General features: G+C 36.2%; 1 long non-coding RNA gene and 1 pseudogene across 1 annotated transcript; one reads left to right on the forward strand and one right to left on the reverse strand.

Annotated features, from left to right (window-relative positions):
- The first annotated feature begins 32,298 nt into the window (after positions 1-32,298).
- On the forward strand, positions 32,299-47,612 carry LOC135321549 (uncharacterized). The gene is made up of 4 exons (XR_010381406.1): positions 32,299-32,652; positions 35,432-35,532; positions 37,487-37,585; positions 47,495-47,612. It is a non-coding gene; the product is annotated as an uncharacterized LOC135321549 (long non-coding RNA).
- A 1,249-nt stretch (positions 47,613-48,861) lies between these two features.
- LOC135321460 (guanylate-binding protein 6-like) lies at positions 48,862-59,021 on the reverse strand (annotated as a pseudogene).
- Between the last annotated feature and the right edge of the window lie 13,068 nt (positions 59,022-72,089).

Genomic DNA, 72,089 nt, shown 5'->3' on the forward strand with positions numbered 1-72,089 from the left:
TTCAGATGAAAAGGATTAGTTAGCCTGGGAAATACCATATAGGCACTAAAAGTGAAAGAAGAAGAATCAATAAATATTTCAGCTTTAACAGCAGAGGTGGTGAATGGTGGTCAGTATTTTTTTTTTTTTTACATTTGTATCACAATTTCCTGAACACTGGATATGAGGGGTGGAAATAGCCTAGAGTTAAGTCTGACTTCAAGTTTTTTGACCTTAGCCCACAGGCAAATGACAGTGCCAGGTACTGTAGTCGGGAAGCCTAGGAGAGAAGCAGAATTGAGGGTAGGGTAAACATGCAATTTGTGAATCTGTAACTTTGAGACACCTGTTTTTCCTACATTGTTTTGTGTGGTAGCCTCTGGTACTTAGCAGAGACCAAATTTTACATTTTATTTAATCTACTGAAGTTAAACTTAAATTTAAAGCTGCTACTCAACTCACTGAAAAATTTTCCTTGTATTTGGATCAACTTACGTTGTGACTGTACTTTCTGAACTGCAAATTTTATAAAATTCAAATACAGATCAAGTAATTGATGAAAATCTAGTATCTGAATTGGGATCTTTTAAGTGTAAAATACATGCTAGTTTTCAAAAATTTGAGGTGAGTACCCCATAAAATATATTGTCTTCCATTCGTTGGAGACATTGAGATTGGAGATACATATTTTGAAAGCATCAGTAAAAACACAGTGTTGAAGCTTTGGAACTTAATCATTTGATTAAAGAGTGTGGTTAGCAAGGAGTAACATCTTCCCATGGGTTGACAATGTGATCATGGTGAGCACCTGGCTTCTTCAGAGGAGGTCTGGTTTGCTTATTTGTGTTCAGGAGTTGGAGGATGGGTGGGAAAGGAAGGGAGAGGAAGGAGAGCTTTTATCCTCTTTGTTTTCATACAATCTTAGAAAAATAGCTAGATGCTTAGATTTCAGTCCTTTTCACCCACCATTTTCAGTACATCTAGACCAATTTTGGCAAGATAAAACTAACCCTCAAATCACTTAGCTAATTTTCAAAAATTTTCCCAGAAAATTAGTGATTAATTAAGATTAGGATTTAAATACATTTCAATGTATAATTCAGCAATGATGCCATTATCCTCAGGGTGACCAGATGCCCAGGTTTTCACAAGCCTGCTCTAGTTAGAAGCTTCTTGTTTGATTTAATTATCAACAGTGTTCCTTTTCACCCTAAACTGTTTCCTGATTCAGATGATATATTATATATTCACCCAAATTATTCTACTGTTTTTTTTAGTCTGATGAATCAAGGGTTTTTTGTTAGTTTAGTTCACCTGGTTTTCTGTTTTTGCCTTTATTTTGTTTTTTGGTTTTGTGCTTTACTTTGTTTAATTTCATATTTTTATTTTATATTTCCTAATACCTGTCTTATTGTTTTCTGTTCATCTCCACCACATTACTTTATATCAGGTCAGCATCAATTCTTACTTGGATCATGCAATCAGACTCTTAACTAGTGTTCCTGCCTCCTCATCTCATTACTCTAATCCTATCAACACTGCAGGAATGATCTTTCTAAACTACTATAAAGGAAGTAAATATGAAGGATTCAGAATGGCAGAAAAGGAAGAGATTGATAAAAGAAAGACAGAATTGGAGGTGAGACCAGCCTCACAATGTGCTGACATTTAAATTTGACCTTGATAAAGAGACAGACATTTCCCCAAGGGGGTAAATAATGAAAAGAAAAGGCAGAGACTCTGATAAGAAGAAAAGAAGGTAAAACCAGGAGAAGGTTGTAGACCTCCCTGACATAGGACCGTTCAGTTTATGCTTTCCTGCTACAAAGCTCTTAAACATTTTTTTAATCTCTTCTCAGAAAACATTTTTTGCAGAATAATGTTTATTTTTTACATAAATGCATACTGAATGCACTATAAAATGTGATAATTCAACAATATGATTCCAAACAAAGACACACTCAAAAATGGAGAGGTTTCTAGTGACAAATTGTCTAGCTTGTACAATGTCACATTGGGCATCTTTGAGTCACCTGCCATGTTTTGATGGACGCCAAGCAATTTACATTCCCCTACCTATGCCAATCAAGACAAGTAAAAATGTAGCATTTTCTGCAACTCCTCTATCTGTTTTGCATATGCAATATTTCCAAGTATTTTAAAATCCTCTCTAATATAGACTTTATCTTTTCCTAAGCAAGTTTTCTGTGTTGTAACAGTATTTAAGGGCTGCTTGTTTGTTTGCCAGAATAAGTGGCACACTAAAAGACTGGAAACATAAACAAAGAATAATGTAACTTTCTAAGAATGATCCCTTTGCTGCTTTTATCTACCAACCACAAGTCATTTATTCTTTTTTTAGTGAGGCCAGCACACATTCAGTAGAATACATGTTATGGAAATAATTTTCTAATTAATAATTTGGTGTTTTTAATAATTACTTTTAGGACCAGAGATTCCTAGCATGTTAAAATGCTAAATGTAGCCACTTCTTCCAAAAATACACACCAGGCTCATGGCATCATTGAGGTCACTTTCACTAGGGCATGAGTGTAATGAGGTAGGCAGAGTAATTGGGAATTGGGAAATCAGAACAAGAATTTTAATTCTGCTAAGAATATCCCCAGAATAGGGACTTTCTTTTATTTACTGCTGTGTTCTAGCATCTAGACCAAAGCCTGACTTTCATTAGCACTAAATAAACACTGATGAATGAACTCAAGGATACAAGCACAGCAGTTCTTCAGTTTTCTCATCTGATGTTAAAGGGTCATATCAAAGAATTCTGATGTTTCTGTTGCATCCTATATTCTATAGTTTAGCTAACAAAACAATGTTAAGTGTTATTTTTGTTGCCTATTATTTTCCCTATATCATTCTTCCTTCCTTCCTTTCCTTTCCTTCCTTTTATTCTCTTTGCTTATTTCTCTTTTGTCCTCTCCATCTTTGTCTTTTTTCTTTTTTTTTCTTTCTTATTAACACCTTAAAGATAGTGGCACTGAATCTTTTCAAGTTTAAATAGCATGAGTGATCTTCGCTTAGAAGCAGAAAATATGTAGTGGTCCAGAAAAAAGGAAACAAGGAGCCCTTCTCTGCCTTTCAGAGAATGCACAGAACATAGGAAACACTTCTTTTCACATAGAAAAGGAAAAGCTGTCAGCCCTGAGACACAGGGAGTTGCTGAGATACAGGTAGAAATGACTGATTATTAACTCAATTTTGGCCTATCTCTCCTCCCTGGAGAACAGGGGATGAGGCTGAAAGTTCCAAACTTCTGATAATGGCTTGTTCTTTCTCATGACCAGCTCTGATGCTGAAGCTATCCAAAAGCCCACCAAGAATTTACCCATTAGAACAAAAGATATTCTCATCATCCAGGAAGTTACAAGAGACTTAGAAGCTCTGTGTCAGAAATTGGCAGCAAAGACCAAATATATATCCTATGTTTCACATATATTCATATATTCAAGATAAGGAAATATATTTAATAATTAAAATAATATGCCTTAAATGAGCATTTTACCTATATTGTAATATCAATTGCCATTATCACTCACTTGGAAAGTACTATTTTAATCCTTAGTTTTACAGATAAGGAAACTAAAGCATAAAGGCTTTAAGTTACTTGATTTTATCTAGAACATACCTGAGCCAGAATTCCAATCCACGCAGTTTACTCTAGAGTTTACTAGTTTAAACATTTGTACATTTATGTAGTGATAGCTGCAATTGTTTGGGTAAAATAATTATGAAATATTTTAAATAAGACTCTTTAGATAAGTGGCTTTTCATGGTTCTACTGCACATCATCATAAAGTGATGTCTGAGTTTACCATATTGAATGGAAACTAATAATATTGTTTTTTAAAATCATAAGTAGAAGGCTTGCCTGAAGTGTTAATAATTTCCTGAAAGTGCTATAACACTTGAGTAAAGAAATTGTTTTGATCTATGTGCTATATTTATTACTTTATAAGAAAGAACAATTCTGAGAATATCAGAGAGTGACTATTTAACTTGGATATACCACAAAAACATAAGTGAGTTTGTAGATTGAAACAAATTTATGTCTGGGAGACTCATTAAAATAATTTGTTATCGATTCCTCTTAATGAATTATATGAATAGCAGTAATTACATATCCTATAGTACTACCATCAATGACAGTTCTTTTTTTTTATAAAGTAATTTAAGATAAAACAGCTGATCAAAATGTTCATATTGATGCAAAATATTTTTAATGTATTAATGTCCATATGCATAAAATAGAAACGCTCACATGGTATAATGTAAAGAGTAAAACAAATTGAATTTGGATTTTTTCCCCCCACAAGATTAGTCTCCTACATTTCTAATGAAATCATCAAGACATATAAAATAATTAAAATTTTCTATCAGCAAAATAGATTAAAATTTACTCACAGATTTGACATTTGAAAAATTATTCCCAGACAAAAACAAATAAAGCCAGCTTCAAAAATTTGCCAAGCAAAAAATCTGTAAAGCAGAATTGAACAAATAGGGATCAAAGAATGACCACATTCCTGGCCTCCAGTATCACACTAGATGAGAAAGCTTATTATTCTTATTCAGATTTATTAAGAAAATTCTCACTTCTGTAGGAATCCCTGCTGGGTGCAGAAAAAAAATACATCCATTCAGGACACAAATCTCATTGAAATTGTTAGTCTAGCCCAGTCTTTCATATGCTTATTTGGCTGTGCAAGGCACTATGGGATCATTTTCATGAGTTTTTGATAATGCAGGCCACTGGGCTATTAATCCCAGCTTGTGGACTTTGTTCTAGATACATTCAATGACTTTGTCTTCAGAAAAAGAAATTTTTACAGCAGGATGAATTTACCCACCTTGGCTACATCAGTATGCAGCAACTTCCTTCCTGTTCATCAGCCATTAGCCTCATCTGAGGGCTGGACAAATCAAACACCCTCAGGATGGCAGAGAAGAAAGATGAGAAGAACTGGGTCTTTGTTGATGTCACTGCATGTCAACAAATACAGTTTCATGATGTCCTGCCTCTAAATGTCTTGTATTCAAACAATATACATACAGTTAAATGCAAATTGTTTTGGAGTCTTCTGTTATTTGAAATCTAACAATATGTACTGGCCTGTTGTGCTTGATTCTCTAGAAAATTTCCTGATGGACTTTATTGCCTTACAACATTGTTTCTGGGATGTAGAAGGTTTGTATCTAACACTTGAATTTTATAAACTATGGCCTAAGGCTTAAAATCTGTACCTTAATATATTCTAACTTTTATTTTCAAACAGCAAAATTTTCAGTACTGAGAAATGCTCCTCTAATTTTTGTACCTTCTTTATTTATTAAATACTTAGTGAAAGGAGCAAAACAAGCTGAATTAGTGATTTTCATGCTACACGTTGCAACATCAAGTAAAATATTCACTTGCAGCTTAGACTAATCATGAAAAAAAATCCAAGTTTCTTGGATAAAATATAATCCTTGCCATTCAGTGGTCAGAGATAAATTTATTATGGTTATTTATGTTGTTATGTTTTATTTTATCTAAACAATCTTTCAATCCCCCAAATGTGAGGTCTTTTGCTTGTGTTTTTTCTGCAATCTGACACCTATAGGTGAGAGAGAAAAGCCCTACACCCATTTCTTTCTTTATACATATTCTCTGAAAGCATTCTCAAATATATATCATGCCTCTAAAGAAAAGCATAATACATCCTCTGAAATTATCCTGGTTCCCTCACCAGACACATCTTCAGCATCATGTTGATGGGCCTTTTCAGAGTGTCAGCATCTGTGATTTTATGCTTGCACTGTAGGGAAAACTGAATATGTAGTTAGATGATGCAACCAACCTATATTCTTTAGCTTGACCATGATAATTTCAGTTAGACTTCATCAAACTATATGCACTTGGTTTTGTTCATCTAAAGCTAAAGAATAACAAAGAAATACAACATTGAATATCTTTGTAGGATAATTTTTTTTTCAGGAAAATATATGTGCTGCTTCTTCTTTTTTTGCCTTTTACAGCAGAGCCTCTAAATACTCCACAAACAATATGAACAAATGAAACCAATGGATTTGTCAATATCTGAAATGTTGTCATAAGGAGAAGCCAAGAACTTAGATATATTGGGAAAGTCTTTAAAAACATGAGGAAAACAAATTAAATGGAGACACACATCTTGAATAATCCTTTATAATAAGAAAAAAAAAGACTCTAGAGGGAATGCATGGAACTATTGTGTATTCATTTTAAAGGTTCTATTTTTTGGTTCTTTGCTTAAGGCTCACTCCCTAGAATTCTAACTAGAGCACTCAGTTTTTCTTTTGTGAAATGCCATTCCCATTCCACTCTCTCCTTGAGTTCGATGGGAATGATTAATCTTAAGCTCCGTGAAGGACTCCTATTCTCCTAGCCACAGAATTCACTTCTGAGATGACCACAAGACCTAATCCAGGTCATGTGACATTGAGAACACTTAGCTAAGGCAGTAAGGAAAGAAGCTTTGTCTAACTCCTTGAGAACAACAGAATATTGGACTGGTTGGAGTAGCATAGGGATTTTAGGAACTCCTATATATATTTTACTCATCAGACAAGCTGTCCTAATGGTGAAAGTGGCTCACAAAGGAGAAAAATGCCCAAAACATCACAGAATACACAGAAATAAAGCAAAATTTCTGAGGATGTGTGAATGTGGAAATTAACATTCAAAAGAATCCAGGGCTCTTTTAAGCTTTTCTGCTCTGTGATCTAAACAGTTACCTTTTTATTTAAATGAGTATATATACATTTACAAATATTTCATATATTAAATATATTATGTATATAGTTATATTTAACTATAAAACTCAAATTTTTCAAAGACCAAGTTCAAAATTGAGACTACCAATAAGCCTTAGAAGTAAGTGAAACAATACTGAATTCAGATTTCTAATCACTTAATAATGAAGAAATAACATTGCAATGTCATTTATTCTAAAAATTGTACATATTATAGCATACATATATTTTCATTTATTTTAAAATTTTGTTTATATATATATAAACAATCAAATATTTCAAGAAGGCAATTTTGCTGAGCGTTTAATATGTCACAAACATTGTTCTAAATATTTTCACATATTAAATCATGTAATCTTTAAAACAACACCATGAATTAGGTTTCTTTATTATCTTGATATTATAGGAAAACACATCCAAGATATTGGGCATCAGCATCCAGGAATATTAACGTTTATTTATTATATAAATAATAGGTTGATTGTGAAAAGAGATTGTAGGAGGTAAAGTATAAAACCAGTGTATCACAGGTTAAGATTTAAGTTTTACCCATTAGGTTAGAATAGCTCTATTTTTGTTTTTCCTCTCACTATTGCAGACTTGTAGTACAAGAATTAAGTACATATTTCCCCATTCTACTTTATACATGCTTTCAATAACCCCAGTTCCCCCAACAGAGATATTCTAATGCTTTGGGCATGAAAAATTGAATATATGTGTCTACACACATATGTTGAATATATATGTATGCTTTTAAGTATAATGTATTTTTCTTGCATATCTTCATTGTTTACATGCATAAATGTGATTGAGAAATGATAATACAATGACATTTTATTTTTATTCTTGTTTGTGCTCAACTTCATGTTTTAAGATCCATCAAAATGCTCTGAGGGCCTCTAGTTTATACATATTTGTTTTGCTACCTATTATGGCATCGTATGAATTACACATATCCTACATTTACATTGTTATTTTTAGTAATCAGTAACAAGGATGGTTCCAATTGTTTGCTTCCACATAGAATGCTGTAATAAACATCTTGAAAATATACACTAAAGGACATATCATGTACAGAGGCCCCTCTTTCCTTTGCTTATTAGTGAGCTTTGTCCTCTTAGCATTTGGTCTCTACTGTTTTTTATTATGTTGATATAAACTTGTATAGTGTAGATGTGAAATATTTTTCAGATACTAATTTTGCAAATACCTTCATATCTCTATTATCTCAGCTTATTTTTCAGTTGTGCCTTTGATTGAACAACAATATTAAATTTGCCAATACTGAACCAGAATTTTTAATTTTTGGCCTTGTATATGTGCTTTCAAATGCTTTATTAAAATCCCTTACTGAACACAATGGTGAATATAGTTTCCTTGGTTTTATTCTATTACCTTTACAATTTTACTATTCCCATATAGTTCTTTGTGTATATTGATATGTAGAGATCCAAAGTTATAATATTCTCCATGATTCAGTTTTTCCAATACCTTCCTTTAAACAAGCTGCACTTTGTCCAATTTTTGTGATAATTTTATCACAGAATAGATTCATTCATATGTGTTTTATTTCTATTTTAAAAATTTCCATTTTATTCCAAGAAGCTGATTTGTTTACTGTGATGTTTATACTACATTGTTTTGTTTCTTTAAAATATGACATCTTATTGGGTAGGAAAAGTCTTCCAGGTTCTTTTTTTTTTTTTTGAAATGATTGAACTATTATTAAATAGATGCTCTTGTGTATGTATGCTGAGTATTTACTAAAAATAATTTGTCAGGAATTATAATTTAAACTTCACTGAAGTTATGATGGTTTGGGTAGTGATAGTGGGTGATCTGGTCTTATTGTCAATCTTAAGAAAATATGGAATGAGCAAATGCAAATTATAATATATAAAATAGATAAGCAGTAAGGATTTACTGTATAACATGGGGAATTATACCTAATATCTTGTAATAACATATACTGGAATAAAATCTGCAAAAATACTGAATCACTATGCTGCATACCTGAAACTAATACCAAAAAAACCCATATAAAATTTTCTAGTACATTTAACTTTTACAGAAAGCTATATATCATTTACAATCTTAAAATAGCTACCCTCTGTTCATTGCATTAATAGGATAATATTCTTTAAGTACTTTTATGTATCTATTTAAATAAAAACAAATATAAAGCACTTCCTGAAGTTGGTGTCCCTATAGGGTAGAATAGATTTGGACTACCCCATAGAGCCTTATTCCTACAGATATCTTTTATTATTATTTGGCATGGCAGCCCCCTGTAAACCCAAATTCAACAGCTGCTTTTTATTTGATATGAGTCAGCATGTAAAGTGGAAATGTTTACCCCAGGACACATGTTAAAGACCTTCAGCCATAATTGTTTAGTACCACAACTGCTTGAGCCAATAACAACACCTGGAGCAAATGGGAAGATGACCAAAAGACTTTAAAGGAAAAATTGGAAAATAGGACATCCATAGGGGGTTTTAAATAGCTCTGATATATTCCTGAGAATGTGGAAGGTCATGTATAGTGCAGTTTTTAAGCCCAGGAGGAACTAAGAAGATCTTAATATGTCACTTCTGGCTGATATTGAAACTTCAAAGTGAGAGATGAAGCATAGTGTAAACTGAAGGAGCATTAAAGATGTGTCTAACATGCACATAAAACCCCTCAGCAATATCCAGGAGACTTATTGGAACATTGCATTTAAGTAAAATGTGTGCACTTATTAGGTGACCGCTAAGCTAATAAAAGAGGTAGTTCTGGTGACAAGTGATATTGAACACAGACTTTACAGATTTGTTCAGGAAATGTACCAAAAAAAAAAAAAGCAGTAAGAAAAAAATCTTATTTCCACAATTGCCACATTATATTACTTTAAATGTTCAGTTTTCAAAAAAAAAAAAAAACAAACAAATTTATGAGACATGCAAAGAATCACGAAACTATGCTACACAATAGGGAAAAAAGAGTAAAGAAACTGTCCCTGAGAAAACTTAGATGTGGGATACACTTTACAAAGACTTTATATCAACTTCTACAAATATCTCCCAAGAATCAAATTAAATCATGTTTAATGAACTAAAGGAAAACATAAGAGTTATGCCTTGCCAAATATAAAAATGTTTCCATATACTTACAGATGACATGTGAGTGGATACAGAAATTACAAAGTATTTCACACACACTCAAACACAATTACAAGTAACAAATGAGTTTAGCAAGATTGTTGGATATCAAATCAGTATAAAATATTAGTTGTAATTCTATACAATAGCAGTGGACAAATTTCACACACTTATGATCTTGCATATAAAAGAATAAAATGTTTAAAATCTATTTATCAAAAGAACTATAAGACTTGTACACTGAAAACTGTAAAACCTCTTTTAAAGAAATTAAGATAAACTTACATAAGTGGAAAGGAATCTTGTATTCATACATTGGCAAAGAATATTTTGGGGGGATCAGTAGTTCCCAGACTGATTTAGATTCAGTGAATTCCCTATTGAAATTCTACCTAACTTTTTCACAGAAATTGATAAGCTGACTGTAAAATTTATATGGAAATTCAACGGTCCAGGATATCACAAAAATGGAAAAGAAAAACAAAGGTAGAAGACTCACATTTCCCAATTTCAAAACTTTCTATAAATTACATTATTCAAGATGGTGTGGCACTGTCAGAAGGATAGAGATCAAGTTAACATAACCCACCTCTTGATAAACAATGTTGGAGGGATTACAATTCAAATGATATTAAAAGAAAAACATAGTTACTAACAACTTGTGAGCCATGAAAGTATAGTGCAGAATCAAATATATTGAACAAAATACAAAACACTTAAAGGAGGGTATTAATTCTGAAAATGATCTTTTCCATAATTTGGAAAATGTTTGGAAAATTGTTTTGAATTCTCAGAAGAATGTTATTGATTAAGTGACATGGGGAACAATTTGAAAAGGTTTCCCTGAATTCACAGGACAAGAAAAAATATGCAAGTATCTATAGAAGCTCTAAACTGTTGATTCTAAAATGCAGATTACTGGTGATTACTGATAGAACAGAACAAAAAGGGAAGAAGTGGTAGCCAAAATTGTAGTGTGGATATGTTTTCTAGACAAATAAAAATGTTTAAAAATCATTGCATGTGTAATCAAATGCTCACTATGGTACATGTAATATAATTCTTAAGACACCTACATGTAAACACAGAGGAGAGAGGAAGGAAATTCATCCCATAAAATATATAACAGAAAATTCAAAGATAAAGGTTAGCTTCATACTAAAAATAGCAAATAAACAAAGTCATATTCCTCACATTTTCTTTTGAAACACAAAATGATAGAAGAAAAAATGAACTCACAACATCATCCATAGTTTAATATTGAAAATAAAAGCTCATGATCAGATATTCCTTTTCAAGATAAAATCCACTTAAAGTAAACAGGACTCAAGAAGAATTTAAACCTGTTTACTTTGCCTAAAAAAAAAAAAAAATCTATTTTAACCAATTGATAGAAAAAGGAAAATTAATACTCTTAAATAGAAAGATTGAATAAATGTCTAACAATGAACAATGCTTAGTGATAATACAGAGATGATATAAATAATTGTTAACTTTATTACAACTGTAATAGCAAATTATAATTTATAAGATAATATCTATAGCATATTGGACCTTTAAAACTAAAATTGATTGTGATTATTATGTATTTATTTCTTACATGGTTGTAACAAACACATACACCCCCTTTTTTTGGATATCTATTCTTCTACTTTGTGGAAATTTCTACCAAATTGTGTCATTTACCATTCCCAAAATTAGGCACATTGAGGTTGTTTCAAACATGTTCTCAAATTCTCACAAGACATATGAGTCTTTGGAATATGGACTGGTTTATTGACTCATTTCTAATGAATATAATGTGTCAGAAGGTACATTGTATAACTTCTGACTCTAAGAAAAAGGAAATGCAACTTCCTTCCACCTGAATCTCTTGTTCTGGAACTTTTGAGCTGACACATTAAAATCCTGATTACCCTAAGCTTCATACTGATGTCAGGTTATGAGACCACATGGAGTAAGGAAGAGATGACATAGGATTCCTGTCTATTCTGCCCCTAAGCTGTCCAACTCCCTCTAACTTCAACCTGCAGACATATGAGTGAGAGAGACTTCAGATTACTTCAGACCCCTGCCTCTGAGATGCCCTGGCAGATGTCAAGTGAAGCAGACAAGGCTTCCCCACCATTCCCTGTCTGAAGCACTGACCCACAGAACCAACAAGCAAAATGAATTTTCACAACAAAAGTTTTGATAATTTGTCAAGAAGCAGTCACTGCAAAACACAGAGTCCAACATTTCAGTTAGAATGTATCTTCCACAGATTGCAATTGGTTTAAGGATGATTATGTGGTTTAAGCTATGCAAGACAGAATTGGGATTGCTTGTTTGCCTGATTGCTTGATTAATTTGATTTATCTTGATTGATTCTTTTTTCTGGGTGGTAGAAGTAGACATATGTGGAGTTTTCAACGTGGAATTTGGAAAGGAGGATATCTCTGCATGTGAGGTCCTGAGAAATAAGTTCTTTGTTAAACTGGAACTCTGAGCAACATTCATAATGATGAAGAGAGGGTGTCTCAGAAAGAAGTCAGAAATGAGGTGCAGAAAATGATACAGGTTGCTAGTTACATATTTGAGGCCTGGAATCCATTCTTACCTGAAATGAGCATTTTTCCCCTCGGTTGTCTTGCTCCCGATTCTCAGGAGTGTACTCTCTTTTAGTACCTTTTTACTTTACTAATAAAAACCTTGCTTATATCACACTTTCTGTCTCTCATTAATTTTTTTTTTCAGTTCACTAAGAACCATAATAATTCTTATTTCCCTTATCACAGTATCTATCCTTCTCAATGTATGGACTGATAAGTAATTTTTTATGGCTTAAACTAGTTTGAATCAATGTCACTTTAAACCAAACGGTTACTGAATAATACAGTAGTAAAACATGTTTTATTGTCCTCTTACAAATCTGATTCTCACAGATTTCTTCCAAACAGTATTCAATTTCTATCAGTGTTGTTCCTCAGTAATTCTCCAAAGGGACATAATACCCTCTGAGAGCTACCCTACATCAAAGAAAATAAAAAAGTCAGTTTAATTTATTTGGTTATTATACAAATTTGGGAACACTTTTTTCTAAGGAATTTGCTTTTTAAAAAATTTGGATCTGTTACAATTGTGATTTATTATAAGTCAAAAAAAACCAGGAAAATATGAAAATTTTGAGCAATTGACAATGGATATTTGAAAATAGATAATTGAAAAGAGATATTTGACAGTATCTCATTTCCATACTCATAAAGGGAGACAAGAAGGGTTGCAGATGATCTTTCTCATCTATTGATATTATGCTGTCTATCAGATCCTAATAACACATCTGATATATATAGTTTCAGATGCATTTAAAAGCTATTTTTAGGACATTCAAAAATTAATTGTTGTAAGATTATTAAAGGAATAAACTCAAAATGTTTTCTTCTTTAAAATATTAAAATACTGTTTGAGAATTAATATTTTAAGAGACTAGTTATATTCTCCATTTCAAACTTGGGGATTGTAAATAAATAGAAGCAAGTATGAAACTCAGTTTTAGAAAAAAATATATGGATAACCATACATTTTGTTCTACCATTTTCTTTTCTTTCTTGTTTCAAACCTGAAGCTGCCAATCATGTTTTTCCATAGGACATATATTCTTCTGATTTTATTCCTTTCAAAATCTAGTTTTTCCCTTAGGGAAAAATGTTTATATTTTAAAACAGGATCTGGAATTTCTCAACAGAGTCAAGGAACCATGCTGTATGAGTCAAGGGTACAAATGGTGTCTTTTTCCCTGCACCGCTCCCACCCAATCAATCTACATGAAACACTGATGCATGGCAAATTCCAGAATAAAAAAATATAGTGTCAAAAGGAATAAAGCATGACAACAAGAGTGATACAAGATTCACTTTTCTGATTGTGTGCACATTCTCCATTTCCCCATTGTATTGTCATTAAGTTCTCACACTATGTAACAGTGCAGAGTGGCCAGAAGTTGGTGAACTATCCTTTCCATCAGAAAGCATACATGCATAAACAAACAAACAAACAAGTACAATTGTAAAACACAAACCCCAAAAAATAAGGAAAGAGAAGAGGAGTAGAGGGGAGGGGAAGATCATAAGAGAGAATGCTGTCAAAAACCCATTAGCATAAATATTAAACACACAGGAAACAGAAGCAATGTAGCAGGTGTGACCCAGAAAGAGAGCAATTGACTTAAGATACAGGAGAAATTAAGCCTTGGAAGGATAACACAGAAAGAAGATTTTCCTGTCACAGATTTGACAGGATTGTTTAATACATGTTAATTCCTGTTTTATTCTTACAACTGTATCCTACACAGCAAAGAGTGAGAGACCATGTTAACCCTTCTCCTCAAAGTCAGAGAAGCATTGTGTCCTGGGAATTGTGGCTATTCTGGACTTAAATGGACAATGGTGAGAAACTAATTTGAATATTCAAATTTTAGAATTAGAGTATTCCAAAATGTGTAAACGCAAAAAGAGTATAACTGAAAGACAGCTGCATGGCCCCAAATGATGATTTTTATAGAGTATTTTCCTTAAGCTCTGGCTCTATTACTACATGCTGCATTTGTTGCTGTGCACCATCTCTGTGTCTTGCCCAGAGCCTGCTGAGCTAAAGAGAGATAAGCTGTCAGATGTTGAAGTAGTTGATCAAGACAAAAGGCCAGATGAATGTAACAGTCAAGCCTTCTATCACTTGTTGAGATGACACAGTTAGAGGTTAAACAGGAGAAAGTGCCAGCTCCCATGGTGGTTCACATTCCCCCAGGATATTGCCCAAGACAATGGTCAGTTGGATCAATGAAAAATTTGTCTTACTTTCCCAGGAGGCTCCAAACCAAATGCTCCTGTCATGTTGGATCTGAGGTCTGTGGGGAGCCAAAGGGTAAGGGCTAGGATAGCACAGAGAAAAATAGTTTCAAGGGTCCCTGATAAGGTTTTCTGGGCAGAGGTAACTGAGAGCCTCCTCTGCAGTGAGACACTGATGATGATGCCTCCAAGAGGAGGGCCTGGGCCAGGAAATGAGGTAAGTGTAAAGACATGCATGACTAGGGGCCCTGGGTTCTGAGACTGCAATTCATTGGCTGGGCACTGAGTCTGGGTGGGCTGAGCAGCTTTCCCCTGTGAATTTCCTCAAGTAAATCCTTTGCAATTGCCTATGGTTGGACTTAAATTAGACATAGGCTTTTGGCCTGGAGCCTGACAAACTCAATTCTGTCTATGTGACTGATAGTAGTGATAGGACATTAGCCAACTAGTTTGGATGCTTTCAAAAAGAGCAGAGACCTAAGATTGATGTGCTGAATAGATCATGTCAGGGAGGGAGTCTGTGTATAGGGGAGTGCATTGTCTAACATACCAGCCAGTGAAAGTCCCAAAGGGTCAAATATAAAAATGCCAGTGAGGAGGAAACAGCTCCCTATTGTAACTTGGCTGAATAGAATAAATATTTCTCACCACATAAGGAAGAGTTGTTAATATACAAGTGATTTGATTTAAGGAAATTAAAGCAACATAATATTTCTTAACCTGAAAGATATTCAGCAAAAATATACCCATTATACAACTATAAAAATATACCAGTGAGGATTGTATTCAGCAGAATGTTACAACCTCATGTTCACCACAAACACAGGACTTTTTTTTTTAATTATTTAACAACATGCCAAGTGATAGATTTTACAAAGGGAACCTAATTTATGTTATCCCAGAAGAGACTTAATGTCTCAAGGATATGTAGGAGATATTCTGAAAAGTGTATCCCAGGTGAAACATATGTGGACCACAAGGTACCAAGGATCCTGGGCTGCTGGAGGGTCTGGATGAGGCCTCCCTGGGCCAAGTCTGATGGCAGGAGATAAAATTGGAGAGGCAATAAGATATTCTTTATGATATAAAATTTAAAACTCTCAGAAAAAAAACCACTCATGGCATTTTCTTTTATTGTACCATATGTCTCCCCCCTTATAACTGTTAACCTAAGATATGAAATATTTTTTAGCGATATGTACTAATGATTTCCTAGAAAGGCATTATAATATATTCAGTCTAGAAACCCATTAGAATTGCTCTTTTAAGATTTATAGTCATGACTTTTTATTGTATGGTTTTTCATGATTTTAGAAATGTGTCTAAATTTTCCAAATTGTGAAAATAGCTTGATTTCCAGTTATTCTTTTCCTTCCTATTTTTCTCTGAATGTGAAGCTATCATCTGAACAATGAAGCTGTCTGATCCCTCACAGCCAAAATGAAAGAGACCCTTAGAAAAGTAGTCCTTCCCTGAGAAAGCAAAAATATGCAGCTTCACTTATAAGGGAACCCAGAACATCTTAAATTTACCAACCTCACAAAGAATACAGGGATGTGATATTGGAATGAATGGCTAGAAGTAATTATAAAACTTTCATCCTTACAACCCTAACAGGTTTACTCCCATTTAGAAATCTCCAGTGCATGAGAAATCAAATATGTCAATTTATGAACTTTTAATTCCTTATCATTAAGAGAATATGCTTCACGTTTCACTGTAATTTACTAAGTTCTGTCTGAAACTGCATTTCATGTTCTCCTTACACCTATCTGTGAGATAAAGTGAGCAAATGTTTTAATTCCAATTTTGTACATATGGAAATCAAAACAGAGAGAAAGGAAATAATTTTCTCCAATTTCTTGAAACCAGTCAGTGACCAAATTGGGTTTCAAATCTAAGTCTTCATTTTTCAAACACTTAATGGCCTAAATAAATAATTGGATCTGAAGTGCTGTAAAGTTAACCCAAGCAACAATAGATTTCCTCTAAGAAGCTTAATTTTCATGGGAAAATTATTGCACACATGTGGGTAGATAATATCATCCAATGTAGCTCAAAGAAGCAGAAAGGATAGGTCAAAAGAAAAAAAACATTTAGAGATGATAAATAATCATCATCCAAGAATACTGTAAGTATCTTCTTAGCTATATAAACAAACATAAAATTGGAGAGTTGAAATTATTTAAGATTAGAAGTAGAATAAGAATCAGATGGCTTTTTTCAGGTCCTCAACATCAATTATATCTTTTTCTTTGTGATTAGTTAAAAGGAAACTATTTCTTCCCATTCAACTTCTGAAAGGAGAGTTAGGCAGTCTTTGCCTGTGACTCATAGTAGCTGGTAAAGATGAGGTGCTCAATAAACATTTCTCAAAAAAATAGTCTTACAGAATGTTTTTAGTGCTCTTCATTTTTAAAATTCTTGTTTATTCTTGTCTCCAAAACAGATAGACAACATAAAAATAATAAAAAAAAAAGAGTCATTGTTTTGGAATATGATGTATGTTTTAGCTGTGGTGTGTGCAATTAGCAGAACAACGCTCCCCATTCTCTCTTGACTCATGAATCACAGCTGAGACCAAACGTGGCATCACCTAGTGACACACACACAAATCTTCATAAAATATAGCAATACATTTCTCACATAAATTATATTTACTGGCTATTCGTCAAGTCACAGGTTCTTTCCCTTAGTTTTCACAATGATTCAGGACTTGGGACAGTTTGGTTTTGGCAGCTGTTCTCATAATTGCCTGATTGTCAGTCATTAAATTTGCCCTGTTTTTTTTTAAAAACTTTTGGGTTCACGCACACTTGGTGTAACAATGATTAAGCCTACACTTATTCAATTATCACTTTTTTATTGTAAAATATTTCTAAATAATTTTGAAAAGAAATTCACTTAACTCTTGCAACATCTCTTAATGAGGGAATCAGATCACCAGTATTGTTTTTTTTGTTTTATTTTTGTTTGTTTGTTTTTGTTTTGCCAATGACCAGCACCAAGAGGTTGCTGGCTTTATTTTATTTTCTTAAATTAAAGTATACTTGATTTACAATGTTGTGTTAATTTCAGCTGTACAGCATAGTGATTTAGTATATATATATTATTTTTCAGACTCCTTCCCATTATTGGTTATTACAAGAGATTGAATATAGTTCCCTGTGCTATACCTTGTGTGTCTGTTGATCCCAGACTCCTAATTTATCCCTCCACTTCCTCTTCCCCTTTTGTAACCATAGTTTGTTTTCTATGTCTGTAAGTCTGGTTTAGTTTTGTAAATATGTCCATTTGTATCATTTGAGATTCAGCATGTAAGTAATATGATATTTGATTTTCTCTGACTTCAGATAATATGATAATCCCTAGATCCAAAAATAATTAATAAAAACCATTCTTAGTTTCTAATCAATTCTCTCATTTGGTGGACTCAACACTTGTAGATTTTAACTTTAAACTTTTAACTCTTCCCAAGGAACCCTACAAGTTCATAGTATGTAATATTTTGTATCTTAGTTATAGTGAAATTTAGATTCATAATTTCTCTTGCTGAGATGAAGAAAAATGTTTTCGAACTATAATAAATTCACATGACCATCTCATATAAGAATATCAGTGCTTTTTCTGGTTCTTAATTCCTTGTCAATGCATAAAACTCGAGAGGAGTGCTATGAATAATATTTCCTAAGGAAACAAAAAACATTGTTTTTAAATTTTAAAACATTGAGTGAGAGAGAAAACTTCTGCCAGAAGTGAAAAGTTATGCTATGTAGATATTTTCCCATGACATATCAAAATATAGTGACTTAAAATCACATCTACCTGTTTTTTTTTTTTTTTGCAAGGTTTTGACTCAGTTTGGAGGTCTTGCTAATCTGAATTGAGTTGGACTGACATTGCTGAAGGTTCTTTCTCCTGTATAATAAGCTTATGAGTCAGTAGTGAACTGACCAGACTTGGCTGGCTTCAGCTGGGGTGACTTAACCCTGCTTGATGGGGTCTCTTAGCTGCCAGGAAGCTAGTCTCAGCTCATTCTCAGGTTGATGGTGAGGATTCAAGAGAGAGTAGGTCATGTCATGAACAGGACAATCAAAAGTGCACTCTTCTATCTTCAATTAATTTTCAGCTTATATCACAATTGTTAACATTGCTTTGACCAGAGCTTGCAACATAGAAAAGTCCATTGTCAAAGGGAAGAGCAGAAAATTACAAAGTAAATGACAGGATTTAGAAAAGAATTAATGAGACCATGAATGAAATTAGCCTACCACAAAAGGTGATTCGCTTGTTAATAACACAGTTGAAGACCTGTCTTCTAAGACAGGGACTGATTCTCCATTAAAGGGTGAAGACAGTAATAATAATAATAATAATAATAATAATAATAATAATAATAATAATAATAATAATAATAATAATAATAATTAGAACAGATACAATAAAGCAGAAACAGACTCACAGATACAGAGAATGGACTGTTGGTTGTCAGGAGAGAGGGGTGTGGGGTGGGGCAAAGCTATTATAGAGGATTATGGAATACAAGCTACTATGCATAAAACAAGATACAAAAAGACCTAATGGATAGCACAAGGAAAATAGTCACTATTTTATAATAGCTTTGTATGCAGTATAATCTATAAAAATATAAAATTTCCATGCTGTACACCAGAACTAATATATTGTAAGTCAAAAATACTTCAGTTTAAAAAAAAAAGAACTTAGTGAATGAAATAAGGGTCATTAGGCTTTTTACTATAAAATAATTACCATACAATAATTACTAGCTTCCTGATGGCATTTATAATGACTATAACTTTCAGTTAGAGGCAAACTAGGAGCCTCTAAGAAGTCAAAGAAAATACATATTTTGCATGATTGATAAGTCTTTCCTTCCAAAATACACTCATACTTCAATTTTAAAAAAAAAATCTTTATTGAGAGCCTGGAAATACAATTATGTTCAATTCAGAGTCCTTGCAATTTAATTGGCAATTGAAATATAAAGAAATCCATGTGCCAATAGAGCTAAATACATGAATTCTATGGAGTGCTACATAATCAAAAACTAAACTTTGCCACATATATGCTTTACTCTAAAAGTCTTTATTGAAATATATAAATGATAAGACAAGTGCATAAAACTTAACTTTATAGCTTGATGAGATTTCACAAATTGAAAACACTGACATAACCAGCTCTGGGATGCTTTTGAATGTTTTCTCTCTGTTGTCTATTTCTTTCCCCTTATAATTGGCAAATACTTAGAATAGCAAGTGCGTGTATTGCAAAATGTGTGGCTCACACTAGACCAGATAGCTGACCATGTTTTTTTTTCCAGATGCATTTTTCTTGAGAGACATTAAAATGTAATATACTTGTTATCAGTATATTGCCTCTCTGCTGCAAACCACCCTTAAATGACTGCTCTGAAATAATATATTTGGACCCTGTAGATGTTTCTCCTGTGGCAGATGGCATGCTTTGTTAGTAGAGTAACAGAGAGACACTAGAGTAAGAAAGGGGTTTCTCTTCAAAGTCTGCTGTGTTTTCCTAGGCTGGCTCCTGCACCATGTCAACTTCCAAGCTCAGCAGAGGGCATAGCTCCTCCAGTCCCTTGACTCCAGAAGTACCTGAATTATAAGCAGCTCAGGATTGTCCTGGGGGGTAGATTTCTCCACCAACTCCACAGTGGCTTCTTAGTGGGGATTTTCCAGCAGGGTACCTCCTATTAAAAATTTCTTCCTGTACTCCCTGGGAGGCTTGTGGCCTCGGTGAACTTCTCCACTCTCTCATGAGCCATAGATATACCCACCCTCTAAAAAGAAGTCTGGGTGTTCTCCACACTTCAGGAAATGAGTCTCTCCCTGTGGTTCATGATCTCATCTCTAGGAGATCTGGTTGTTATTTTATCTGTTATTTATAGATTTTTTATAGGACCCTTTACATTTTAGTAGATGTTTCCCTGTTATAGTTAATACTTTTAATTAAAATGTCCACATTCAAGGTACCACATGGTTCCTGCCTCTGGATTAGTGCTTGACTGATGTGCTTGCTTCCTTCAGGGTACCAGAGCTCTTCTGATTCAAGACATGATTCACAGTAGTAAAGTTGAGTGCATTTTGCATAGTATTATTTGTCAGTTTAATCTATGAAATTTAAAATATCTGTCAATGAATATTAAGCTCAACTTAGTAGAATATTAAAATCAACTTGAGATATTGGAAAAGTAATTATTGAAATTACATTGAAAGAAAGAAGCAAATGTTATTGAAAAGCAAATCAAAAGGGAGTGGGAAGGAATAAATTGGGAGTTTGTGATTTGCTGACACTACTAGGTATAAGATAGATAAACAACAAGCTTATACTGTTTAGCACAGGGAACTATGTTCAATATTTTTCAGTGACCTATAATAAAAAGAATATGAAAAGGGATATATGTATGTATATGTCTGATTGAAATATTATGCTGTACACTAGAAATTGATACATTGTAAACTGACTATACTTACATTAAAAAAAATCATCAGAAATGTATATTATTTGAGTACAAATCCCGAGACATATTTTGTTTTATCATTTGAATATATAATAGCATCAGAATATAATTTTAAATTGTCTTTATTCATTATTTATATATGTTCATACAGTTAATTAATTGATTCATTGATTTGTACACTATATATGACTGGGTGATCCAAATTCTAGCCAGGAAAAGCATACTTTACATGGGATAACTGACCTTGTCACCTCCCTTCTCTGATTTCTCTTAAATCCTTTAGAGGATCATTCACTCCTCTAAATTATATATCATTTTTTTAGGCACGTTGATAACTTTATTCTGGTTCCACCTGGTCTCAAACACCTGGGAGACACCCCATTTCCTAAAGATGATCCTATACTTTTCTCTGACAGAGTTTAATGCTTCCCTTCATCTTTGGCCTTTAGCATTATGAATTTATTTCTAGGTTGTTTTTTAATTCATTACTTGTTGAAAATTCTTGACCATTCATTTTGCAATATTTTTTCCTCATTCTTTTACTTTCTTTTCCTTCTGGGACTTCAATTAAATATATTTCAGACTGATTGGCCTACATTTCTTGGATACTCTGTTCTTTTAAATTTAAATTATTAAAATTTTCCAAGAATTTCCTCTTTTGTTTTCATTTGAGTAATGTCTGTTGACTTATATTCAAGTCCACCAAGGGTTTCCTTGAATTTGTCAGGCCTACTGATGAGCCTGTCAAAGACATTCTTCATCCCCTTTGCTGGGCATGTGTTTAAATTTATCCCTAGCCTGCTCTTTGACATTTTCTTATTGTTTCCATTTCTCTGCTGAAATGACCCATCTATTCATGAATGTATTCAAGTCTTTTCACTGGAGCGTGTGATGTATTAATCATAGTGATTTTATATCCCCTGTCTGATTTTCACTTCTATTATTTGTTTTATCTCTCAACAGTGGATTCTTTTTTCTTTCCATTTCAACTTTTAGTTGAAATCTACATATTCCATGTAGGGGGTCAGAAGCCTAAGTAAATAATGTTTAAGGCTGGAAATAGGCATGCCTCTTTTCCTGCTAGGCTTTCATTGAGGAGCTGAGCTGTGTTTCTGTTTTGCTGGTAGTTTCAATTACCTGCCATATGTGGCCAACCTCAGGTTCCTTCAGTGTCACCTTGTGGTTAGGGTGGGAGCTAGAATGATAGACTATCTGAGTTTTATTCTGGAATGTGCTAGGTCCACCTTCAGTTGTAGATGTTCCCTGTGACCCAGTATCTTGGTCCCTGTGTGCTCTTATCCCTCTGCTGGGGGTTGGTCTTCTGTTGCTTTTTCTTGGTCCTGGTTACTCCAGGTGGTGAGGAACAAAGAGGCTTTCCACATTTTCCTCATTTAGCATCAGTCTTAGGTATCTCACGTGTCTCTGAGTTTTTGGATCCAAGTTTCCTTGGTGATCCTGCCCTGCCCTCCATGGTAAAAAGAAATCTTTAATTTTCTGAAACTAGGAGGATTTCTGCCTGTCTCCATTAACCAAACTCTGAGTTTTCAACCGCTGAAAGTGACAGGATATACTGCCCTTTATTTTTAACATCTTAAGACATTATTCCACTGGGGAAAGCATCCAGGTAAGAATTGTTTTCTCCCTCAGCAGTGCCACCCCAGGGCAACAGGAACACACCAACTGTGGGAGGCTTTCTCAACTCTTTCCTGCCCCCAGGCTTTTTCATAAGCAAAAAGTGAGGTCCATGGAGAAGGGGCTGCGACCATCTGTGATCCCAGAACTCCATACTCTCCCAACTGGGAGTGCTCAGCTTTGAGCAGTTCATTAAGGAGTTAGTTGATACTTTTGTATCTGTTTGCATCCCCACCTTGTCTCCTTCTGTTACCCTAAAAGGAGGAAGGAAAAGGCCACTGTTCTTGACTTACTCAAAAGATAAGAATTCACATGGGAGATGAAAGAATTGTGCAGTGAAAGATTTTATTAGGAAAGGTGAAGTACCCCTCCAAGAACAGGAGGCAGGCTGATCCAAGTGCAGACAGCAATGGTCTTTGCTCCTTCCTCTTGTACCCTCACTTAGAGGTGGTCTTTTGATTGATTGATGGCTCTTGACCCCTGGAGTGCTCAGTCATGTTTGTCCCCTTTTGTGAATGCCCTTATCCATGATGAACACAGAATAACCCATGGAGGGGCCAGAACCTCAATGCTAATTATATTAGAATGAGAACTGGGTCATGTCCGGTTAGGTCCTTGTCACTACCATGAAGTTCCAGCCTTTTAGTTCTAACTGGTTTCTTGCTGGCACTCACATAAAAGAAGTAAAGCCCCTTTATGCTGGTGGCAGGCATGCCACCATCATACACACCATCCTCTCTCTCCTCCACCTGTCTGCCTGGTGCCCCCCTTATCTAACTACCTAACACTTCCAGTGCTCTGGGACAGGTGAGGGATTGCCAGTGTCTTGTCTGTCTGTAGGCTCATGCCAGCGTTCCTCAAATTTTACCCTGATGGTAGCCGTTCAAAGTCAGCACTCTGATGGGTTCAGCAGCAGTGTGATTTTGCAGATTTCGCAGCTTTTTCTTATGGTTTGATAAGTATGACACTCTTTCCATGTGTCTATCCTTAGATGGAACCAGGTCTCTGTAATACATGTGATTAAATCAATAATTATTCATGGTTACCAAGATTCCAGGTATTTTTGGTTATTATGTTATTAATATTTCATGATGAAACCAAAATAAAGATGTGTTCTCCTTTGAAATATGCCAAAATATAGCTTAAAATCTAAATGTTTTATTTTTATTCCATTAAATTAAAAAATACAGTTCCTGTCTATTTAAAGCAATAAGAAAGAGATTTGGGATTTTCTACGTATACTTAGGGGAACTTATGTACTTTGAAATATGTGACAATTTTTATTGATTTTTTATACGTATTGCACACATGAGGGTATCTATAAGCTACATACGACTTAAAGTAAAATAATACTCTGATAACTGTAGAATTAAAAATCATTTAAAAATATACGATGTCATTTGTGGATTTTTGAATGACAGCCATTCTGACTGGTGTGAGGTGATACCTCATTGTAGTTTTGATTTGCATTTCTCTGATAATTACCGATATTGAACATTTTTTCATGTGCTTTTTGATCATTTGTATGTCTTCCTTGGAGAATTGCTTGTTTAGGTCTTCTGCCCATTTTTGGATTGGGTTGTTTATTTTTTCTTATTGAGTCGTATGAGCTGCTTACATATTCTGGAGATCAAGCCTTTTTCGGTTTCACTTGCAAAAATTTTCTCCCATTCCATAGGTTTTCTTCTTGTTTTATTTCTGGTTTCCTTTGCTGTGCAGAAGCTTGTAAGTTTCATTAGGTCCCATTTGTTTATTCTTGCTTTGATTTCTTCTAGGAGAAAGTTTTTAAATGTATATCAGATAATGTTTTCCCTATGTTTTCCTCTAGGAGGTTTATTGTATCTTGTTTCATGATTAAGTCTTTAATCCATTTTGAGTTGATTTTTGTATATGGTGTAAGGGAGTGTTCTAGCTTCATTGTTTTACATGCTGCTGTCCAGTTTTCCCAACACCATTTGCTGAAGAGACTGTCTTTATTCCAATGTATATTCTTGCTTCCTTTGTCAAAGATGAGTTGACCAAAAGTTTGTGGGTTCATTTCTGGGCTCTCTATTGTGTTCCATTGGTCTATATGTCTGTTTTGGTACCAATACCATGCTGTCTTGATGACTGTAGCTCTATAGTATTGTCTGAAGTCTGGGAGAGTTATTCCTCCAGCCTCTTTCTTTCTCTTCAGTAATGCTTTGGCAATTCTAGGTCTTTGATGGTTCCATATGAATTTTATGATGATTTTTTCTAGTTCTGTGAAATATGCCCTGGGTAATTGGATAGGGATTGCATTAAATCTGTAGATTGCCTTGGGCAGTGTGACCATTTTAACAATATTGACTCTTCCAATCCAAGAGCATGGAATATCTTTCCACTTTTTAAAGTGTTCTTTAATTTCCTTCATCAATGGTTTATAGTTTTCTGTGTATAATTCTTTCACCTCCTTGGTTAGATTTATTCCCAGATATTTTATTACTTTGGGTGCTATTTTAAAGGGGATTGTTTCTTTACTTTCTTCTTCTGTTGATTTATCGTTAGTGCAAAGAAATGCAACTGATTTTTGAATGTTAATTTTGTAACCTGCTACCTTGCTGAATTCTTCAATCAGCTCTAGTAGCTTTTGTGGGGACCTTTTAGGGTTTTCTATATATAGTAACATGTCATCAGCATATAATGACACTTTTACCTCTTCTTTTCCAATTTGGATCCCTTTTATTTCTTTCTCTTGCCTGACTGCTGTGGCTAGGACTTCCAGGACTATGTTGAATAGGAGTGGTGATAGTGGGCATCCTTGTCTTGTCCCAGATTTTAGTGGGAAGCTTTTGAGTTTTTCACCATTGAGTACTAAGCTGGCTGTAGGTTTGTCATATATAGCTTTTATTATGTTGAGATACGTTCCCTCTATACCCACTTTGGCGAGAGCTTTTATGATAAATGGGTGTTGAATGTTATCAAATGCTTTTTCTGCATCGATTGCGATGATCATGTGGTTTTTGTCCTTTCTCTTGTTGATGTGATGTATTACACTGATTGATTTGTGTATGTTGAACCAGCCTTGTGTCCCTGGGATGAACCCCACTTGGTCATGATGTATAATCCTTTTTATGTGTTGTTGGATTCTATTTGCTAAAATTTTGGTGAGGATTTTGGCGTCTATGTTCATCAGTGATATTGGGCTATAATTCTCTTTTTTTTGTAGTGTCTTTGCCTGGTTTTGGTATCAGGGTGATTTTGGCTTCATAGAATGAGTTTGGGAGTATTCCCTCCTTTTCAATCGTCTGGAAGAGTTTGAGAAGGACTGGTATGAGTTCTTTGTATGTTTGGTAGAATTCCCCGGTGAAGCCGTCCAGTCCTGGACTTTTATTTGTAGGGAGGTTTTTAATTGCTGTTTCTATTTCCTTTCTAGTGATTGGATTGTTCAAGTGTTCAGATTCTTCTTGATTCAGTTTTGGTGGACAGTATGTTTCCAGAAACTTGTCCATCTCCTCTAGGTTATCCAGTTTGGTTCCATATAGTTTTTCATAATATTCTCATATGATATTCTGTAATTCTATTTTGTTTGTTGTAATTTCTCCATTTTCCTTTCTTATTTTGCTAATTTGTGCTCTCTCTTTTTTCTTCTTTGTGACTTTGGCCAGAGTTTTGTCGATTTTATTTACTTTTTCAAAAAACCAGCTTTTGGTTTGGTTGATTTTTTCTATGGTCTTGTTAATCTCTATTGTATTTAATTCCTCTTTGATCTTTATTATTTCCTTCCTTCTGCTGCTTTTTGGGGCTTTTTGTCCTTCTTTTTCTATTTCATTCAGGTGGTGGGTTAAATTGTTTATTTGAGAATGTTGTTCTTTTTTGAGGAAGGCCTATATCGCTATAAACTTCCCTCTTAGCACTGCCTTCGCTGTGTCCCATAGGTTTTGAGTGGTTGTGCTTTCATTATCATTTGTCTCAAGGTATTTTTTAGTTTCAGCTTTGATTTCCTCATTGATCCATTGTTTTTTCAATAACATATTGTTTAATCTCCAAGCTTTCCTTTCTTCTTCTTTGTTTCTCTGTTGTTGATTTCTAGTTTCATGGCATTGTTGTCAGTAAAGATGCTAGAGATAATTACTATCTTCTTAAAATTGTTGAGGTTTCTTTTGTGCCCAAGTACATGATGAATCCTGGAAAATGTTCCATGTGCATTTGAAAAGAATGTATATCCTATTTTTGGGGGGTGTAATGCTCTGAAAATATCCACCAAATATAGTTTTTCTATTGTAGTATTTAATTTCTCTGTTGACTTGTTTATTTTCTGTCTGGAAGATCTGTCTAGTGATGTTAATGCAGTGTTAAAATCTCCAACTATGATTGTATTCCCATCAATATCCCCCTTTATATCTGTTAGTAGTTCTTGTATGTACTTAGGTGCTCATATATTGGGTGCATATATATTAACGTGTGTAATATCCTCATCTTGTATCACTCCTTTAATCATTATAAAATGTCCTTCTTTATCTTTCTTTATGGCCTTTGTTTTAAAGTCTATTTTGTCTGAAATCAGTACTGCAACACTTGCTTTTTTGGCTTTTCCATTTGCATGCAATATTCTTTTCCATCCTTTCACTCTCAATCTATATGTGTCCTTCTCCCTAAAGTGGGTCTCTTGTATGCAGCATGTTGAAGGTTCTTGCTTTATTATCCAGTCTGCCACTCTGTGTCTTTTGACTGGAGCATTTAGTCCATTAACATTTACAGTAATTAATGACATATGTGTGTTTATTGCCATTTTGAACTTATCTTTGCAGTTGAATTGTTATATCCTCTTTGTTGCTTTCTTCTTCCTTTTGTTGTTTGGTAATTTTCCTTTGTATTATCATGGATTTTATTTAATTTTTGTGACTCCTTTGTAAATTTTTGGCTTGTGGTTACCGTATTTTGTAAATCTATCAACCCATTACTATAACTGTTTTTATTAAACTGATAGTAACATGATCTCAAACCCATCCTACTGTTAAAAAATTTTAAAAAAGAAAGAAAAAATATTTTATATTTCCCTGCCTCCCTCTCCCACTCTCAGTGATTTGTATGTCTTCTTTTATAATTTCATGTTTACTTTATTTGTAATTCATGAGTTATCACCTTTCCAGTTGTGTGTTTCTCATTTCTGTAGCATCCTGCTGCTTTTCTATTTAGAATAGCCCTTTCAATATTTGTTTTAGCATGTGTTTAGTGTTGCTAAACTCTTGCAGCTTTTTTTTTTTTTTTGTCTGTGAAACTCTTTATTTCTCCTTCTATCCTCAAGGATAGCCTTGCTGGATAAAGGATCCTAGGCTGCATCTTTTTTTCATTCAGGGCTTTGAATATATCTTGCCACTCCCTTCTGGCCTGTAGTGTTTGTGTAGAGAAATCAGCTGAGAGCCTTATGGGGGTTCCCTTGTAACTTACTGTTTGCTTTTCTCTTGCTGCCTTTAGAATCATTTCTTTATCCTTGACTCTGGCCATCTTGCTTATGATAAAACTTGGTGTGGGTCTATTTGGGTTCTTCCTGTTTGGGACCCTCTGAGCTTTCTGTACTTGGATATCTGATTCCTTCTTTAAGTTTGGGAAGTTTTCAGTCATGATTTCTTCAAAAACCTTTTCAATCCACTTTGATCTTTCTCCCCCTTCTGGGACCCCTATTATGCGAAGATTGGGATGCTTTATATTATCCCATAGGTCCCTTATGCTATTTTCATTATTTTTTATTTGCTTCTCTTGTAGTTCTTCTGAATGGGTGCTTTCTATTGCCCTGTCTTCTAGATCACTAATTTGTTCCTCTGTATTATCTAGTCGGCTTTGCACAGCTATTAGATCATTCCTCATCTCTGTCAATGAGTTTACCCATTCTACTTGGCTCTTCTTTATAGCTTCAATTTCATTTTTGACATATTTTATGTCTCTAAACACTATCTCTTTTAATTCATTCAGCAATTCGATCACTCCTTTTTTGAAATCTTGATCTAGTAGGCTATCGATGTCTATTTTGTTGATCTTTCTTTCAGGGGATTTCTCTTGTTCTTTTAATTGGGAAAGGTGTTTCTGCTTCTTCGTCTTGCTCATACCTCCTTGGCACTGTTGTTTATGGAGTATCAGTTGTTTATTTTGGTCCTTAAGGATTTTATCTATCTGATGCCTATTTAGGAATAGAACTTAGGAAAAAAAAATAAGAGAGAGAAAGAAAGAATTTTAAAAGAAGGGAGAAAGAGGGTTTGAAAACAGTGTATAATGAAAGAAGTTTGAGTTGAAGCAGAGTATTAATCAGGTTGAGACGTCCTTTTAAAGCCTTTACAAAAAAAGGGGGGGAGATGAATAGATGTATTTGAAACCTGTGTCTAATCAATAGCAGGACATCAAAACCCAAGAGAAATAAAAATGAATTAAGAAGTAAAGATTAAGAGAGTAATAGAAAATAGAACAGGTAAAAACAGATTTAAAAAAAAAAAAGGGGGGGTTGTCGGTGTTCTCCTGGAGTCTGCGTGCTTTTAATGTGGAATCTTTCTGTCTTGGTCCTGTTTTGGAATCTCAGCTTGCTATTTTCAGAGGCCCTCTGTTGGCGCCCTCTTCTGTGCTGCTCCCAGCACCTGTCGGCAAGCAGATCGTGCCTCCTCCTAACACTGGGTCAGGTGCAGCTCTCTGCTTTGGGCAAGCGGGTCTCTGCCCCTCCGGATGCTGCAGTCAGATGTTGCAGACTGGCCAGGTAGGAGGGCGGGTCGTGCCCCCTCCCAGCACATCAGTCAGGGGCTGTGTTCCTGCCCTAAAGGCGGGGGGGGGCCGCTCTCCCTCTACCTGCACCGCTGGTAGTTCCGCTCTCTGTGCGGCTGCGCACTCTGCCCTGGTCGTTGCTCCGCCCTGGTCGGCGCTCCGCTGGTGGGCTCGGGGAAGACCGAGGGACTGCCCTGTCCCTGCTCCAAGGCAAAACCCAGCTCCTTGTTTGTCTTTGTGGAGCAAGTTCTCTGAGGGACCAGGATGGAAGGATCCTATCTGCCCCGGGCGGCAGGCCAGTCTCAGTCTGGCCTTTGAGGCTGCTAAGCCCTTCAGTGCGGATGCAGGTTTTGCCCTCGCCCCCGCCTGAGTGCTCAGCGCGGAGGATATGGTGGCTGTGCCTGAGCCCCACATCTCTTCCCCCGAAAACTTTCCGCAGGTTTTCAGAGATAGGGGTGTGCACCCTTACCCTGAGAGCACATCAACCTTGCTGTTTTATGGAGGGCCCAGGTTGTTCTGCCCTGTGCACCCAAAGCCATGGCGTGCAGCCCCTTGCATTCCCCCGGGGCTGCCTCCGTGCAGCCACTTCCATCCTCCGCCTGGCTTGTGCAGCCTGGCCCTGCCCATGGCTGCCGGCCCGCGTCTCAGGCTGGGTGTCTGGGGGACGCTCTGTGCCCGTTTAACTTAGTTCTGTTAGTCAAGGGCTGCTCTGTACAGATCCGAGCCTCGGAGGCTCCCCCTCCATCCCGCTGGCCTCTCAGTTGGAGAGCGGAGACCCAGCAAGTGAGCGCCAGACCTCCTTTGCCGCTCCCTCCCCGTGGGACACATCCCCTGCTGCTTTGCCTTTTGTTCTTTCTTTTTTCCTTTTCTCCTACCAGATTTTTGGCGTCTTTATCTTTTGAAGAGGGCGATGTTCTGTCGGATTTCCACAGGTGCTCTGGTCGGCTGAGTGGGTCTGTAGAAGTGGGTCTTGGTGTATTTGTGGGAGAAGGTGACCTGCGAGCATCCTTCTACTCCTCCATCTTCTCCGTCTCCTAGAAATATTTTTTAATGTGAAAGAGAAACAAACATCACTTTGTTTATGCCACTGTTCTTTGCGGTCTCTGTAACTGGCAGCTAATTTTAACTAATCCAGAAACTTATCCAAAGTGATCATGTAAGGTTCAAACCCAGGCCCACCAGTCTGCAAAGTCCACACTCTTAGGCAGAAGCCTGAAGAACTCCTGCTTATAATCTGCAAAAGATTGGTGGTGGGGGAAGTGTGTGTGTTTGTGTGTGTGTGTGTGTGTGTAAAACTGCTGACAAGAATTTGACAGAAGGAAAGAAGGAAAGTTCGAATATGCTCACAATTATGCATACCTAAGAGACAATCAAAGGGTATATGCTACTGGACAGTAAAGAATGTAGTCTCCATCAGAGGTGGACAGAGAAAGATCTGTCACCTGCATGGATCTGGAAAGAGAAAGGAAACAGAAGCTGTGTCTCTGAAATATGCTGCTGTATTTTATTTCCCATCTATATTTTATAAATTTCCTATATGCATTTATTATTCTGTTCATAGAAAATTCTAAAAGGCTCAGTCACTATTTCCACAGCCAAATTTGTCAAAGTGTAAAATTGTGTTTAGAAGTCTCATCATAAATATTAAGCATTCATTTTGTGCCCATCAGTATGCTAGATATCAAGCACAATATCAAAAAAGCATCAATCTTGATTTCTGACCTCAAGCAGCTCAGAATTTAGGTGAACACATAGAAAACAACCAAGTACTACTTACATGAAGAGATGGATCAGTGCAGGTGATAATAATCAGAAAGAGACTCATGAAAGAGAAGTAAAATTTAGAAAGACCTAAATTCTATATGTTTGCCTTATCTGCCCCAAATATTGTCTTAAAATGACCAATCCACCCTCAGGGCTCAGTCAATCTCTTTCTGGTAACCTGAGAATATCCAGAAGAAAAAGACATAGAAATACTCTGTTTTCTACAGCATCCCATTGGTTTGGGGAAATATCTAGTGGTAGGCTCCTCACATTCATATGATAAAGGAGATGACTGTGAGCAGCAATGTGGCCGGTTCCTCTGCCCAATGGCACAAGCAGAGTCACAAATAACAGAAATGAAAGGATCACTAGAAATTGTGTTATTGAACTGCATGACCTACATGGAACAATCAACTCACTCCTAGGTTTGGCAGGGCCTTTCTGAGTTGATTCCCTGAAAAACAAAACAAAACAATAAAACCCAAACCAAACCAAAAAATAAAAAATTAAAAAAAAATTTAAAAAATGAGAGACTCTGAGTGTCATCAGCTTTGCCCCATGTGGCTGCCTTGATAAGAGTTCAGTTTTCTCTGTGTCTTGAGAAAATTTTTATGATTAATGGAAGACAGAATATTATCCAGTATTAAAAGTTATTTTCCAATTCTGTATTATAAAATTATTTCTGATAATGAAAAATTCTCTATTTCTTTAAATTAATTAAAACATTGAAAGTCTACAGTGTATAAAAGAAAGCATTGGAGTTCTGGAGAGGTGAGGCAGAATACGAAGGTAAACAGGAATCGTTATTCCTTTTCTGAGAGGTATGTAATCTACAGGGGAAGCAGGCAGCACCTGAAAGGGGAGGAGAGGTTGGTGGGACATGCAGGGTTGAAGGAGGAGCATAGGAACATGGGTCTGGGAAAGTTTGGCTAGCTTTACAGTGCTCAATTGAAATACTACTTTGGAATATTGTCTCAACACCAGGGTTCAAGTTTGTTAGTCCTACTGAGACATCAGGTCAGAAGAAAAGAACAAAAGTGAGAAGGCATTCATGGCTTTGCATTCTCAGAAAGACATCCTGCTGGTTCAACTGTGTATGATTGAGCATATTGTCATTGATGAAGAATTTTTATTTATTTTTGATCAAAGACTTCACCATGTTTTCCTGACCTTTTCAATCTCCTGTTTGCAGAGTTTTAACGTGAGCTCTCCTCGGGCCTGGGAGAAATTCTGAGAGTGACCCCTGAGAATGGGCTCAGTGGTGAGAAGCCCAAGGACAGGATGAGGTCGACATTGCAAGTGTTTTTGGAATAAGGTAGCTTGACTAGAAACTGTAATTGTGCAAGGCCAGCTGTGCACTTCTGTGTGAGCTGATCCCTTATCATGGTCCCAGTCTTAAATATTCACGACCAATTACTCTGTGTTCTCACCCCACTGTGCTGATTGACCCTCTCCCTTAACTATATGACATCCCTTCTTTTTATGACAAGTGTTAGGTAGGTGATCTTCCAGGCTCTTCAAAGGAAAAACACGATTTCCTGCAGCAGGATGCCCGCCATCTCCAGCTAATCTGTCTTCTTGGAAGATGTCCAAATATTTCTTTGAAAGTTTCCCATGCATCCCATTTAAAGAATATGTACTGTCATCTGGGTCCCATATTGGAATCTGCCACACAGGAGCCAGCCAGTTATTGACTATTTTCTCTTTCCCATCCATAAAATGAAGACTTCTAAGAAAATATTTGCAAGTGAAGCCAGGCTGAAGCTTAGAATTAAAGCAGAGTTGGTGCTCCTTAGCTCCTGTGAATTGATATAAAAAACACCCTGATGAGTTCTGCTAGTGACTGAGATAGTGCTTGCTGGGATCCCTGTAAGAATTCAATCTGCTCCCTGGACCATGTTGAAATCTGGGCAAAAGTTTTCCTGATACAGTGAAAGCAGCTGGTTTCTGAGGTTCCTCATAGTCAACTTTTTCATTTCTTTGATTTGAAGTAACCCAGGTCTAATACCAGCTAGGCCTTGATTCCATGCACCTCCCATCTTTTCTTCCTCAATGACTGTGTGTGTATGTATTTGTGCATATGTGTTTCTTGGCCTAATATTAGGCTATCTGTTAATTGTAATACACATTTAATACTGAACTTCAATTCTAACCTTAACTGATTCTCTAAGACTAGGACATAATATGTATGCACATATATGTGTGTGTGTGTGTGTGTGTGTGTATGTATGTATGTATATATATATAATATATATAATTTTTTAAGAATTTTTAAGAATCAATATAAATTGTAAAAGAACAAGATTCAGAACATTTTAGAAATAGAGAAAAAGAGATATGACTCAGAAAGCGTATGAGAATTGGTATCTTGTGTTCTGCTTGTGGCTCTTCTGTCAGTGAGATCTGGGGCAAGCCACTAACAGTCTAGGCAGGAGTTTCTGTTTACTATGTGTTTAATGTAGCTATCCTGGACTATATCAGAAAAGAAGATAGGAATATTTCATGTTCCAGATATCTCAGACTTCGTTTCATTTTACCACTCATTTATCATCCAACAAATATTTATTCTATGCCTACTGTGTGCAAAACACTGGACTGGTTTCTGAGGATACATTGGTCCATTTGATGGATGTGGCCTTTGCCCTCCCGGGTTCCACAAGTTTCCAAGCATTCCTCCAGGGACCATTAGGCTGGACATGATAAATCAGTGAGGACTAACTAACCAAACCCCAGTGTGTCCCCACACCACAGTTCTCTTTGGCTTTGTCTCCTGAATCCTATGTATCCAAATGCAGGCACACCTTCCAATTATCCACTTATTCTACTAATTTATCTCTGCTAACTTCTTTATCTCCAATTCAGTCTCTCCACCAAATTGTTTTTGGAGGATATAAAAACAAATAAACATGTGCCCTCAAGAAACTTAGAGTTTAAAAAAAAATAGAGGCAAATATGTAGCTGGATATATGAGCAAATTCAGGGCTGAGTAAAATCTCCTAGTACAGGATATTGACATGGTTCAGAGCCTATGACTCAAATATGCTTTATAATAGCTGAATGTAACCAGGTCACCTTATGAAAAAGAGCAGTATGATAATAACTCAGGCGTACTTTATCTCATTACAAAATTGAAGGGCAAATGTAGTTGGGTCTTACATTGGTATATGAAAGAGTGGGCTAAAGTGGAGAGGACTTCCCAGATTTCTCACAGAAATTGAGACCTAAAGGGCAAATTAAAAAAAAAAAAAAACTACTTAAGGCTTAAGGAAGCCTGTTGTTTTTGTGAGCAGAATAGCTTTTGGTGTCTGGTAAAGGCCTCTGTGTAACTCGGGTAGTTAAAGACAGATTGATTACAAGAAAAAATGAGGGGGGGAAGCATACTAAAGAATGAAACAAATATGTAAGTGGGTGTAAATTTTATAATTTTACCTTCATCTTTGAGTGAACTTAATTATCAAATAAAATGCCTGGATTTGCTTAATTTACTTAACCAATTCAATAATCAGATATAAAATTTTGTTCTTCAGGGTCCTCAAGGACACACACACACATAAAAATGATGTATGCATTCTGACAAAACATAATCATAATGCAAATAATTTCTATTTATAAACTATTTTATAGTTCATGCATATCACTCAAACAGTGTATTACTGTCATTTCAAAATAACATTCTGTCTCCTCTGTAGTTGGCACACCTGAGAGTGACAGCATCTCTTAGCAGTCCCCAGTCTTGCTGAGTCATTCTGTTCATCCTCCTGTAGCTCAGGCATCATTCAGAGGCCAAACAGGTTGAGAATTGACAAGTGCTTAACTATGGATCCCTAACTTACTCTGGAGGAATGCTGTAAGACTGTGAACCTCAGGAGAGTAAAGGTCACATCCATCACATAAACTAGCACATCCTCAGAACTCAGTGCATTGTTGTGCATATGGCAGGCACCCAATAAATATTTGTTAGATAATAAATGAATGGGTGAAATGAAGTCTGAGGCTTCTGAAATGCACATCTTCTCTATCTTGTATAGTGCAGGGTCCTCTCAAGATTTAATCCCTAGCTCTGTCTACATTAACATGTTCTTATTTGATTGAAGAATCAACACACTTAAAGACTGGGATTTGGAAGTGAGAAGGAGTACATGGAAGTGATTAAGGAAAACAAGGAAATGAGACACAAGTGGCAACATTTGTCAAAGTAAGATAAAAGAATACTTATTACAAGATTACTTATTATATTTCTCATGTCTGTGCATGTCTTCATCTTCACCTTCTGGTAACATATACATCCACGTTGAATTGAGCCATTTTCCCCAAATCGAGGATCTTGTGACTTTGAAGTACCATAATATCTTGAGATTTCTTTGATAATTTTTGACCAATGGGTTCTAGAGATGCTGGAAACCCTGACAGTATAAAATAACAAGACAGTGTAAAAACATGAGTCAGAAACTCATGACTACCTTTAGACATAGCTACTTAAATATAGCATGGTGACTAAAAGTATGGATTCTGGAGCAAGACTACTTAGATTCAAATCCTGACTTTGCCCTTGTGAGCTGTTTGATTTTTGTTGTTAATTAATTTCTCTGTGCCTTAGTTTTGTATTTCAAAAATGAGTTGTGGTGAGGATTAAATAAACAATACTGTTAGAGCAGTTCTAGGTGTATAGGAAGTGCCATATTAATCTTAGTTCTTGTCGTGATCCTGGGTAAGTAACTTATCCACTCTGGTTTAGTTTCCAGGTATAAAATGAGAGATTTTTACTAGATTTTCTCTAAGGCCCTCCTGAACATACTGTTTTCAAATGCTTACAGTCCATGTGCTTTTCTACATATATGTATGTAGTTTGTGATAGGAAAATGCATGATTAGTTAGTAAATGCTTTCCTTGATTGATGGAAGGAGATGTCATTAGGGGATTGAGACAGTCTTCTTCACTAGGCCAAATTCCTTGAGGGTAAGAGTGTATCTTTTCCTTCTCAGGATCCCAAGGCCTAATGTGGTGCCTGGGGACAGTGGGTGCTCTGTAAACTGTTAATGGATATGGAATAAATGCCTATGTCTTGTGTACCCAGATATATGGGAATGGGAAAGGGTTGTAAGTCCTTCCTAAGCCTTATCTCAATTAAAGCTACTTACACCGAATATTCAAAAAACATTAGTTCTCTCTACTGGAGACATTCCTAGTACAGGAATTCAAGTTTGAGTTTTTGATGGCAAATTCTGATTTGAGTTCATAAGTCCTGGATTTGAGAACTAGGGTATAGTAGATACACATAGTTTACTGTGTTGCAAGCACAGATTTGGTGTTATGGCACTGAGGATGGCATGATCAGCATTAAAATGCCAAGTCTCATTTCTTTCCCATGTATTTATGCGTTTTTTTCCAGAGCAGCTTTATCTATAGATATGTACACATGTTGCGTTTGCTTTGATTCATTTTAAGTAAAAAAAAAAAAAAAAAAGAGACAGAGAGACATAGCATTAATTAAAAAAGTAATGTTAAGAAAATGAAAAGACAACCCACAAAATGGTAGAAAATATTCACAAATAATATATCTGATAAGGGACTTGTATCCAGAGTTCATAAAAACAAAACTAAGCAAAACAATAGGATTTACATTTCTCATTTAAGTTATTATTTTCTCTAAACCTCAAGTCTTTTTTTGGCATTACTGTTTTCTTTTTCATTAATTGAATATTTTCTAATATTACTTTTTATCTTCTTTAATGATTTTCTTGCTATATATTTTTAGTTATTTACTTAGTGATTGCTTTAGGCCTTACCATATATGTCTTATCAAAAACAGTTTCACAATTACACCAGCAATTTCAGAGAATGTAGAAACAGCATTCCCATATAACTCTACTCTCTTTTGTTTCTTACTGTGGTATTCTTGTCATAGGTATTATCTCTATGCATGTTATAAGCCCGACAGTACATCATTATAATTATTATTCCTTTATGTAATTTTATGTCTTTTAAAGAAGCTGAGAGGAGAAAAGAGAGCAAGTTTATACGTATAACTTTTTTCTTTTTTTTTAATTGAGTTATAGTCAGTTTACAATGTTGTGTCAGTTTCCAGTGTAGAACACAATTTTTATGTTATATGTATAATTTTTCTCATATTAGCCTTCTTTCCATTTCAGGTTCTATGCATTTGTTCCTTTGGATTCAAGTGAAACATCTGGAGTCAATTCTTAACCCAATGTTGGTTTGTTGTCACCAACCTCTTTGCCCTGCTATTGGTAAATATATTACATTTCTGTATGTTATATGCCCACAAATACAATTAAAAGTATACTGCTTTATGATTTTTAAACAAGATAAGAAAGGATAATAGGCAATTATACTCCTTTATAATTGCATAATTACCTTTATCAGTGTTCTTTGTTTTGTGTGTGTGTGTATTAAAAATACTGTCTTGGGTCACTTGCTTTAAGCCTGAAGAACTAACTTTAGTATGTCTTGTAAGGTAGGTCTACTGGCAGCAGACTCTTTCAGATTTTGTTTTCCAAATATCTTTTTATTTCATCTTCATTTTTAAATGATAATTTTGCTGGATATATGATTCTTGATTAAGAGTTTTTAAAATTTGAGGGCTGAAAATAGGTTATCCTATTGCTTCAGCCCTCTATTGTTTCTGATGATAAGTCAACTGTTAATCTTATAGGAGTTTCCTTAAGCAAGGAGTCATTTTCCTCTTGCTGCCTTCAAGATTTTCTTTGGCATGTTTACTATGTGTCTATTCATGGGTCTTTTTGAGTTTATCCTACTTGCAGTTTGTTGAACTTCCTGGATATGTAGATTTAAATTTTTTAGGAAATGGGAATTTTTTAGCCACTAATTTTTCAAATATTTTTCTGCTCCTTTCCTTCTCTGTTCTTCTGGTGCTGCCTTTACATGTCTGTTGGTATACATTAGTGTCCCACATTTCTCTGAGGCTTTGCTCATTTTTTCTTCATTCATTTTTCACCCTGTTCTTGGATTGCATAATTTCTATTGATCTATTCGTAAGTACTTTTACTTTCTGCCCGTTTAAGTGTATTATTGATTCCATCTAGTGAATTTTTAAATTTCAGTTATTGCTCTTTTCAGCTCCAAAATTTCCATTTGGTTATTTTTAATAATTTCTGTCTCTTTATTAATGTTCTCTATGTGATGTGACACTGTCATCATGCTTTACTTCTAAAATCATGGTTTTCTTTGTTTCTTTGAACATATTTATAATGGCTTCTTTTCTCACATCAGGTCTCTCCTGCAGGTGGCTTTATTGACTGCTATTCTTCTGGTATCTAGGCCATAATTTCCTGCTTATTTTGCATGTCTCATATTTTTTGGAAAATGAACATTTTAGATATTGCAGCAACTTTGGGTACTGGCTTCATCTCTCCCCTCTTTCAGTGCTTGTCATTGTTGTTAGCTTGTTTACTTGTTTAAAGACTAACTGGATTATTTTAGTGATGTACAGTCCCTTCTCTTTCTCCTCTATCCCATAAACAGACACAGGGTAAAGCCTCTGATGTTTTTCCTCGGGGATTCATCCTTGGACATGCCCAGAAACTCTGGGATAACAAGGTTTTAGCAGGACTTTGGTGGTGTTAGTCTAGTTACCTGACCACACTAACCTATGAAATTCCACTAACTGCTGGTTAAAAGCTCTATTGTTCATAACAATGCCCTGGAGAATAAACTATTTACACCCTAATACAGTCAAATTCAGGCTGCTATGAAGGGACAGTTCCTGATGGTCAATGTTTGAAATTTATTCAGACTCTAGTTCTTGCAGCTGGTTTCTTATTTTCTCCAGCAACAAGTTGGCTTATCATTTAGCCTGTATCTTCAATGAATTTATCAGTCTCCTCCCCATTGCCTCTTACCAACACTTCTACTGCTTTTGAAAGCACCCTTAGATTTGAACTTCATATGCTGTTGCAAATAATGTTGGCTCCTTTGGGGAGATAAGTTGAGCTCTCTGTCGTATGGTCTGCCTTTCCTCCAAGGGAAAATCTCTGAGCCACAACTCTGGTGCAGGAGTAAGGAACAATAGGTCAATTCTAAGTGACAGCCCAGTTTGAAGAAGTAAGTGCTCAGTGGATATATGGGCAAGAGCCCCAGGTGTCCTTGGCTTGTCTCCATTGGCACAATCCCCTGTCCTACGAGCTGAGTCAATAGCAATTGGGACCTCAATGTCCTACCATGCCGAAGGTAGAACCTTTGTCTCATGAAAGGAAATGTGGTGGAAGAATGGGGCCCCCACCTGTTGGCTGCAGTACTACAGATTTTGCCTCAGCAACAAGTATCTAGGGGCAGTATGAGAAATGTTAATGTCATGTCCTTCCCAGGAAGACAACCCTCCAACCAGGACCTGGGGGGAGTCAAAAACTTGTGTTCTTGGTTGTACAAGTCTGGGTGGAGTTCCCAGCTCAATAAGTGGAGAGGGGAAAAATACGGATTTTCAAATACTAAAGACTCATCATTTTATGGAGCTTTAGTAAATATTCTTGAGTAAATGTGTCCTCATGTGCTGTATATCTGTAGTGGCATTTCCATTTGTGTATGCTCATAAGGCCAACTATTTTTAAATGTGTTTTAAAAATAATTTTCATCAGTTTTTTGAGGAGTGATTCTGAGTTGCACACCATCGTGCCAGAAGTGGAGCCAGGAAGGGGAAACTGATACAGTATAGATTAGCATTCTCTTCAACTGAGGGCTTGCTGTATCTTTGGTTGCTAGTGGAAGGCCTAATATATATTTGTAGTATTAAAAATAAAAATTAAAAAAATAATTTTCTAATGTTAGTATGTTAGAAGCAAAGCATAAGATGGCAATTCCTGTAGATGATTTGTTGCTTGAATCCTCTGAGAAGAAATCTTTAGAGAAGTGGAGACATAGGAGGATGCAAGTTCCCAGGCATTTCTCAAGGGAGATCATGTGAGCCTTTCTAGCAGCCAGCACTCAAAGTATCTTGGGATGGATACTCTGCTGTAAAGAGACTAAGAGAGTTCAATATCAGCTATCAAAATCAACCTCATAAAAATAATCATAGTAAAGAGTATGTAGAGTAAAGAAATTCAGTGTAGAGTTTAGTAACAGCTGCTCCAAGAACCCAAATCAACCACATAAACAAAATTGTAGCAACAGTAATAAAAACAATATAACAGCCACTCTTATTGGACACTTTCTACCCTTAAAGAAGTACACTTACTATCTCTAATCCTCATGATCACACAGTAAATTAGATATTATTCCTACATTTATGCAAGTGAAGAGATTAGACTTAACATCTTCTAGGTCACATAACTTGGTTCTAGAGCTTAGTCTCAGATGCAAGCTCTCTGATTCCAAGGCCTGTCCTCTGTCCATTACTTACACAAAACTGTCCAAAAAGAGGTGAAGAAATGAGAAAAGAAAGAAAAACATAGGGTAAAAACAGATAAGAGAATAAAATGGTAAGGAAAAATGTATAAAAGTATAGTCATGCATGGGAGTGCCAGGGCAGGATCAACAGGTTCCCCTGTAGCTCTTCATTAGCACAAATACCCTCCAATTTGGTCTAAGCCTTCTGAGGTGAGCTTCATCAAGGCTCAACAATGCTGAACCCACAAATCCTTTCAATGTAGCCCTATCTCTACCTTGGGTTTTTGCTGAGAAGGCTGAGGAAAAACTCCCTTAAACTTTCCAGAAGCCCAATTGTTTGAAAGCATCTATGATACATACTGTATCTCCTCAGAAAGTCTTTTTCTGATTATGTCATACTCCAAGGATGCAACCATAATGATTCTGAGGTTTAAGCAAAAGACTCTTCAGTCACGTCCTTCGTTTCATATTTGACCCCTCCATCTTTTTTCTTTTGTTTTCTGGCAACACCCTGGATTTGTTCTTTGCTTGGAAACCATTTATGAATTTAATTTTAGGATCATTTCCCTTCCTGGGAACTGCTGCTTTGTGTCTTCCTATTCCCCTTCCCAAAATTGAGTTTATGGTCTCCATAAGATTATATATCATGACAAAAGTATCTTATAAGTCTCCTTCAACTTTCACTGCATTTTGCAAATTTTGATGAGTTGTATTTTTATTTTTATTTCATTGAATACATTTTAAAATCCCTCTTGAGACTTATTTGACCTATGTATAATGTAGAAGTGTGTTGTTTACTATCCAGGTATTTTAGGACTTTCCAGCTATCTTTCCATTGTTGATTTCTAGTTTAATTTCACTCTAGTCTGAGACATACATTATAACATTTCTGTTCCTTTCAATTTTTAAGGTGTGTTTAATGATACATAATGAGGTCTATCTTGGTGAATGTTTCATGTTAGCTTGAGGAAAATATGTATTCTGATGTTTTTGGTATTCTATAAATGTTGATTACATCCTGTAGATTCCAAATAGAAAAATCAATCAATATAATATACCACATTAAGAGAGCAAAGAAAAAAATGGTCATCCAATTGATTCACAAAAATCCTTTGATAAAATTTAATAATTTTTCTGTTAAAAAAATACCCAAAAAGTAGGAATAGAAGAAAACTTCCTCAACATGATAAAAACCATGCATGAAAAATCCACAGCTACATCCTACTCAATGATGAAAGACTGAAATCTTCTCCCCTAAGATAACAAAAAAGACAGTAATGCCCACTTTTCCCTCCTCTATTTAACATAGAATTAGGGGTACTAGCCAGTGTAATAAAACAAGGGAAAGAAATAAAGAGATTTAAAATTGGAAATGAAGAAATAAATTCTCTCTTAACACACGACATGATATTAAATATAGAAATATCAAAGATTTCACCAAAAAAATAGAAAAAATAAACGAATTCAGCAAATTTGGAGGATACAAAATCAACAATTAAAATCAGTTGCATTTCTATACACTAACATGACAATTCAAAAAATTAAGAAAGCAATCCCATTTAAAATAGGATCAAAGTGATTAATTAAAAATAAATTTAGCCTAGAAGAAGAAAGATTTGCATACTGAAAACATTGCCAATAGACATTAAATAAGACATAAAGAAATAGACATCCATGTTCATAGGTGGGAAGTTTTAATATTGTTAAGCTGTCAGTACTACTCAACAGATTCTACAGATCTCATGCAATTCTTATCAACATTCCAATATTTTTCCAGAAAATAAAAAGTTCTAAAATTAATAGGGAATTTCAAGAGATCCCAAATAAACAAATAAAAAATCTTGAAACAGAAGAACAAAGTGTGAGATATCATACTTCCTGATTTCAAAACTTAGTACAAACTATTGTAATCCAAATAGACATATAGAAGAATACAGTAAATAAATCTTCTCATATGTGGTCAAATGATTTGGTAAAGGTGTCAAGACCATTCAGTGGGAAAAGCACAATATTTTCAACAAGTGATACTGAAGAAATTCGATATTCACATGCAAAAGAATGAAGTTATACCCTTACCTTCCTCCATATTCAAAAATTTACTCAAAATAGAACAAAGATCTAAATGTAAAAGCTAAACAAAATCTCTTAGAAGAAAACGTAGGGGAAACTATTCATTCTATTGGGTTTGGCAATGATTTCTTGGATATACACCAAAGGTGTGTGTAGACAACAAATGAAAAAATAGATAAATTGGTTTTTACAAAAATTTAAAATTTTGTGCATATCAAAGGACAATATCAAAAGAATAAAGGGTAACTCACAGGATGGGAGAAAATGTTTACAAATCATACATTTGATAAGAAATTAATATTCAGAATATATAAAGAACCCTTTAACTCAGCAACAACAAAAACAAAAACAAAGAGCTCATTTCAAAAATAGTCAAGGACTTGAAGACACCTTCCCCAAATAACAAAGATAAATGGCCAATAAGTACCTGAAAAGGTGCTCATCATCATTATTCATTAAGGAAATGAGATACATTTCACACACATTAATATGGTTGCCATTTCTTTAGAAACAGAAAACAAATTTTGGTGAGGATGTAGAGAAATTGAGAATCCTGTACATCATTGGTAGGAACAAATTGAACAGCTAATGTAGAAAACAGTATAACTATTCCTCAGAAAATTAAACATAAAATTACCATTTGATTCAACAGTTCAACTTCTAGTTATATATCTCAAAATAACTGAAAGTAAGAACTCAAATATATAGTTGTACACCAATGTTTATAATTGCATTATTCAAAACAATACAAAAAAATGGAAACAATCTAGTTATCCACTAACATATGAATGGGTAAATAAATTGTAGTGTATTTGCTGGTCAGAATGGCTGTCATCAAAAGAACACAACAACAAATATTGGCAATGATGTGGATAAAAGAAACCCTTGGTGGGCTCTTGGTAGGAAAGTAAATTCATGCAGCCACTGTGGAAAATAGTATGGAGATTTCTCCAAAAATCTCAAAATATAATTACTATATGACCCAGAAATTCCACCCCTGGGGATATAAAACCAAAACCAAAACCAAAACCAAAAACACTAATTTGAAAAGATACATGCATGTCAATGTTCATAGCATCATTATCTACAATTGCCAAGGTATGGAAGCAACCTAAGTGTCCATGAACAGATGAATGGATAAAGAAGATATGATATACACACACACAGAGATAGATATAGATAGATATAGTATGCATAGATATTTATTGTATACTACACACACACACACACACACACACACAATGGAATACTACTCAGCCATAAAAAATGAAATTTTGCCATTAACAGCAACATGGATGGACTTGGATGGCATTGTGCGAAGTGAAATAAGTCAGACAGAGAAAGACAAATACTATATGATATCACTTATATGTAGAATGTATAAAATACAACAAACTATTGAATATAACAAAAACAACAATAAAAAAAGAAGCAGGCTCACAGATATAGAGAACAAACCAGTGGTTACCAGTGGGAAGTGGGGTGGGCAATAAAGGTGTGGAGGAGTGGGAGGAGTGGGAGTAACAAACTATTGAGTATAAGACAGGCTACAAAGATGTACTGCACAACACAGGGAACATAGCCAGTATTTTGTAATAACTGCAAATTAAGTGGAAATGTAAAAGTTCTATAATAATTAAAAATTAAAAAAATAAAATAGAGTGTAGTACATTCTTACCATGGAATGTTATTCAGCCTTAAAAAGAAGGATATTCTAACACATGTTACAGTCTAAATAAACCTGAGGACATTATGCTAACTGAAATAAGACAGTCACAAAAAGAAAAATACTATATGATGTCATTTGTATGAGGTATCCAGGGTAGTTAAATTCATAGAAACAGAAAGTTTACTCACACTTACCAGGATCTTGGGGAGAGGGAAATGAAGTCTTGTTTATTAGATACAGAGTTTCAGCTGAGCATGATGCAAAGGGTTGGAGGTAGATAGTGATGATGATTGTAACATCTATGTGAATATACTTAATTCCACTATATTGTACACTTTAAATAGTTAAAATAGTAAATACTTGTGTATATTTCATCAAAATAAAATAATTAGGTACTTTAAGTGGGAGGGAAATAGAACTTGATTGTCTGCATTTTCTATATTAGTGGACAGTCAGCAGGGGCAGAGAGAGATTGGGGCCTTAGACTAAATATATCAGGGGAGGAATTCATTACTCATGTTTTATCAGGGACCGTTTCCTGGTCTAAGAGTGGGCACCATATTCAATGCAGCCTGGGACCACTGTCCACAAAACAGTGGTCAGGGAATAAGATCACATTATCTGAAGTAAAAGGAATTCCATCCAAATAACACTGTTGAGTGGCACAACCACACTTCCATGGAAAAAGAGACACAAGGAAGAATATTCCAGAGTTGTCATATCAGTCCTATTACAGTTATAGAAACAGAATCCACTTTAGTTTGTTTAAACATAATACATTTGTACAGGTGATAAAGGAATAGAGATCAAAAAACACAAAATTCTTCACCAAAGCCTTTACTTTTTTGCCTATAGGTAATGAGAGGGATATTTATTACCCTTTGAAATAATAAACAAATGTCACACTTATTCATACATCCAACCATTAATCTATTTATTCATTGTTTCAATCACCATGCACTCTAGGTTTTACCTTACTTTAAAGTTACCATATTTGGTCCTTAGGGCTCTATAATACACAATTATATCTCCAGGCAAGATGCACTAGGTTGAAACCAAACTTAAAAAATGACTATTTGGTTGCTACTTAGGTTGTTGATCACTACACATAAAATAATTATATATATACACACACATACACATACATACACATATCTATATACACACACACACATCTATACACACACACACACATATATATATACATGTATATAATTACAATATTTATTTCTGCCTAAATAACATTATGTAAGGCCCATACACAGTGTAAGCTGCATATTGAAGACAAGATCTTTACATTTCTCTCTTTACATAATCCAGAACAACGGCAGGGAGGACATAAGAATTTAACAATGAAAATAATTAGAACCAAGCATTCCTTAATGAGGATAAGAATAGATGTGTGAATAAATTGTTATCTACTTTTTAAAGCCTTTTTATTTTTCTAAGTGACCATAGTCAGTTTTATTATTTTTTATTGAAAGAAAATAGAAACAGTATTTCAAAGAGATATCTGCACTCATGTTTATTGCAGCATTAACCACAATAGCCAAGCAATGAAAGCAACCTAAATGCCCAACACATGAGTGGATACAAAAGATGTGGCACATATATATATACACAAGGGAATATTATTCAGTCACAAGGAAGGAGGATATCCTGCCATTTGCAGCATCAATGGACCTTGAGCACATTATACTTAGTGAGATAGGTCAGAGAAAGACAAGTAGTGTGATATCACTTACATGTCGAATCTAAAAAAGGCAAGGCTTCTCTTTGCTCTTCAATGCAGGGTGTGTCTAGTCCAAGGGATTAGAACATCTGCTTAAGTCAAGCTCTCAGTGGGAACAGATATACAGATATTTCTGTAGAATCGTTTACTTTTGCATTAAACCCCATGATACATTGTTCACATATTCATTACTATATGGTTTCTTCTTTAAAAGGCAAAGCCATTCATTCTTCCTTCTGAACACTTGAAGCCACAGCTAGATGGAGTCATTTAAAGTCTCAAGTGGAAATGAGTTAACATCTTTGCAGAGATACAGAGACTGTGGTGCATAAGGTCACAGAGGGGGGGACTGTACCAAAAGTGTTTCTTCTGCTCCTCTGGCCCTTAAGTCAACTTAGAGACATTAATCTAATATCTAAAATCCAAACAATCTATTATCTCAGAGGTTTGGAGTGATCATGGAATTCTGGCAATTGAAAACAATCACACATGTGTCAGTTTTTGTTTTTACAGAAGTTTCTTACTAAGTACCCTCTGTGCCTAAACATACACTATGAAGATGTACAGAAAAAAATATATATAATGGTGTCTGTCTTCCAATGAACTTTACTTTTATTTGAAAACAAATACTAGACCAAGTTAGTTGCACTTGGGCCAAGAATGTGTTTATACCATGTACCTCTAACAGGGAGACTGTGATGTCTTTTCAGGATATGAGCATCACTCCTAGCTTGGATCCTGATTCTGAGAGTCCTTGAAGTGTTTGGGCATTCTCATTTCCCAGCATATGGATCCAAGTACATTTCCAGAGGTCCCCTAGGAGAGGCACTGTGAAAATCATTATCATTTATCCTCATCCCAGAGTTGCAAGGTCCTCTCTCTTGGGATCCTGCCCTCCCCTCCAGGTGATACTTCCATCATCTGAAATTGGTTTAGACCAAGGCTAGGGATTATAACCTTTTATCAATGTTACCTCTCAGCTTCCTATAAATATCCTTGATTTTAATTGTTTCCTCCCCATTCTTTTTTTCTCTACAGACACCTTGTTCTATTTGCCATCTTCAGAATTTTCTCTGGTCAGGTCTGCTAGCTGCCACTCCAACCAAATTATAGACTGAATGTTTGGATGTGTTCCCCAAAATCCATTTGAGGAAACTCCAACTACTAATGTCCCAATGTGCTTGGAAATGGGGTTTGGGAGGGATTAGATAATGAGTGTGGGGCCTTCATGAATCTAATTAGTGCCTGTATAACAAAAAATCATGAGATTCCCTCTCTCTCTCTCTCTCTCCCTCTCTCTCTGTCTCTCTCTCTTCAACATGCTAGGACACAGTAAGAACCTTGTCATCTGTAAAGCTGTAAGAGGACCCTTACCAAGAAAATAACAATGCTGGCACAGTTCTTTTGGACTTTCAGCCTCCAGAACTGGGAGAAATAAATGTTTGTTTTGTAAGCCACACAGTCTATGGTAATTTGTTATAGCAGCCTGAGCTAAGGCAAACCACGATGCTCATTACTCTCATTGTATGTACTTGAATTCTGATGTTTAAATGCCAACACCTGGCCTCTGTGTGTCTGGGTTTTTCATTCCCCATTACTATCAAGGCATCCATTTCTGCAGTGGTAGATCACAACTTCTGTACTTGCCTACAGCAGAGATGCCACCACTGAACTTAAGGATGATGGGAATTCCTCTCACCAGTGAATATTTTTAATGTTTAATAATTTGTTTCTAAGCACTGTAAAAGTGTAATTGAAACCTATGAAGAAAAGGTTACTCTTGCTGAGATTTCAAGGGGTAACAGGAAATTTCATACCTTATTTTTGAAGCAAATATAAGGGATTAAAAACCAAGGCCAAAGCAAAAACAAGATTAGGATGCAAACGTTATTTTCTAGTATTCTGATCTTAGTCTTAGACCCCTTATTGAGCAGGCTAATGTCATTTCTAGAAACAATGAGCAATTCCATTTATTCACATTCCATTTACTATTTTAATTATTAGTATTATACTTTGTTTTCTTTGTTATTCGAGAAATGATAACACAAGATATCTTTGCAAATTTGAAAAGATAGAGTATATAATGAAAAGCATGTGTCCTTTCCATCCCTGATGCCAAGCTGTCCTCTTCAGGAAGAACCAATGATACCAATTTCTAATGAATCTTCCGGAAATGTGCTATATATACATGTGTATGAGTGCCCATAATAATTGCATTTTTTTTACAGTGAACACATTATACAAACTGTTTTGTGCCTCATTTTTTGACTCTACAATCTATCTTCCAGATTGTTCTATATTTATACAAATAGAGCTCCACTATCTATTTACTAGCAATCTAGTATTCTAGTATGTGTGCATGCAAAATATATATTACCAAATTACTTAAATGAGCATTAAGTGGTTTCCAATCTTTTGCCATTAGAAGTGAAGCCTCAGTGAAACTCTTGTATGTATGTACATACACATATATATGATTTTGCACACATATATATTTCCTAAAAGTGAACACACTAAATCAAATTGTCCATGCATTTATTCTATCTAATGTGGGCCAGGCATCAATATCCTCTAGAAATCACTTTTTATACTTAAAGCATTGCTGAATGAAAGTGAAAAGCATGCACATCAGTAATAGGCCAGAGAATATACATGTATAATATATTATATATCTAATTTCTTTACAAGGAAAGCTACATCTTTTTAAATAGTGAGCCCAATACTTTCATAACTTTACCAAGAATGTTAGCTGGGGCAGGCAATAATGAAGTGATTATTTTGCCAAGGTTGACCAAGGCTTGTGCAAGCAAGGAACGATCATCATTTTTAGTGTCAACAATTCTCTTTCTCAAATGATTTATCTCTGTTTTCATCTTCTCACATTTCTTTATAAATCCTTCAGTACACAGATCTTCTTGGACCTAAAAAAAAAAAGTGAGGAAGGAAGTAAAACTTTTTAAATCCCCCATTTTTTCAAGGATTACATTTTGTCAAACTTTAAAACTTTGTCAGACTATCTTTGTTGTATTCCTAAAATTGTTGTCTCTTAATCATGAAAGGAGACTCTTGTAACAAGGAATATTTCCTGGTTTGGACCTAAATATTAAGAGAAAGTGTAGTTTACAGCCTTAATAATATTCATATACCTTAGGGTTTTGCCAGGAGGCTAAGCCTGGCATGAGGACAAATGTAATATTTTCCAGTCAAAAAATGCAAATGAGAGGTAGCCTTGGTCTGACTGCACTAATTTTCAGTCCCACTCAGGATGGTACTGTCACCCATATTATAGAAATCTGTTATAAACACATGGTCCACAAATTATAGAAATCTCTTATAAATCATGTTCAGATGAACAATGAGAGAAATCCCTCCAAGCCACATGATAGCTTGGGGATCTATAAAAACCTGGAGGCAATGCAGCAAGTTTAAAAGCTGCCACTTCCCTGTATTTTTAATTCTGGACATTTCTGGTAGTTTTATATCTGCAGAGACCTACCTCAGGGCCTTGGGCTGAGCAGGGCTCCTGGTAAAATGTAGTGATCTTGGTAAACCATACTATTTGTTGTTCATGTTAAACACACATAGTTGGAATATCTGTTCAATCAAGCCCTGTGAGATCATTTTAAATTTCTCTAAGTGGCTATTCAACCCTATTTATATTCTCTGAGGGCTTGGAGTAGGGGGGCATACTCATCCTGAACACTCCAAAGTCTACTTACAGAGCCGAATTTAAAGGTTTTGGAAGGATTCAAAGGCTTCAGGGTTTTAATAAATCACAAGCAGTAGATGCACTTCTGATCTCTGCATGATCTTGCTGTAACCTTCACCCATCTCTTCCTGAGGTACCAGGGCAAAGCTATCAAGCTCTACTACTGCCACAGCCTGATTCACCTTCAGCTGATGCTCCAATATCTTGTTTGGCTCTCTCAGCAGGTTTTCTCTTTCCCCCACCAGCTTCTCCATCATTTGGACTATGTGTTTCTGGAGACTTCTCTTCTGAGCCTCCACCTGCTGCTGCTGCTCCTGCAGTTTCTGTTTCAGCAGCTACTGTTCCTTATCAGCTCTCTCATTCCTGGTCCACTCCTCTGCCCCAGGGAGCCATTAGAGAGGGAAAAAATAGGCAATGATTGACCTCCACCCTCTTGAGCTCATAGGCCAAACCAAATTGAAGAGAGGGGTAGGAAATCTCCGAAGTCTTCCCCCCCACCCCGTGTCCATACCATCAAGACCACACTTCAGAATGTGAGAGAAAAGTCTCTGTCTGTCTGGCATCCAACCACAGTTCCCTTTGCTGTTTCCAGACGCAGCAGGGTTGTTCCACAGAAAGGAAGGAAGCTCCTGTATTGGGAAGGTTTTTCTCTCACACCTGTCAGAGGGCACTGCAAGAACCTACCCATCCCACTGTGAGCCCAGCCCTACCCTGTACCTGCTATGGGCTTCTCCCCATCAGTGAGGGCTTTATCTGCCTGCAGGATTTCTCTATTGCATTCTGGGACTGCAGAAATCTCTGGAGGAACTCATTTCCCTGAGGAACCAAGAAGGAGCACAGAAATTAGATTTCAAATAAGTAAATTAGTGCTGCAAAGACAACTAATTCCATGTAACTTTTGCTTCATGTTTAAAGTTCCATAGTGGTTCCTTACAATGAGTCCAAGCTCCTTAGACTGACCTGTCTCCCTCCAGTCACTTGCCCAGTGCTACTTCCTTCTCCCCACTCTAGATTCCAGCCAGTCAGAACCATGTTCAGTTCTACAAATCCAAATCTCTGGTGCTTGTACATATCTGTTTTCCCAGTGTGAAATAGTGCCTCTAAATTGTGCTGCTGTTCTCCTCTGCCACTAGCTGGTTATAACTTTAGACAACTTATTTTAACCTGCCTATGCTTCTCAGTTCAGATCTTTAAAGTGTTGATAATGTAGATGCTTCTTAATGTTATTTGAAAGATTAAACTAAAGAGTCTAGGGAAAGAGTTTAACATTTTGGCTATAGGAAACAACTGTTCAATATATATTAGTTGCATTAGTATTGTTGTTTTTTAATTATGATGATGATGATGATGATGATGATGATGATGTTTGTTTCTAACACCTAAGTAGCTCTTTCCTGAGTGTTATAACTTGTCTATGTAGTTGACTTCCTGTCTCAATTGTGATCATCCTTGTGTACAAAGACTGACTTGTAAATTGTCAGTGCTCAACACGTCAAATATGTTGTTGAGTAAAAAAAAATGAATAATTTATGTTCTGTCTCTGGATTTAAGAAATCTGTACTCATGGTTGGGAGTTGACATTTGTACTCTCTTCAGGAATAAATAGCATGCAGTGAACCTTAAGAGCCAAAGCTGTTTGAATGGCCCCATACTCTCTCTTTATGCATGCATGGAGCTGTTCTCTCAGATTTTCAGTATAGCCCTTTGACTATTCTGTAGGTTCCCCATGTTTCCCTTATTCCTCACCTTCACTCCTTTCATGGGCACTTGGTGATATTACTTTTCAATAATTTCCTTTGCTTTCCTGTAGAGTTCATGACCTCCAGGAACAGAGAAAGTTCCTTCTGGGATACTTTTTATTAGTGTCTTTGAAAGCTGATCAAGTTTAGTCTGGCAACATTTGATTGATGTCTCTTCATTCTGCATCAAGAAATCATCTTTCTTATTTTTTATGATTTCCTAGAGGGAAGAAAGATAGAGGGCTGTCACCAGAAGCAAGGAACAGAGGAAGTAAATTTCCAAAGGATCTGGTAGAAGAATTGGTCTAATTGTGTTCCTCATGAGAAAAGTATTCTGTTGGAGGACATGTAATAAAACAGCAGTCACAAGATTTGATTTATTCACAGCTCTGAAAACTCTGGAAGACCATGGGGAAGTTCCCTAACCTCCTTTGGGTATTTCATCTGAGCTGTTGGAGTTGCATTACCTAATCTCTCTGGTTCCTTGAAGCTGCCACATTCAGTGATTTTGTCTGTATTCAATGATAGATACAACAAGGAGCAACCTAAGCTGAAAGTGGCCTGAGATATGGATCTGAAAAGAGAAATTTTGGTTCCCAGCCATAGGAGTGTGTTCACAGAAAAAGAAGCCAGCTAAAGAATGTCTTGGGTGTTCTGGACAGGCTTGGAATCCACAGAAGTATTTATTTCAAGAGGATATCTATACTGATTTTTCATTGAAGGTCAAAAGGAGTTCCAGATAAACTGCCTGAGTTCTGGCAGTCAAAAAAGAAGGAAATGTAGTCCTTTGAAACTCTGTCCCTCATGAGAACATGGACTACTTTATCCTTGAGTGAGAGATGAGCCGTGGGACCGGTAACAACACTTCTAGGCTTAATTCTTCAAGGGTAGGCGACAAAAGGTAAATACTAAGACAGATTATGACAAGGTTACTCTGGAACTCCTGCTTGTCTTCCTTGAAGGAGTGCTCCATGAAGACTGCAGGGGCCTCCCACTCACAGGCAGCGTGCGCCTCCAGCAGCTCCTGCAGCATGTCTGTGGGGAAGCTCACTCGCTGGGCTATCTGCTCGCTGTAGTGGTTGTCTGCCTTCTGAATGGCAGCTGAGTTCTCCAGCTGGGCCAGAGTTGTCACTGCGTTCTCCAAGCGAGGTACTGCTCCGCTATTGATAGTATCCACATAGGTCACAACCAGAGTCCTCAGCCCTGAAGAAGCCAGGAAATTTAGGCGCTAAATATCAAGTTATCAGTCAATGGCTCCAGGATTCTGAGACTATGCTTCTAGGGTCATATACACATGCACACACACAAACACACACACGCACCCCTACCTCCCACTACTATTATCACCTTCATTTTCCTACTGACTCTTCATTTTTATGGTTTTCCAGGCCACAGGACTAAAAAAGTTAATATTTACTTCTATCTAACATACTAGGTGCTACCTGGAAAATACAGTTTCTCATTTTAAAAATTGAAAGCAATATAGATTACATAGATAGACAGATGAGGCAAAGTGTACCATGTATAATTTATTCCTAATTGTGAGGCTTTGAATGAATTTTCAGTGATTTATGGGCTAATATTTATTTTTGGACCACTCTAAATTCTCAAAATATCTTTTGAATTCTCCTTGTGAAGAACACTTATTGTATAGGACTTCCTTTGAAAACATGCAGTATTCTGTTTTTACACCAAAAGGGTGATTATATTCTAAGTGGAGAATGTTTTCAGATAAGTGGGAGCCACCGATATCATTGACAAAAATTGCAACTTGAGGAAGGAATTTGTAAATCCCCCAAAGTGAGATAATTATAAAGTATACAGATTTATTCATGGAGTATAAATGTCTGTAAAATCAGAATTCTTTTAGAATCAAACAAAAATACTAGAAAGCACATTATATAAAATATTCAACATATACCAGTCGCCATGGAAATGGGAAAAAGAGACTCACCTTTCCCAGTGACCATGATTCCTTCTGTGAGGGTCTTGGTCCTTGCATCAATGAAGGTGTAAGAACAGAAATTTTTTGTTTGCTCCTGGAATTTAGGATCCAGTTGGTCTTCAGATACCATCCCAATATTGGCTAGAATTTTTTTTTTCCTATGTTGGCCAGTCAAAGACAAAACACTTCCATCTTGGAAATAAATGCCTGATGCAGTCTCTGGGTAGATTGGATGTTTGGGCTTTGGGATTATTCCCTGAGGGACAGAAAAACAGGGACTAGAGTGTGTAGAGTCTTGAGGTGAGGGGATTACAGTTGTTCATGGCAGGGATTTGTGTGTCTTTGCCATTTCTACACATAGAACTCTTTTAACATAGACATTCAATACTTCTTTGCACATCAGACTTTTACCAATTATATAACTGCAGAGAAATTTAGGGAGACATCTGATCCAGTAAAGGAAACCTATGGCTGGTCTCTCCAGACATGCACATAGTAGAGTGGTTGTCTATGATGTGTTTGCTTAACTAGCAGCTAAAAGAATGAAAGGTCACATGAAACTTTCTGCTCAACTCAACCTCATGTAAGAAATGAGCTGTGGAACCAAAAAGGAGAGCTACAAACAAGGGATCATGGACAGTAATTGGAATATTAGGAATAACATCCTCATTATTTAAGAAAAACTGTTTCAATGCTAAAAATAATTGATGCAGTTTTATCTATTTTTTAGTAAAACCTCTGAAGTATAAATGTACCTGAAATGTAATTTTAAGGTATCACCAATAATCTATAAACTCTTTGAGGTAAATGATTATATCTGGTCCTCTCCTGCCAGCCAATTTCTTAATAGCTGTTTTGAGAAATCATAAATAGAAACGTGAAAAGAAGAATGAATAAATTGGGATTGATATTTCTCTCAAGGTTTCAATAGACACACATCCTTGGAAATGTAACCCATGAAAATAATTTATTACCTTGTAATTAATTCATGGGTAAACATGTGGGAATTAGGAGAAAGCTATGATGTGGAAGGTAAAATGAATGTTCTAATAATTGTCAGTATTATTGAAAAGGCATAGATTGTAAAGACAGTCACTTCTTCAGGTTTATTTAGAACATACAATCATTTTGTAGATGATATAATTATACAGGATTAGAAAGTTTTATATCCCTCTTTGATAAGAATAATATGTGAAATCTACATTTTGTTCTTTAGATAAGCTTTTCACTGCAGTTTCATGTCTAACAATTAGCTGATTAGTTGTTTTCTTCAACAGAGACAAATTGAAGGAATAGGAAACACAGCATCCAGTCTTTAGAATGTTTCAGCACCCATTTAAATCTGGATGCTAAATTTAAAGATGTATAAAAAACAAATTGGTTTTGAGTAATTTCACTTTACTTTTCTTGAGTAAACTTCAACTGTAGCCCCTAGATCTTTGCAACCCACTTTCCTGCCACCATTTCCACAGACTTTGATTTAGTCTCAAATACAAATGCAATCACAGAGATGAGGGATATTGTTTAGTAGATCCCACACTCTATTGGACCGTACACTGCCCAGGCCATACTCTGATACCTGGAATCAGCTTCAGGGCATTCTCCAAGTACTCATCTTCTGTGATAGGCTGACCACATAACTGCAGCTCGAGGGTGAAATCCCATACAGTCCAGATAAATTCTGGAAAGAAATTCACAAATTCTGTGGAATCTTCTACTCTATCAGGTGTTTGAGAGGACTTTGCCCTGATGTTTTGCAAGCTCTGTCACATAACTAAGACTTGGTTAGGGAAAAGAAACTCACTACCAACAATTCCCACATTTCTCTAGTATAAAAATATTATAAACACACTCTTTTGCCATGGGTCCCCTCTGCTCCACCCAAGAAAACTAAATGACAGGAAAGGAGAGACTTACTCTATCCTCATCCAATGAATTCAGTGAAACATGGTGGTTCAGGACCTGGAAGGATACTGCAGATGCTCCAGGGCCTGGTGGTTGATGGTGCTCATGCTTTTCTAGACAAAGCTACTGCAGAGAACCACGGCCAGGGCAAAGATCCATGAATCCTTCTTAGACTCATCCTAGAAAGCACATTAGAACAAGAGAGTTAGAAGTTTACCCCTACATTAGAAATTCATCTGTACACTTCTTCAATCATGGTTTCATTTATTATTTCAGCTAACATACTCACCATGCAAAGAAATTGAAGACAGATGTAAATGCAGATATCAACTTTGACAAGTACAGAGACATTTTTGTGTTTGCAAATTTTTCATATATAAAAGGATTCTAATGTTCACAGTACTTTCTTTTTCCTCAATTGGATAAAGTAAAATAACATATACAGAAAAACTAATACAGTACCTGTTGTGTAATTAGGAATTCAGTGATGAGTGTGGGCACTTATTCATTCTGCATATATTTATTAATCAGAGTCCATATAAAATATACCATAGTTGGCATAACTGGGTATTTAAATTATATCCAATCAATAAATACTTGCAGGAAGCTACTAAATATCCCCCACTGTTCTTAGATTTTAAAAAAGCAATGCTAAAAATGAAAATTATTTCTTTCAACATGACTATTTCAAAGCAGTGGACAAACATCCATAACAGTATGGCAACAAAGATAGAAGTATCTGTAAAAGGCTTACTCTCAGTAATGTATATAAGCAGTGAAACCTATAGCTATAACACTAAACTAAAATTTAGAAGTCTATCAATGAAGAACAGAGCTATGAAATTTGGAGAAAGAATTTATAATCTGAAAGCTTCCTCAAAGTCTTGAGCTGAATATTAAAGAACTGGTAAATGTGGAACTGAAGAAATGAAGGTGATCCCATAGACAGGAAAACCCAGAGAAACAAAATTAGAGATGGGAGAAGACAGGGGTCTTGTAGTTAGAGTCATTTCAGGGCAGAGGGCAAGTGGAGAAGATAAGGTGAGCTTTCATGCAGCCTAATCAAGGGCCTTAAAGCCCAGGCTAACTTGTATAAATCATAGCATTGTCTAAATAATGGCATAAACTGGAAATTTTTTTTTATTATAAATGGCATGTAAAGTTGCTCCCAGTGCAAATGCAAAAACTGTGGTTTATGTTGAGAAGATTCTAAATGGGAGTTTGGGGGGATAAGAGTCTATTCATTACTTTCTTTCCCCAAAACCCACTTTTTAAAAATAATCAATTAGGATAAGAAGCAGTAGCAGTTATGACAAACAATTATTTCAACAAGAAGATTATATCATTATTTGATATATGGCTTTAAAAATAAGCACACACTTTCTAACTCCCATTGAGAAAAAAAAGAGAGCTATAAAAATGTAGGTATTATTTCCAAATAAATCTCAAAAGGGGGAAAGGAGGGATAGTTCATTTCACCCAATAGCAGAAAGCTAAAACCCCGAAAATCCATTTTAAATTGTTTCTTGTAGGACAAAAAATTACTTTTATAGAAGTTGCACATTCAGAGATGTCTCACAGATTTCCAGATCACTCTGTGAGTAGTTGATGAACTATATCACGGAAAATGTAAACCCGTCCCTTAAATCCAACCCTCAAATACATTCTTCACCTTGTAGCTAAGAAGGTGAATCAGAAATTTTTCCTCACTCACAGATTGATACTTCTCCTCTTTCTTAGTTATGCTTAACTGTAAGCTCTCAAAACCAGTCAGGTGCTGCCTGGATTGCCTTTCAAAACTGAAGGACTTATTCCCCCAGCTGTTGGGAGTGCTGGTGGAAGACAGTCTTCAGGTGTCAGCACTCTTAATTAGAAAGGCTTCTGGAGCAGCTCTTCAAAAATGTATCAGCACCCCTCTCCCAAACTCAGGATAACTCAAAAAAGCCATTCCAGCCATGGAGCTCCCATGAAATTCCCAGAAATTGGGGATTGCAATGCAATGTAATTTCTACTTCCATCCAGCCTGCTTCTTTCCCAATTACATGGTACTAAATCTGACTGCAGATAATGTGGTCTTATCAATTGAACTAAAGACTCTTTTAGGGCAGGACCTTTACTTTGGTCACTGATATCTACAATTCTAAATCCAAAGGCCTGTAACTCAGCTGTTCAATAATGACTTACTAAATGTAATCAAGTCATCCACACAGTGCCAAGAAATAAAAGAATTTATCTAAGACACCATGATATCTTACCTAGAAGTGAGATTCAAACAAATCATAGTTTGCCTTATTTACTATAATTGATTTCTAGATTTTACAGATTAAAGCAGTAAAATTTCTAGGACCATGGAGAGATAAGGGGAAAATCCAGAATAAAAAGGATTTAACTGTGAATTTCTGCTTTACCATTCCCTTATCCCCAAGGCACTAAGTGTCCAGAAGGACCACCAGAGTGCGATTTGGCTTGCGTGGTTGAGGCACACACCACATCCAGATGCCCTTGGTTTCAGATTGCACTGTAGAGCCTAGAGGAAAGCCTGTGAGGAGAGGGGAGAAAGCAGCATTCAGTTAGAGCAGATAATCTAAACAACCAAGGGGCTAAAGAGTCAGATCTATTGGAATGTCAGTATCCCAGCATACGAGTTGGTGCTTTCTCCGTTTCCTCAAGAATGTCCTACTTTGTGTGTCATCTGTTTCAAGGAGGAAGGAATATTAATTGTGATAAAGATACCAAGCAAGGGCTCAACATAGAGGCAAAGGGGAATCCATGAATCAGACAAAATGGAAGTCACTGATAACCATAACAAGAGTATCTTGAAAGAATGGTGAGGTTCAAAGCCAGAGAGAAATGGACTGAAGACAGACATGGGAAGAGAAAAAGGTGGAAAAAAATCAAGATTATATTTTTTGTCAGAGAAATTTTTCAAAAGTGGGGAGAAGTGTTAGCCACAGTAGTATATGACATACAGGAAATATTTTTAAGATTATAGACATTTGAACACATTTATATGTAGATGAGAATAGTCCATAAAAACGCAAAATGTGTTTCAAGAGCGAGTAGACACAATTGCAAGAGTCCAGTTATTAAGCATGTAAAATAAGGTAGGATTGTGGGAATTGGTAGGAGAAATTTTGCTTTACAGGAATAAAACATACAATATGATAATGAATTACAGTAAGACAGTGGTTTAGCAGTGAGAAAAAGGAGTGGAAAGTTGATTTGTTAAGAGAAGTTTGGTTCTCCCTACACATGATCAGGACAAAAATTAAGAAGCTGAGGTATTAGCTAGAATCAAGCAATTGGTCCTTGACCCAGTACAACACTCACCATGATTCTGACCTCCAAGATGGTTCATCAAGTAGGATTTGCCTGTATGATACGGCCCTACAATGGCCACCACCAGCACTGGCAAAGAAATCTCACCAAGAATCTGCAGAGATTTTTGGTTCACTGAAAGCACCTTGACACTTTCCAGCAGACAAATGGGGTCCATCATTTTGGGTCTGGATGCCATGGCAACCTGCCAACCTAGAAGAGCTTCTTAGTGGAAATCAGATTATAAAGTCATTCTCAAACTCAGACTTATACAAAGCATCAATCAACTTAAGATAAGGTAAGTAAGAGTTCTGTGCTTTCCATGAGACAAAATGTAACCTAGAATTAGCATACTGTAGAGGTTTTCCCCCATCATTCCCTCAAGTCTCTCATGGTATTGGTAGTGAAATAATATAATATCACTCTCCAAACTGTTATTTCAAAATAATAATATAATTAAAGTTATTGTTATGATGCACTGAAGGCCTACAATATACCAAGCCCTTTGATAATAACTTACATATCCAGCTAAACTGATATTCACAAGGGACTGAAAGTTAGAAATTAATATAACTACTTTGGAAATGAGGTAAGTGGTTCTCACAAAGGCTGAGTGAATGTCATTGAGAAAGGATTGAAAATCTACATACTTGAGCAAAATGACAGACTAGCAAACTCTAAGCTCTTGTTTCCCCACGGAGATATAAACAACAACCAAAATACTGGCTAGAATAACCTTACAGTAGTTCCATAAAACAGTCAAAGGTCCAAAGCAACCAACCAAATACCAAATCAAGAAACAGCCTCATTCAAAATGGTAGGAAATTCTGTGGTTTTTCTGTTGCCCTCGGTCCCCATTGTGGTAAGGTCTTTAAGGAAGTGGCAAATCATTTCCCAATTCCCTCCCCTGATTCAGAGAGAGGGAATTTTATAATGTTCTAACCTGTCAGGGCTGCCTCTTCAGGTCTCTCTTTCACCTCACATGAAACTCAGGGAAGGGTGGCAGAGGGGTAGGTGGTGGTAAAACTTGGATATCAGGTGGAAAGAAGCAGCAGGTATTTCTCAAGGATAAATGTGGAGAGACAGCTCCACAGATGCCTAGAGCAAGAGGTTACCAGTGAATATATAAAATAGACTATCTAAGGCATCAGTTGAGTTTCCAATTCCCTTTTTCAAAGTAAACAGAGCAGAGCAGACTGCATTTACAATGTTCTGACATCTCATGGGCTGCCTGAAGGACTGTTATCTTTTCCCTTATTTGGATCTTAGGCAGGGAGAAGCAGTGGGCATTTCTTGGGAAAGCTGCAGGGAGAAAGACCTGCAGACACCTATGACAAGATATTATGGGTGTGTGATATTGAGATGTATAATAAGAAATACAAATTTGATCATTGTCCTTATTCCTGGTATATAGCTCTTAAAACCCTATGTGATGAGAGAGATGAAATTATTTTTCTTGAAACTTTTGGTCTTTTGTCCTCAATTCCTAAAATATCTCCAGACTGATAAAGATGAAAGGAGAGTCTTTTGTTATTTATAACAAGAACCTTTCAACAACAACTGAGTTTATGTTAATGAGGTGATTTTTTAAAGCCCCTAGATCACTACAATGGAGTTGGTTCCTAGAGGAATCAATGTTATTAGAAAGTTGCAACATTTAGCCTGATGCTCCAACCACTGGGGAGCAGAGAAGAGTTGAAAGTTGAGTTAATCACCAATGACCAATAGTTTACTCAACCATATCTACCTAAGAAGTCCTCCATTAAAAAAATAAATAAAACCTAACTGAAATGGTTCAGAGAGTTTCTGGCTTGATGAATATGTGGATGTTGTTAGAAGGTGGCACATCCAAAGGGGTCATGGATGCTCCACATGCTTTTCTTGATATCTTTCCCTTTGCATCTCCTATTTTGCTGTTTATAGGCTGTATCCTTTTTTAAAGTAAACCAGTAATCTAGTAAGCAAATTATCCTTCCTGAGTTCTTAAGCCATCCTAGCAAATCATTGAACCTGGGGAAGAGATGGGAAACCCCAATGTACAGCCAGTTAGTCAGAAGCACAGGTGACAACCTGGATTTGTAATTGCATCTGAACTGAGGAGAAGTCTTGCGGGACTGAGCCCTTAATATGTAGGGTATAAAGTAACTCTTGGAAGTTAGTGTCAGAATTGCTTATTGTGAAAAAATGCTCACGTAAGTGGTGACCAGAAATAAGTATAAAGAATAGAAAGTTGAGAAGAGAAACTGAATTTTTCTTTTTCTTTTCAGGGTGGAGACACACAATAGACAATCAAAAGTTCAAAGGAGACATCATTTGGGAAATTAATATACTTAAAAGGAGCACATATATGGAAAAACTGAAAAAGCAAAACACAGGCCCAGGGAAGATGCATGCTCAAAAAAGCCTAAAAAGACTTTACAACTTCTCTTAAGCTTAATCCCAAGTTTCAAAATCAAGAGCCAGCTTAGGAAAAGACTCCCTTGTCAAAAGGCAGTATGCAAAGAATGGGAAAGGTGACTGCTTTCATAAATGCTCAATTTTCAGGGGGTGGGAGGGTAATAACTCAGTAGTAGAGCATGTACTTAACATGTCCAAGATCCTGGGTTAAATACTGAGTACCTTAATTTAAAATAAATAAATAGATAAATAAATATCCAATTTTTCAACAACAACAACAAAAATCACAAGGCATACAAAATAAATGAAAATATGGCCCTTCCAAAGGAAGAATATAAAGTGGTAAAAAAAAAAAAAAAACCCTGAGGAAACATGTGCATTAGATGTTTTAGGCAAAGACTTTAAAATAACTTTTTTAAAATATGCTTAAAAAGCTAAAGGAAAACTCAGAAAAATAACCAAAGAAAATCAGAAAAACAATATATGAACAAAATTAGAAAATAAACAAGGAGATAAAAATAATTAAAAAAGGAACCAAACTGAAATTCTGAGGCTGGAAAATACAATGATTGAATTTACACATTTTCTACAGGGAATTAGACTTGGTGTTAAAGCTCAGGGGAAGAGCATTTGAATACATATAAAGGGGATTAGACTTGCACAGGCAAAAAGACTCAGCAAACTTGAAAACAGGACATTTGAAATTATCAAGTCTCAGGAGCAGAAGGAAGAAATAATTTTTTTAAAGTGAATACAGCCTAAGAAACTTATGGAATACTGTCACATAGACAGGTATATACATTATGAAAGTCCCTAAAGCAGAAGGGAGAGGCAGGGCAGAGAGATTATTTGAGGAAATAATGGCTAAAAAATTCCCAATGCAATGAAATATATAAATCTACAAATGCAAGATATTCAACAAACTCCAGTAGGATAAATAATCAGAGACCAATGCTGAGGCATATTATAATCAAACTGTCAAAAGACAAAGAGAGAATCTTGAAAGCGACAAAAAGCAGTAAATCATCAAATCTAATAAGATTGTCAGTCAATTTATCAACAAAATATTTGTAGGCCAGAAGGCAGTGGAATGATATGTTTAAATTGCTAAAAACTGAGTGATGGGGTAGGGGGGAAACTACCAATGAAGAATACTGTTTCCAGAGGAGGGGGGTCAAGATGAGGGATAATAACTTCTCACAGAAAAGTGACTGAAAACTGGCAGAACTCCTATACAAACAAGATTTCAAGAGATATTTCCACATAATTAGGGAGGAGTAAAAACTTCAGGTTGGGACCTGTGCACCTAGGGAAGGACTAAGAGGAAAAGGAAGACTGTGCAAATAGACCCTAACCCTGAGGAGTGAGTAGGTCAATCCACAGACTTGGCATCCCAGTCCTCGGGTCCTGCACAGAGGAGACAAATCCCCTTGGCTACTTTGAGAAAGACTGAAACAGATAGAAAGGCTGGAGAAGCCTAGACTAGAAGGAGTGAATGGGTGCTGGTTTGCCACCAGACAGGTTGGAGACAGGTCAGCCTGAGCAACTACCACCTTACTGTACATCCCAGGAAGATTTTCTATTCAAATAACAACAAAAAGGGTACTGTTGTGGTTATATCTATATGAGATAAAAAAGTTATTTCAAGCACTGTTAAAAGAGACAAAGAAGGACATTATGTTAAGAGAGTCAAGTTTATCTAGAAGGTAAACAATTCTAAATATGTATACCTGAACCTCAGAGTTCCAAAATATGTGAAATAAACATTGACAATATTGAGCAACAGATCACTTAACAATAATACAATAGTTTAATACCTTACTTGCAATAATAGGTAGGAAAAACAGAGTACTTGAATAACACTATAAATTAATTGAACCTAACAGACATATACAGAACACTCTCATCCAACAACAAGAGAAAACACATTTTCCCAGATGGGCATGGAATATTTCCAAGGATAGACCATATTTTAGGCCACAAAACAAGTCAACAAATTTTAAAAGGTTAAACTCATACAAAGTATCTTTTCTGAACCCAATGAAATGAAACTGGAAATTAATAGATGGAATAAAACTGCAAAGTCTACAAATATGTGAAAACTAAACAAAATACAATTAAGAATAAAAATAAACTCCCTGAACATAATGAAGTCTATGTATGGAAAAACGCACAGGTAACATCATCCTCATAGGTAAACTACTGAAGACTTTTCCCACCCTCCTGCCTCCCCTTTTTGAGAAGGAGACTGCACACTTTAGGTCAATGTTCCCACACACTTGCTCCTTCTCCCGCTTGCCACTCTTCTTCTGTTTCAGGAGGATGTCCTGAATCTTGAGAGATTTAGGCCAAGGTACTTAGCTGAGAAGGGTCAGGATTTTTGCAACTTAATCTCATAAATGAAAATAAGAATGAAAATGCAAATATTGTTTTATATTATATTGAGAGACATATACATATATTTAGAGAGAGGATGCAAATCTAGGAAAATGCCACCAGTGGGTAAATCTAGGTGAAAAGGATATGAGATTCCCTTGTAATTGTTTTCCAAGGCAAATTTGATTTTAAAAATTAAGTATTAAAAACAATTGTACCATGGTTCTTCTGGCATATTTCTGATTGGCATTATATTAAAATTTCCCTATAATATCTATGCATATTTCATAATCAGACTATATAAACATGATATTATATTCAAATGTCTCAACTATTCACTTCCATATTTATAGGTCAAGTATTCAAGATGCCTCAAATACTATCAAAAATATTTTTTAAAAATACCAGCTTTATCAGTTACTACTTGTGTGGCATTAAACAAGAAGCCTCACTTAGCTAAACCTAAGTTTTTAAGAATAATTATAGGGGTAATATGAAAAAAATGGTAAGTCCAGTCTGGAGGATGTTTTGATAATAAAATCAGATAAGTAAAAGCTTATATATGAGCATAGAATGCAGCACAAAATGGGATTTCAGTGCATGCTTACTGAATTAGATGGAGATTTATCCACAATAATTGCACTAAAAAAATTGGGTTACATATTTGAACACAATCTGCAAACTTCAGGTTACTAAGAAACAAGGTCTATAATTTTTTTTTTTTTCAGAGCAAAGCAGCAAGAAAATTCAAACACTGCTCCTGTACCATCTCCTTTTGTCTGATTCTTCATTGTGGGAGAAAAGAATACAAAGGTAAAACAGGATCCTCTAACAGCTACATTATAATGACCAGAGTTGTCCAGTCCCCCTCTTTAAATGGAAAACTTAAAGGAAGCTGCAGGAAAATGTGAGAGAAACAACTTTATAAAAACCAGGTCTGCGGAATAGAATAGAAAGCCCAGAAATGATCCCACAGGCTTTTGGTCAACTAATCTTCAACAAAGGAGGCAAGAATATACAATGGAATAAAGATAGTCTATTCAGCAAATGATTTTGGGAAAACTAGACAGCAGCATGTAAATCAATGAAGCTAGAACATTCCCTTACACCATACACAAAAATAAACTCAAAATGGATCAAATGTTTAAACATAACACAAGATACAATAAACCTCCTAGAAGAAAACATAGGTAAAACATTATCTGACATACAGCTCAAAAATGTTCTCCTAGGGCAGTCTACCCAAGCAGTATAAATAAAAGCAAGAATAAACAAATGGGGCCTAACTAAGCTTACAAGCTTCTGCTCAGCAAAGGAAACCATAAGTAAAACAAAACAAAAATATAAGGAATGGGAAAAAATTTTTGCAAATGATGAAACCAACAAAGGCTTGATCTCCAGAATATATAAGTAGATCATACTACATAATAAGAAAAAACCAACAGCCCAATTCAAAAATGGGCAGAAGATCTAAACAAGCAATTCTCCAAGGAAGACATACAAATGATCAATAGGAACAAGAAAAAATGCTCAAGATCACTAATTATCAGAGAAATGCAAATCAAAACTACAATGAGGTATCACCTCACAACAGCCAGAATGGCCATCATTCAAATGTCCACAAATGACAAATGCTGGAGAGGCTGTGGAGAAAAGGGAACCCTCTTACACTGCTGGTGGGAATGCAGTTTGGTGCAGCCACTGTGGAAAACAGTATGGAGATTCCCCAAAAGACTAGGAATAGACATAATATATGACCCAGTGATCGCACTCCTGGGCATATATCAAAAAGGAACTCTACTTCAAAAAAAGACACCTGCACCCCAATATTCATAGCAGCACTATTTACAATAGCCAAGAGATGTCAACAGCCTAAATGTCCATCAACAGATGACTTGATGAAGAAGAAGTGGTATATTTGTACAATGGAATACTATTCAGCCATAAAAACTGACAACATAACGCCATTTGCAGCAATATGGATGCTCCTGTAGAATGTCATTCTAAGTGAAGTAAGCCAGAAAGAGAAAGAAAAATACCATATGAGATATCTCATATGTGGAATCTCAAAAAATTTTAAAATGAATATAAAAACAAAACAGAAACTGACTCATAGACATAGAATACAAACTTGTGGTGGCCAAGGGGACAGGGCGGGGGGAGGGATAGACTGGGAGTTCAAAACTTGTAGATACTGACAGGCATATGCAGAATAGATAAACAAGATTATACTGTATAGCACAGGGAAATATATACAAGATCTTGTGGTACCTCACAGTGAAATGTGTGACAATTAATATATGTATGTTCATGTATAACTGAAAAATTGTGCTTTACAGTGGAATTTGACACAACATTGTAAAATGACTATAACTCAATAAAAAATGTTTTAAAGAAACAGACCTGTGATTTCTTAGCTGTGAATAAGCCACATAATTTTTAACATCAAATTAACAAACTGCAGCTATTCAATCCTGTTCCAGGTTGGTTTTCAAAATGTGATCTACAGAAAAAAAATCACCCAGAGGGATTGTTAAACCTAGGTTGTGTATGTATAAAACATGCTACAAATGATTCCAATGTTCTTATGAAAAACAACCCACAAATGTGGGGGTGGGGGTTGGGGGACAGGGGAAGAGAGAGAATAAGAGGGAGAAAGAGGGAGCCAGAGAGACAGAAAGAGAAAGATAGATTTGATGTGATCGTAATGTTTAACTAATAAAGGTCAGGGGTGAGGGGACTAAATTTATCTCTACATAGAGATTTACAGAGCTCTCACTGTGAGCTTTCTTAAATTGACTAATAGAAACATTAAAAAGAAACAATTTCTATAGATGACAGTTCCCTATAACCTCCTTGCCAGGGACGGTCTTATTCTCTGAATTCTAACGCCAGCCCATAGAGCTTGACAGAGCAAGACAGGCAGGCCCCCAGGAGGACTCTCTCAAGGAGAAGAACATCGAGGGGGACACAGTGTGTCTGGCTGTCACTTTGCAGCTGCTACTGGTCCATACAGAGAAGCTGAGCTTCCTTTGAACTAAAGCCAGCCACAGACCCCTGCATGCCAGACAGCAGGCCACTTGCCCTTCCTCAGGTGTCACTTTGAATCTGAAATCAATCTTGCTAACTACTACATACAGAATAGATAAGCAACAAAGTCCTATTGAACTATATTCAACATCTTGTAATAACCTATAATGAGAAAGAATATATATATATCAATCACTGTGTTGTACACAAGAAACTAACACAGCATTGTAAATCGACTCTATTTCAATAAAAACAGAAAAGACATCAATTTTGCACTGCATGTAAAAGACAAGGACATACCTGCTCCACACACTGGGGATAAAAGAACGGTTCTCAGTGCCTCTCACACCTTGCTCAGTAGCTCCTCCTACCAGTCTGACTCTCCTTCATGAAAGCTAAAAAAGAGCGAGGAGGTTCATCTTTTCTTGGTCCATCTAGTATGATGGTAATAAAACTGAAGCTGAAAGCAAAAGTAATTCATGCTGTTTTTCAGTTAGCAGAGTCATGCTAGATCCACTGATTACATTTCGAATATGGGTGTGTAGTTCATGGTGAGAGGAGATTAGAAAAAGCTATTTAATAGTCACATCTTAACACATGCCACCGCTTTCTGTGGGCTGCCCTGCACTGGAAGGCCTTCATAGCCCCCCTTCTTGATACATCTCTCCCCCCGTGTAAAGTTGCCAAAGGCGGCTTAAGTTTCCTTAGCAAACAAGAAAAATAGAAAATCCATGGCACAAATGTAAGCAAGGCTGTATACAACAAGTATATTTCAAGCATTTTCCTCTTGGCGGGGATTCCTGGGTATTTTTGTTAGTAAAGGGCTTTTAACATTTTACATCTGTTCCTTAATATATATGTTTAGTTAAATGAAAATCTTTTATCATAATTAGAAAATAAAGATTAAAGATGGAAATGAACAACCCTTCATTGTATTATCTGGAGATGCTCACTATTGGCATTTTGCTCAGCATGCCTGTACTTCCCTAACACATGGACCCTCTCCTAACATAGATACCCTCTTTCCACAGGAATTTAGCCAATTGGACCAGTTCCAAAGGGATGTATTTGGTCAGATAAGAAAGTGACTGGGTGCACACATTTGTGAGAAAGAAAATGGAGCAGCGTAAAAGGGAAAGATGAGAAGTGCAGCAGGGAGATGTCCAAGGAAGCCAGACTGTGAGGGTATAAGGAGTACTTCTCCTTCCTCCTCTTCTCCACCTTCCTCAGCATTCTCCGTGTCTATGGGAACTTCTTCATAAAAGGCCAGATAGTAAATATTTTAGGCTTTTTGAGATATAGGGTCTCTGTCACAACTATTCAGTGAAAGCATCCATGCAATAGGTAAACAAATGGGCATAACTATGTTCCAGTAAGACATTGTTTACAAAGGTGGACAATGGGAAGTCATCCTGGTTTAAGTAAATGTGGTGCTACGATATACCAGGGGTTGTCATCAGCTCATATATGTATCATTGTCTTACAAGCCAAGTAAAATGGTCCAAGTCCAGAATCTCAGGCTGAGTGTCTGCTTCTAGTGCCATTTGGGTTAAACAGTGTCTCACTATCCTCATTGTCTTGGAGCAGAGATGCAGAAAAGGAATCTGTGTACTGTCCATGTGTCTATGCATCATCCACATGGGTTCCTGCCTGGTCCCCAAGCCATGCATCCACACATCTATGCCAGTAACTGTCTCACTCCCAACAACATAGCACTGCCAGTAACTCCTAGATCAGCCAAAGAGAAACAAAACGTGATGGAATACACTCAGTGGTAGTGAGGAAGAGGCTGGTTTGGTGTGTGACATCTGCCTAGGTCTGCAGGCCTCTGTGAGTGTGGGAGGAAGCCTGACATCTGGATAAGTGTCAAGGTGACTGTAAACTCAATTTTGGAATGGGGACTAGGAAGACACCAAGCAGCTATCTGGGTATTTTTCAAATTCATTTGAGTTGGTAAAATATCCACTCTGTTTTCAATTAGTCTTTTCCACATGTGGTAGTTGCTTTTAGGGTCCCTACATTTCCAAAAATCCCCAGAAGGGCAAAAGAAGCCTAAAGCTGAGTGATTATAGAGAGTTTAAGGCTAGAGTGGGAAGGGGAAATTCTGATAAGGGTGGATTGAGGGTTGAAGTATATAGTTATGGGAACATTTAAATAGACCTCAGGATAGAGTTCTATTAGATTTGAAGGGGAACATGTTAGCATCTCCAGTCTTGGAATAGCCAGTATCCTTTCCATTTGGCTTTTAAACAGACAGAATGAAAGTGTTGCATGGGATACAAGTAGGAACCAGGAGTACCTTATCTAATAATTCTTGAAATATTAGCACCCATCAAGTGTCTCTTGTGTTATATTATATTGGGGTATCTTGGGGGGGGGTGGGCATGGACAGAACTAATTCTACTTACCATAGCATTCTATTATGGGGTTCTCCACCTCATACATGCCCAATTTCAGTTAAATTCCTTCTCTAGAAAGAAGAGAACTCCTGTCCACTAATTGACTTAAGTCCACAGTAAGATTGGTACTAGGTTGAAGAAGACAGAGAAGCTTAAGGAAGTCAGGTAAAGCCATTAGAGGTAACAAAAGTGAAAGAAATGAATAGGAGACCTTTGAAAGGAGTCCTGCAGTATCACAATGAATTATAATACCCAAATCCATGAAGTTATTGGAGTAGTTGGTCTAAGAGGAAAATTGGGTTGACACAGAAGGGATCTTATAGATATACTGAGGGGCTGGGAGGCAAACTATGAGGGAAATTATCAAAACCCACCACTGGCAGTTTGGTGACTTTGAAGAAGGTGCCAGAAAAGGAAGCAGTGTTAAAAGTGAAATATGTCACTCCAAAATTAAAGAGAAATGTGGTAGGGTGCCCTTCAACTCACAAGGGTAACCTCACCCTGTGAATTTAGTGGGAACTGTGGTCAAAGAATGCTTGCTTCCTCAGAGCTAAGTTAGTATTCCTCCTGTGTGTTTTGGGGGCTTTTCTTTCTATTTGGAGTCTAGACAGTCCAAAATCCAGTGAAATTTTCTTTGTAATGCCAGCAAGTATTCTATTCAATGGAAGCCCATATTTTGGGGTCCTGTCTTTGTTCAGATTTTTGCAATTGTTTTAATTGTAAAGCCATGTAATTTGATAGTGAATTTTCTATTTTTTAGAAACGTTACCCTCACAATGCTGAGCTGATGTCTGAAATTCAGGCATCTCAGCATTTTAACAGTAGACTTTTTTTCTGTCATAAAGCTCAAGTCTTATATCATTCAGAAAGCTGCGGCTAGAGCAAAGGCTACTTTTGTAATTCAGTTCAAGCCTTGACTGCTCTTTCCAAATAGTTTCTAATTGCTGGTGTTAATTTGCCACATTTCATCCTTCAGTTGTTTACAATTTTGAACACAGGACCAAACGATTTTAACAAGATAAAACTTGGAATGGCTTCTAACCCTTTTTCTCTAACTCTTACTTTCTGACTGAACTCAGCAGTAATTTGAGACCCCTCCAGGTCTTCCAAGATAGTGGTCCATTTAGCTTTCTGAAACCAAAGAAAAGTATCACCACAAATAAGTTTATAAGTTGATATAAGTTTGGTGAATCTCAGAGAGTAAGCAGCCAAGGCTTCTTGACTTTTTGCATAGTTTCCCTCTTTCCTTTTGGGACTTGGGGAAATCACTCGCCCTGCAATTTAATTGAAGACAAAGGTTTAAATGCTACTTTCTCAGTTTGTTTACGGTTGGGAGTAGGTGGCATGAGTGGTTTGAGCATTGTCTCCAGAAGGTGGAGATCCAACAGATTTATTCTCCACAGTAAGCTGAAAAGCAGGAGATCATTTTGAGGGGGGAACTAAAAGAGAGGGTGAAGAGGGAAGAATGGAGGCCCTGGAGGATAGGGCATATGGGATTGTGTTTGAGCAAGCAAACTCCTCTGCTGCCCTCTTGTGGATATCTGTGGCTGAGCAGCCAATCATCAGGCTCCCACTAACGAGCAACTGGTAGGTTGCTTTCCTCCTTGGCAGTAACCAGGATGCTGAATCAGTCATAGCCACACTTTAAAAAGATTAACCAGGGAGGCCGAGGGTGGGAAGGGATAGACTGGGATTTCAAAATTGTACAATAGATAAACAAGATTATATGTATAGCACAGGGTAATATACACAAAATGTTATGGTAGCTCACAGAGAAAAAAATGTGACAATGAGTGTGTGTATGTCCATGTATGACTGAAAAATTGTGCTGAACACTGGAATTTGACACAACATTGTAAAATGATTATAAATCAATAAAAAATGTTAAAAAATTAATTAATTGCTTTGTTTGTTTGTTTGTTTGTTTAGGCTCAGCTAGTCTTCTGTTGTTGGTAGCTTATGAGAAGTTTCCCCTATTTTCTGTCCTAGTCCCAAGGTTTAGAGTCAAGGAAGAAAGCAAAGCATTTCACAAATGTATGAAGCTGTTCCCTGCAAAGAGCTCCTGGATTGTGACTAGGTGGGATCAGAATGGTCCTTCTCAAGTGTCCAGATTGAACTTCATTCAGGGTGCCAGGGAGTTACTGAGCTATTTCTGCTGTTTTTTTTTTCCCTCCAGGAGGGTGCTAAGCATTTAAAATATCTATATCTATATCTATGTCTATATCTATATCTATATAAAAGTCACATGTTCATTTGTACTTTGGGAAAAACAAATAGTGAGAGAAAGAGAAAGGTCTCCTGTGATGTCAACACAGTGACAAGCTGTTGGTGGTTTGCATTGTATCATCCTGTGTGTACATGTATCTTTGAAGAGTTGTATCCTATTAGAGAAGATGTTCTAGACCCCTCTTCTCACACAGCACCATAATTGCAAACATGCTCCTCAGCCGTGCTCATCTTTTTCACCTGTGTAGCCATCCTCATGCTCACATCAGTGCCTTTACACTCTGCTATCACTTGTGAGGATGGGAAGATTTAAGAGGTGTCCCCCGTGGCAGCTCCTTGTTGTCACTCAAGCCTCAGCTCCAATACTGCCACCCCAATGTAACCTTCCCTCTCCCTGAATCTAGGGAAACTCCTCTGTCATTTATTATTTCCTTCATGCCATGCACCAGTCCTATTGGTAATGAATTTGTTCATTTACTTGTTGGCTTGTTTTTGGCTCTCCCCTGAGAGCAGAAGCCTTCTCTATTTTCTTTATCACTCTGTCCTCAGGGCTTAGGGTAGTATTGATGCCAAGAACTTGCCTGGGTGGTAACTGTTCACTGATTGGCTGAATTCATTCTGTGGCTGGACCATCTGTACTAAATGTGTTTAAGTGATTTATTTTTGCAGTGCATTTAGATTGTACCCTGAGTTATAATATTTTTAACAGCATTGCAAGAATGCCTTTCTACACTTGGACAGTTCTTTTCTCTCTCCAAACATTAAATTGATACATTTTAAACATACAGAAAAGTGGAAAAGATAGTGCAATGAACACCCATATACCTTCCATTAAGATTTAAAATTTGTTAATATTTTGTCACGTTTACTTTCTCTC

The sequence above is a fragment of the Camelus dromedarius genome, chromosome 6 (genome assembly GCF_036321535.1).
Source record: "Camelus dromedarius isolate mCamDro1 chromosome 6, mCamDro1.pat, whole genome shotgun sequence".
NCBI classification, from domain to species: Eukaryota; Metazoa; Chordata; class Mammalia; order Artiodactyla; family Camelidae; genus Camelus; species Camelus dromedarius.